Genomic DNA, 60948 nt, shown 5'->3' on the forward strand with positions numbered 1-60948 from the left:
AAATCAACTCCTTATCTAAACCCAAAAGGCCTAATAAGTCTCTGTTTTATATTGTCTCCAGGTTTTGTTTAGGGCTATTCCAGTAAAAAAAACCTATCCCATCCCAGGACTCCACGTTTTGATAAGGGTATTCCAGTAAAACATCTATCTCACCCCCCCTGGCCAGTAAAACATCTTTCTCACCCCAGGACTCCAGGTTTTGTTTAGGGCTATTGCAGTAAAACATTTATCCCACCCCAGGACTCGAGGTTTTGTTAAGGGGTATTCCAGTTAAACATTTATCCTACTCCAAGACTCCAGGTTTTGTTTAGGGCTATTCCAGTATAATGTGTATCCAGCCCATGACTCTAGGTTTTGTTAAGGGATATTCAAGCAACTTATCTATCCCAGTCCAAGACTTTATGTTTTGAATAAGGGTACTACCTAAAGGAATTAATGGATAAATTGTTTAAAAGTAATGAACAGGAATCACAACCATGAAGAGAAATGATTTATTTTAAAATCTTCATGTCACAGTAGAGGCTTTGATGAAATAGTCCAAAAATGGACTTCATGGTCTTTAAAGGTAATTTCTCTTAAAAAACATCAATACTTAAAAAAAATTTAATGTTGCTTTTAATTTTTGTCTAACATAAACACATTTCTTTCAAGCTGATACTTCATGTTCAGAAGCTGTTAAATTAAGATGTGTAAAATTTTGAACCCGTTTCACATAGAAATACCCAAACTTGTTTTCAAGCAAAGTAGAAACTAAAGTGTGCGTTCCACCTTAGGAATGATGACCAGAAGATGTTGTTGACCAATAATCCTCGTGATCAAACTACTACAGCATTCAATATTTTCCTTTTCTCAATTTAACAGCTTCACATTTCCCATTCAGTTTTTACAAATGTAATCTTTATGTATTATTATAGTGTTGAGGCTGATAGATGAAGTCTAAAGTACTTCTCATTCAGGATGGTTTACCATTTTAGCAGATTAGAAATCTTTTGTAATGAAGATGAATGAAAAAAAAAAAAAACAAGAAAGCACACACCCTTATGAATAGGACTGATATATCAACCCAGGGTTTCAAGAACACATAGCTGTTATTGTCAAAGTAATTCAAAGTCATGATTCAAGACATTGGATTTCTTTCTTTCCTTCATTCACAGGCACAAAAAAATGAAAATTGTTTAAAACATATAAACTTTTTTTCTTGAAACTTTAAGGACTTTTTAACATACCCAGAAGTGTACATAAATCGTATCTCTTATGACCTCAACAATTCTGAGAAAAATCAAGGTCAAAAAAAGGATTAGAAAAAATAATCAACAATATTTAAAAACAATAAAACCCTGACATTTGACACCAGAACAAAAAGATGTAACTTTCTGCTGATGACAGATAAAATTGAGCAAATCTAACATCTCCCCACTTAGTATTAAGAAAAAGTAGGTAAAATAAAGTTAACATGTGAACCAGTAAAGACCAAAGTATTAATGTGTCTTCAAACAAAATTAATGCAAAGCTCAACAAGATGAAAATTAATTATCAAGTAACAGGAATCAGGATTGAGATAAAGATTGGAATCCTTTTAGAATATAAATCAAACAAGACTGCTGCAGACTCCCAAAAGTGTGTACCAAGCTAGAAGTTGATGGAAGGTCTCATCAGAGGACGTCAGTCGGGATGTTAAAACTTCATTAGTTCTAAGGAAATGTTATACATTCAAATATCATCACACTCTATGGATAGTAGGCCAAGACAAATTTGTATCGCCAGTGGCTTTTGCAAGTTAAAGCCATATTTGAAACCACAGTTCAGATACTGAGACATATCGAGCTAAAATAATAATTACTGTTTGATCTCTTTCTTGACGAGAAAATATCTGTTTCTTATACAGTAGAATAAAAATTGACAGACATGTGAATCAAACAATAATTGTATTTTGAAAATTATATTATCTAACCTTCAATAAGCCCAAGGTGTCAACACATTATCTGTGACAGGGAAGGTGGGCTTATTGGAAGATGAGAGAGAGCACTTCTCGGTAAAAAAAAAGATGCAGTTGGGCTTATTACAAAGCCAGGGCTCATTGCCATATCAATAAGGTAAGTCAGGATTTCTGGGGTTAATAATATGAGCTGGACAGAAAACGCCATTCTTCTGACAACATACAGGCCACACATTCATATATACTCTGTATATACACCCAACAATATCAGCTTAATATAAAACTAAATATATCTCATTAAAAATGTCTATATAATTTGTTTTAGTCCTAAATAATTATCAATTATTTTTAATCTCCATCTAATTCGTCTATGTGGAACATTTTTCGTCGCCGTAACCATAGCGTTGTGACATCAAATGTTGCAAAACTGACACCAACAGCAATCGGTCCTTTCACCCAGTTTATGCTGAGGCCCTTGTATAGGCCCCTTTGAAAACCTTCTTCTTTTACCACAAGTTTAAATGTTTCAGTGACACTCCGGTAGTCATAAGAATGACCAGTTACCCCTGTGAACAGAAAACTTTACATACTGTATATGTGAAAATACTGAAATATAAAGAAAACTGAGTATGGATTTACTATTGTAGAATGATATTTTTTTTATTTTGGCATTAATGTTGCACAAACACTTCAATGATCCTATAATGCTCTTCATGTGTGGCATTAGTAAGTCATAGCCGCGAAAAAAAAGACTTCTCACTACAGTGACACTATCTTTACTTGAAGCAGATATCATTGTAATGTGTATATATAGCAGGGGTTTTTTTTTTAGTTGAAATTTGGAGGACATAAAAATGAATGCTTGGATTTAACACCAGGTGTCCTTCCAAACTTCCATTTAACACCAGGTGTCCAGGTGTCCTTCCAAACTTCCAAACTAAATCTGGCCAATTAAATTGCAGAACAGCTAAAAAGCAGTTCTTCCCAGAGGCTGTAGTAACATTCAATAGTATCCTACAAACAACTGCCATGTTTCTCTCATTTTATGACAAGAACCACATGCTACAATTGTATTCACATTACTTTCTAAAACATTTTCAAAAGACAACCTTGTGAAGTTAGCATTTTTTCACTTTACCATCAATTTACGAAAATATAGTACAATACTCATTTCAGTATATGAACAATTTAGGCCAAAATTTTGACAAAAGTCACTATTCTTCATGTTAATATGTGATGACTAAGGGGATCCCTAAATGTCTGGCTAGACATTTCATGTTTGTTTTTAAACAATAGCTGTGCATTGTGCCTGTAAACATTCAAAAACAGGCAATGTCCCACTCTTTAAATGTTGTCAGTTATTTACTCTATATCAAAAGCACCCTCTGCTTTCTGACAACGTACCATCACAAATGGGTGAATTATTACATCTCAAAACAGACATTGTCATTTTTGTACAAACCGAGTGATCACCACTAGTGGTCCACTGATAGGTAGGATATTTTACTAGGAAGTTTTCATTTCGATAAATCAAGAGAATGAAATATTGACTTTATTACTTAAATTCTTACATCACAGTCACACAAGAATCAACTGAAACCAATTTAATTTGGAATTCAAGTTTCTGAATCATTTTTGAACTGTGTAGTTGTCATGCCAGGTGACAACACTACTATATAAAGGATTTAGCCTTTGTTTTCAGTACTGCTTCTCTAGATTGTACATATACTTTTCATTTTTAATGATGTGGGAGGTAGGGAAAAATCTGCCTTGTTCACAAATAAAATTCCAAATTAGTCTTCCCGAAATACAACAAAAAAGAACTGACATCAAATTAACAGCTAAAAAACCAAAACCCTAGTACACGTCTTGGGCGTGAGAAACATTACCTGCTGTTTGCATCCTCCTACGTATAATATCCAGTGGATAAGAAGCTGATTGACTTAGAAGCCCTGCACAGGCTCCGAAGCAAAGGCGTTCTGCTAACGTGAGTTGCTTCCCTTTGTTGTATTCTAAAGACATCAAAAGTAATAAAATGCATGACAAAATCTAGATCTTTTTTAAAATAATTTTACCCTGCCTGCAACTCATACCTGTGACAAAAAGACCAAATTTCTGTTTTTTTTTTTTTTTTACAGATTTCACAGATATATCACTTCCATACATGGTTAGGTTAATATTTTTTAATCAAATTACTAATCAAAACCTACAGATAATTACTCTGAAACACAAGCTAGAGTCCTGGGGAGAATGAAACTGTCTAACAGTAATAAATGTACTTTGTAGTATCAACAAACAGCTGAAGTGGCAAGTTACATTGATAAACATTTACAAGAAAACATATAATAAACATGATCAAATTCAAGAAATTTTGCAAGAAAATGTGAAACAATTTGTTTGGAGATGAAAGTGTTCAAGACAAATTAAATATTATTGAAACTATTTGGGAAATGTTACAACAGTTTACCTGCATGCCATTTTTTAAGTGTTTCGTAGGTACAAAACCCCAGACCAGAGTAGATCACTGAACCATATAGAGTTGGTACAAAGCCACGATAAAGTGTCCTCAAACCCTCTTCTGTTTTTATCTTCAAAAACACTTCAAACAAGTTGTGGTATCTGTATAACAATACAACACATCATTGACCTTACTGTCAGCTTCACAACAGCTGTATAAGGATATATATTATTACCTGTATAAAGTGTCTGCTTTATACCATAACACTATAGAGAACCATGTAATCGGTGGGAGTTGAGATGTACTTGTTTATTGCAGTGATCATTCCATACCTGATATCTGATTGGATTATAAAAATAGTTTGTGATTGTGACCATAATATACTCTCCTTATATTTATTATTTATTATTTGTATAGCCTGTGTTGTGATTAAAGTCAATGACCTCTACACTCTTCCTGAAGCAGCATGACCCTAAATAAAAATTTGCTTGACTCTAAATAAAGAAAAGTTATCATGAATCAAATATACTATGTATGATAGTTGAACTGTAATAGGTATTTTGAAATTCGCTAAAGTATTTTGTGAACATACTGTTGCAAATGATATGCACAGTCAGTAAACTCATTTTATAATAATAAAATCACAACATATTTCAAACACATTAAGATAATCCAATACTACGATTTATCAGCTTAATGCTAGGAAATTCAAATCTGACCTGTCTGTAATGCTGTGAAACTGTCATTACAATATATTTATCCTGTGTAACTAGCACTTACCTGTCTTTTGCAGTGACAGCCATCCTAGCTCGGACTAAATCTAACGGATATGTCATAGACGATGCTGTAACACCTGCCATAGATCCCACCAGGAACCGTTTACCAGGTGGCAGGTGTCTACAATAAGATAAATGATAAAGTGAAAATCAACAAAGACAACCACAATCAAGATAACAAGGCATTTCCTGAATGTGAATATAGTCAGAAATAAAGCGCCATTCAATAACTACATCATACTGTCTCCTGTTACTACTAGGTTACATACTACATCTTGTTACCAGTGTTGTGATTGACTGAAGGTTCCAATCACATATGTATCATTAACATTTTGTTATCAGCCAGGAAATAAAAAGCGCCAAAAATTGCCAATTTAGATTTACTATAATGTAACAAGCTGATCTTTTCAAAAGCATCTTAGTTATATGATCAACAGAATCTTACAAATAATGTGATCAAATGAAAAAGTCTAGGACTTGATTTCTAAATGTGATATAAATGTTAACTCATGTAAGACCTTCTATAAGCACTGTCACACCTTGCTGATTTTGCCAGAAATATATCAGTCACAATTTTTTTTTTTTAATTTTGGGGATCAGAACTAGTATGGAATGCCATAGCATCACATCACTAAGAATCCAATATCAGTGTCAGGATATAGTTAAGACATTAGCCAGAAAATTAGCAATGGAGAGCAGTGGCAGAAATATGCTCAAAATTTCTGAAGTTAAATTCCTATAGTGGACAACTGAACTACACCAGTAGTACGATGGTACAACCAGCAAGGTACGTCAGTGGTGTGTGACAAGAGTTTGAGATAATGTACAGGACATACTTCCTCTTGGAATTAAACATGAAGAATCGTTTATATTGTTCATGGGCGGTGTACTGAATAGCTGCATAGGGGATGATTCTTGCCATTGTTGCTGAATTGCCTCGCCACAAAGCCAGGAACCCTTCATTCTTCCATGTATTACAGAGGAAGACATAGGCATCTCTTACAGAGAACTGTGTATTGGAAACTGAAAAAAAAACCCAACATATCCTCAATAAACAGGATAGATTAAAAGCAACATCTTTCTTGAAAATTCTTTCTTTAACAATCACTCTACAAAAAGGAATGTAAATTGTTCACAATGGCAAAGCTTTCAATGAACGCAAATTGGTATAGGTATTATTTGCAGAAAATGATTTCTGACGCTTTCAATTTTATCCTTGAAATCAAATACCTTATTTTAATGAACAAAACTTCACAAAATATGTGAAGATCTACCAACGATTTTCCTAATTTTGATTATATATTTTAGGACTTTTGAGTTTGAACCCCAAAATAATGATGTATTAGTTGATAAGAGACAGGTTATTAATATTATCAATTATACATCATCTTAAAAGAAAACATTCACTGTTGCCATCCTTTGGTCAAAATTTTGAATTCAATAACATTGATGTGACCTCTGTGCCTTTCGTAACAGCCAACATACAGTATACATATACAAATATCATAATGATTTTTATATTCAGATTGTTTGATTTTTTTACCATCTTTATTAAGCCTTAATAAGGTTCTCTATGTTTGGTATTTACTTTGGAAGTGGATCTTAGTTCGGTCCAGTGGTGCAATAACTGTTTTAGCTACAGCCCCAGCCACAGCTCCTGCTATGAGAGAGGTGATGATTTTATTGTGGTTTGGAACCTGTGGACAAAAAAAAATGTCATTTTAGGACACACTTTAATACACCACTACATTCTTTTTTTTTCATATCATAATATAAGCCAAAATATTCTATGTATGTATTTTGTGATATGAAATTTGTAACGAAAGTACAAGATATGTTTGAGAAAACAATATATTGGCGAGCCAACACTCTTGAGGTCTTAGATTGCAGTTATGTTCCTGGACAGATCCCACAGGGTATTCAATAGAGATCCTTAAAATGTGGTAAACATAATAATAAGAAAAAGGATACTCCACATCCAAGAACTAGTGCTTATGTTTATTCTCACGAGTAAACCGTTGACATGTTTCGACACTATGAGGCCGTCATGTTGAGTATCCCTTATGTTATTATTAAGATATGTTTGAGAAATGCTGCACCCCAAGGGAAGTCATTCATGATGGATAGATGGGGCCTTCCAACATTCAATTAAAAGGCATTTTTAAAATACATCAAATTTTGTTGAAATCTGACGCTAGTAGTGACATGGTAAAAGTCAAAGTCATTGACAGAAACAATAAATGATCTATTCTAATATAAAAGACCAGTAGCTCTGGTAAACATTGATAGATTTTGATCAATATTGTACCCATTCAAGACCTCACTCAAATAAAGCAATATATACGCACCAAATATAAAGAAATACACCAAATATTGACGGAAATCCAACAACTAATAAGAAGGTCAAAAGTCAAGATCAAGGTTCAAAGTTCAGGGTACCATATTCTTAATCAGGAACCTGGCATAAGTAAACATGCCAAATATGAAAATCCAAGATATTAGTTTAAGTAATATGCAGACAAACAATATGTGATTCAGATCTACAATGTGGGGGCATAAAAAGAGACCTAGATTATGACTGCAATGTTAATTTGCTCAAATGTCAATAAAACAAAGATAATCACTGCCAAACTCAAAGATTATATCATGTATATACAGTGTAAAATAGATATATCATATATACAGTGTTTACAAAAAGTTTGAAGTAGACTACAGTAACCTGAAAGGAGATGAAAAATATTGGGATGCATTGACTAGTCACCAAAGTATTGAAGAATTTAATCATTGTTCTTTACTCCAAATATCCATATCCATGATTTTGAATAAGAAACATATGCCATGATGCACTAATCCTGTGTTAAAAAAAGATAATTTTAAGACAAGAACAAATTTTCCATTATTCAGTTTGTTATTCATTTCATCTTCGGAAAATTGATAAAGCTCATGCAGATTCAAGCCATTGTTAACCTAGAAACTTGACCAAATGATATTGGAAATATTGACAAGTCCCATAGACTAATGAGTTCTGTAAGTTTAGGAATGTTCAGAATGTGTTCAGGACATAAAAGTAAGTGCACTGCACTATAAATACCATACCTTCTGATTGATACGATGTTCTTCATGATGATGATGTTCGACATCACCATTACCATGGCGATGGGTTGAGGTAGTTGGCTCTACATTAGTGGAGGCGGCAAGAAGGCTGAGATTTGATTTTTTAAGAACTTCTGGGTGCAAATTTGTCTCTTCTACAGACACACCCATTCCTAACATTCCAGTGAAGCCTACAAATGGATACAAAATTAGAGCTATGTTGCTCTTATAACTAAAACTTAACAACAACTTCTTTTCTGCTAACCTGACATATCCTTTATTTTTGAAGTTCATGATATACCCGAAAAATTTTCTTTTTTTTTAATTTTTCTGTAAATAAATCTAGACTTTTTCTCTATATACCTTACAGATTATTAACATTTCTTTTAAAAAAACAAGGTCTTATTGTTTGTTATATCAGTGGAAATACACATTTCTGAGGACTTCTATATTTCTTAAGATTCCTTTATGAACAAATCTTTTCAAATCAACCTTAAATCACATAACACAAAGCAGGTATATATTTTCAGTGGGTATTTAGATCTTCACTCATCTTCTCATATCAGTTCGGGAAAACTCAGAATATGACAAGGTCGGAGAATCCTGACTGCTTATGATAACTCGTACGTGATAATATACATACAGTTATAAATCTCTAGCTATAGATCAAGACAATGCATGGACCGTTAGTACTTCATTGTCTTCAACTGGTACATGGAATTAATGAAGGAGACAAGTACTAGTCACATGCGTATATACACAGCAAAAAATGTCCCAGATCATGAACATAGCTCAAAAATTATCCTTACATAATCTGCGCAGTGATATAATCACAAAAATAAATACCCATTTTTCGATCGACAAGTTTTGTATCGTTTCGTAACATGGATTTCAAAGACCAGAGAATATAACAGTGAAAAAAACGTTTTAAGAGCACAAAATCTATGCTGGCCTATATAAGGACATATGACCTACTGGTACACATGATATTGTTACATTCTTGCACACAGGTAAGTATGATAGCAATGACGAGGAGATGCGAACAGACATGACTAACCGACCCATTTAATAACACTGAAAGCGACTCCAGATAATGTTTACAAACTGACACAGCAGTTTTGTCGTCTGTTCTTTTCCGGTTCGTTATAGCTTGTTTTTCAAATTGCATTAAACATACTGATAGAAATAGCTTACCTTTGGTGACTACATACTAAATACGAGCGGAATTAGGATGAAACTGTTTTCAATAAACCTTTCTTCTATCAAACATAGTCGGTGTATGCAAAATACACGGACGGTTCAAGGTTTCAACTATGACACTTCAGCCTCGTGAATTTGGCGTTACCTCCCCTGACTATGTGCGGGATGAATATGGATGAAATGTCAACTTTCTGATCCAGTGAAATTGATCCAATAATTCAAAAGAAGGAATTGGCAATATTTTACTAACCTTTTCAGAGTCAGTTTTTTATAAAGGGATATATTTTACTTAAAAATCTGTCCCGCAGTAAATCATCGGTTTTGCACCTGTGCTGTCAAGATGGTGAGTGACACCTAAATTCAGTGAAATAATATAAACATTTTGGAGTGTCATTTCGTGATAAAAAGTATTACATGTCATTGAAATGTGTATATTTCTTTATTTCAGGCATATTCCTTCAGTCAAACAGATATAGATCGTAAGTATCCATAGCGAGCACAGGTGCCACACCCATTATCAGGTAGTTTAATTAAGCCCCACTCACAATAACCAGTATTCCTGTAGTGTGACTGTTGCCATAACCTGGTAATCCCAGCTAAAAAGTAGAGAAAGGTTAACCGTTGAAAATTGATGCGAAGTAAATGAATGTTTTGGCAGAGTGTTTAACCAAAACATAAGGTGAAAATTCTATAGACCTGAAACATAAAAACTGTGATGTCAACTGATGTTTACATTGAGAACCACGTTTCATCTGTGCTGTTTTGTTGTTTATTTACCTCAATATGATCAGATGTGATCTGTTTTTTTTCTAAGTGAGGTCATTTTCAGATTGAATTGGAGCCTTCTGTATAGTTTGAATGGACTTTCTGAAAACAACTAGGGTCCTTATTAATTTATATGTGTTAAAGAACAGAGAAAATACACATTTTTGTTGAGTGCCCTTATCAGGAATCCAATCGGAGTCTGTGGCGTGATAAACGACCGGCTCTGCCAACTAAGCCAAAGAAGTGTGCTCCATCAGCTGAATGACAGAGACTGTATTTGACACTATATACAAGCCACTCCAACCTGCTCCTATTACATTTGTTTCAAAAGACTAAAGTGATAAATGAGCCCCCTCCCATAGTTCATGTATAACATGGGACAGTGCATTAGGATTTTAACTTCCTGTAACCATATAACACCCCCTTAATATACTTTGATTCCCATTTAAATAACTCCCTTTTTCAGTCACTACAACAATCATTACCATGATGACTTAATTTTTAAACGACTGTCTGAAGGATAAGTTTATGGTCTACTCTATTTGAAAATGATGCAATCCGCCCGTTACCTGACTAAAGACGGCAGCGAGATTCTGCCTAAATGTTTTATGCTTTACAAATCTCATTCTCTATTTTCTCTGTAGAGTTTTCTACATTTTGTAACAGGAATGTGAATTTTGGTTTGACAGCCTGAATGTGTGTTTCAGGTTTCAAGGAGTGCTTTTTCTACCATGCACGTAAGGGAAATATTGGAAGTAAGGAGGAGCTAGGGTATATCATGCAGTCACTTGGGTACAGCCCTACCCCTGATGAGGTCAACAAGTACTACACCTCATACAGTAAAGGTATTAAGAACACTTTCATGTTAAATATTTGTAGTGGCTAGAAAATGTGTTGTGAAAAATCATTTCATGGATCATAATATATATTTCATTGTGTAAACATGCACAATATTAGAAAGCAGGGTTTTCCATAATTTTGTTAGTAGTAGGCTGTGTAGTGAAAGTAGGAGGCTGGCCTGCCGTGTACGTGTATTCGTGTACGGAACATTATTACGGAACTGGATTGGTGTAGGCGGCCAAATGATCAAAGTAGCCGGTCAAATTGGCCGGTGACTGACTTTTATGGAAAACCCTGAGAAAGGGTTATTTTTAAAGTATTATTTATTTAGAGTATATTTGAAATCATGTAAAATGGACAATATTTCATGATTTGATTGATAAAGACTTAAATCAATGTGAATCTGTTGTCTGAGTCTGCGATACCTCAGTCAGTCAGAGCCATTTTCCTACATATTCTCTGGTGAAGATCTGAGGTTGGTAGTTCAGTGCTCTGTACCTGTGACAGTTTGTGTGTCTCAGTAAGCTGAGAAATGTACTAATCTGTGCTCACATGATTGCTCTGGATGGCATGTGACACCCCTCTCATATGTTGTTCAGTGAGGTAGCCACCAGCTACTACAAGGAGACCCCACCAAACAAATGGTTGTTGTAAATTTTTTCATATGCCATTATCCTCTTGTGTCTCCAGGAAGCAACAAAATGGACTTCGCATCATTCCTCGAAGCCATGCATGACCATTCCAAGGTGGAAAATGTAGACAAAGAGTTGCTGAATGCCTTCGTGGCACATGACCAGGAGAAGAAAGGTTATGTACCGGCTGGTGAAGTCCGAAACATCCTCATGAAGATTGGGATGCAGCTGTCTCGGGGTGAAGGTCAGTGTATATGCAACTCTCTTAGGGTGAAGGTCAGTGTGTGTACAACTGTCTCAAGGTGAAGGTCAGTGTGTGTACAACTATCTTTAGATGATGGTCAGTGTGTGTCCAACTGTCTCAATTTCACAAAAAAAAATAGCAATGAAGGATAATTGTGTTGAAAAACAGAGAAAAATAGAACATTTGATGTTATATTTCTTATGATTATTTTGAACTTGTATTTAAATCTTATCAGCTGTTCTATTTATAGATCTTCAGGTAAATTTGCACAAATTCTAATAACTGTGAGTGGTTTCTGAATCTTTATTTATTTCCATAGTGGATGCTTTATTCCGGGAAACTAATGTGACACCTGGTGGCCAAATTCGATACCATGACTTTCTGAAGACTCTTCTGATGCCTGTGCCCGACTATTGACCAACCAGGTTGTGTTACATAAGACTATTATTGATGTTCCAATCAGAAGAGATGTTACATGTGGATAAGAAGACATTACTGCAGTGTTCAGAAATCAACCAATCAGATTCATTGTCTCTTAAAATATGTTTAGTGCTGTAATTTGATTTGTGAGATCCATCAATGTTTTACAGTTTTTATCTATGAAATCACCGGTAAAAATGCTATGCAAATGTTCTTAAGGTTTTATCACCAAGAAGTGTTTTTACAAGACAGGAAGTATGAAGTTGGCTTATTGGTCTAGTTAAAGTGATTGTGTGAATGGATGTGAGAAATATTTGTTTGATGATAACCAAATAACGTACAGTATGATGCATCAGAGAATCTCGCTAAACAATCTTGTGATCAGTTCAGCCAAAACCTTATATAATTATAAGGATTTTCTCATACATTAGTAAGAAAACTGTTTGCAGTTCAATAACTTGGATAAAATTTTCTTAAACTCCATATATTTAGAATTTCTTTACTTCTTGGATTTCTCCATGTGGATCGAAATTATACTTTATTAGCCATGAGTGGTTTGGAATATTTATTACTGAGATGATGAAGTTTGTTTGAGAGTTTCAAGCACTGACCTAGCAAGGAACAGTACTTCTGCTTTGAGTTAAATACTGTAAATGTGCTGAATTCTGTGCTGTCTAATTTTAGTGCTGGTAAATTAGCACGATGATGACTTAGCGCATCCATTATGACTTGATAAATAAATAACATCAATTGTAATTGATAGCAATGATGTTTCAGCACTGTATTTTCAGTGCACAAAGTATTGAAATAAGATAACCTCTTAAATACTTAAATATACAGTACCAATATAAAAGACAGCTGTCCGAAGAGGAAAATTAAACACAGCATTGCTATATTTACACTTGTCAACATCCTGAGTTACTGTTAAAATCACTAATTTTCATGGAGGATTTATTTTCATTGATTTCATAGGTATTCCTAACCTGCTAACTGGTCCAGGAAATGTTAAAATAAGTACAAGTAGATTTATTGGAACTATATTCACCCACAAAATCATGTATCCATGAAGAAGCAATTTTTTTGAAAAATACAAAATACATGATTTTACTGTAAGTTGTTCTTTGTGATTTAATTGCTACTTATCAGAGGTAAAGGTCTCATTTTTTGAGATGTCCCTTAGAACAGTTTTGAGATGTCCCTTAGAACAGTTTTGAGATGTCCCTTGGAACTGTTTTGAGATGTCCCATAGAACAGTTTTGAGATGTCCCTTAGAACAGTTTTGAGATGTCCCTTGGAACAGTTTTGAGATGTCCCTTAGAACAGTTTTGAGATGTCCCTTGGAACTGTTTTGAGATGTCCCATAGAACAGTTTTGAGATGTCCCTTAGAACAGTTTTGAGATGTCCCTTAGAACAGTTTTGAGATGTCCCTTAGAACAGTTTTGAGATGTCCCTTGGAACAGTTTTGAGATGTCCCTTAGAACAGTTTTGAGATGTCCCATAGAACAGTTTTGAGATGTCCCTTAGAACAGTTTTGAGATGTCCCTTAGAACAGTTTTGAGATGTCCCTTAGAACTGTTTTGAGATGTCCCTTAGAGAGTTTTGAGATGTCCCTTAGAACAGTTTTGAGATGTCCCTTAGAACAGTTTTGAGATGTCCCTTAGAACAGTTTTGAGATGTCCCTTAGAACTGTTTTGAGATGTCCCTTGGAATAGTTTTGAGATGTCCCTTAGAACTGTTTTGAGATGTCCCTTGGAACAGTTTTGAGATGTCCCTTAGAACTGTTTTGAGATGTCCCTTGGAACAGTTTTGAGATGTCCCTTAGAACAGTTTTGAGATGTCCCTTAGAACAGTTTTGAGATGTCCCTTAGAACAGTTTTGAGATGTCCCTTAGAGAGTTTTGAAATGTCCCTTAGAACAGTTTTGAGATGTCCCTTAGAACAGTTTTGAGATGTCCCTTAGAACAGTTTTGAGATGTCCCTTAGAACAGTTTTGAGATGTCCCTTAGAGAGTTTTGAAATGTCCCTTAGAACAGTTTTGAGATGTCCCTTAGAACAGTTTTGAGATGTCCCTTAGAGAGTTTTGAAATGTCCCTTAGAACAGTTTTGAGATGTCCCTTAGAACTGTTTTGCGATGTCCCTTGGAACAGTTTTGAGATGTCCCTTAGAACAGTTTTGAGATGTCCCTTAGAACAGTTTTGAGATGTCCCTTAGAACAGTTTTGAGATGTCCCTTAGAGAGTTTTGAAATGTCCCTTAGAACAGTTTTGAGATGTCCCTTAGAACAGTTTTGAGATGTCCCTTAGAGAGTTTTGAAATGTCCCTTAGAACAGTTTTGAGATGTCCCTTAGAACTGTTTTGCGATGTCCCTTGGAACAGTTTTGAGATGTCCCTTAGAACAGTTTTGAGATATCCCTTAGAACAGTTTTGAGATGTCTCTTGGAACAGTTTTGAGATGTCCCTTGGAATAGTTTTGAGATGTCCCTTAGATCAGTTTTGAGATGTCTCTTGGAACATTTTTGAGATGTCCCTTAGAACAGTTTTGAGATGTCCCTTAGAACAGTTTTGAGATGTCTCTTAGAACAGTTTTGAGATGTCCCATAGAACATTTCAATGTCTCCATAACATAGTAAATGTGTTTGATTTATAAAATATGTTATTATTACCCGTTATATATAAGATTTATGGTATACATTTAAACTTTTTATGTAAATTCAATTTTGTTCGACTTTACAAAGCAGGTTGTGACCTGTCTACACTGTTGATACAAAGTATATGAGGTCATTAAAATCAGTTTGAGAATTTTCATCATTGTAAAGATTGTTTTAACTACATGGTCAAATGTATTTGTTATTTTTGTTAAAAGTGATAAGCTCTCATGCTAACGAGTAAAGTCTAAAATTCTGTCATCTTTTCTCAATTTCAGTATTGGGTAACGACAATATATGGTGACCTCTGACCTTTTGTCTGTGTTTTGGTGACATGAGAAGTTTAGTTAATGCTTGTTCATTATATAACATAAGGTCCTTTTGAATGAATTCCTGAATAATATGACTTTGTTTTCAAACAATAGCACAGAGTTACATAATGTGTAATATATTGAATTTGATGCACAATTTATATTTAATATAAATCATGTGAAAATTTCACTTCAACATTCCATTAATATTTATATTGAATTTATATTAAAATTTAATTAAAAAGACAAAATTGTTTGTGTTGCGAATTTTTTGTGATTCTTGCATTTAATGACAATACAGAAAATGTCTTCAAAGGAAAATATAGTATAACACTGATACACACTTTGTTTAAGATTTATTGGAGTTATTGCCCTTTGAAAGATCACCTATTTAATGGTAATGATTAGCTGATGGAAAGAAATGCCATTTAAGGGTTGTTGTTCATAGATGTTTGAGACGTGGCTTAAACAGTTAAAGGTAACAATGCTCTTTACTGTGTTTCTTCAATTGTGCTTAGTGGTAGGCAGTGATACTGTATATCACTACTCTATGTTGTCCATTTGTCATGTTTTGTCAACACAAAATTGTTACTTTAGCTCAATGTTTTTATTGTAAGGATCATTCTGATGACTTTATAGCGGTCAACACATCAAGAACAGCTTCTTTAATGTTGAGAATCCCTTATCAAACTCATAGACAACTTCCAATGTAATTAAGAGAAGACTGCTTAATATCATATCTATGTTAGCAGAAAATGTGATATGAACAGGAAAGTGACATTCAACAGTTGATATTTTTTCGGCTGAAAAACTTGGCATTGAAAAAAGAGAGTGTAAAGGAAAACTAATTAAATTGAAAAAGAACCAAATGTACAATATCATTTTAGACTCCGGTAGTAGGAACTAGGCTTCATATTTAAATAGCTGGATGGAATATTAGCTGTAGATAACTTCTGTTTACTTGACATTTGACAGTTTCCTGATATAAGTGACATCTGTGGTACTTTTTAATTCTCAAGACTACAAATAATAAAATGTCAGTACACAATTATTTGGCGCTACACGATTCATGATTCAAACTAAATTTTTTGTCAACATTTAAATTCTACTACATTACAATTCAATTTAAACCCTTCATTATTTAGAAGAAATTTTAACGTGTGAGTCTTGTGAAAAACAAAGTAAGCCAAGAACATCCGCTTAAAAAATGTTTACAGCCCTCCATGTAGCATACTTGAATAACTACTTCAACAAGAGTATTAACAAAAGTAACTTTATAGGAGTCTTTTCCTGTCTGTGAATTGTTCATTTGGTCATAGTAACAATTTATATCTGTAAAAGTATGTTAGAGTACCAGAGTTTTGAAGAGTAAATGTTTTAACATTTTACATAAATGTATCTGTGGCTGACCCATACATGTGCTTGAACTATAAACGTAACAACATATACTGGACAAAATAAGTTAAGGATCATAAATTGTGACCATAATATCTTTAAAAATTCAAATCATGTATTGCCGGTAATTGCACTCGTAGTTTCTCCAATATGTACCTAAAGTCATGTCAAAGGTGAAAGCACGTGCATCTGAAGGTCTTGCCGTTCCGCTCTAGTTAACTATGGTGGTGTGAAAAACTGACTGGTCTATTACTACAGAGGAATCTTGCAGGTTTTGATTCTGTTACTTCTAAGCTAAAAAAAGTTGAATTTGGAAACATTTAATCGATTTGTAACGAAAACTTGAAAAACTAATCATGCGAAGACATTTAAATGATATGGAAGCCGCGCGAGCTATAGGACTCCTTCAAGCTGGTCAAACTCAACGAAATGTGGCGGCACAGCTTCATGTTTCTCAGAGCGTGATTAGTAGGCTATGGAATCGCTATCAACAGACAAATAACGTCCGTCAACGCCCCAGATCTGGACGACCACGCTGTACGACAGCCTGACAGGACAGATTCATTTGCATCACGGCACGACGTCAGCGGTTTTTGAGTGCTCCTGTCTTGAATCTTCAGTTTCAGCGTGCTACAAATCTAAGGATTTCATCCCAGACAATCAGAAACAGACTCCATGCCTCTAATTTACGAGCTAGAAGACCAGCAGTCCGACCAATTTTATCCAGAGGTCATCGACAATCCAGACATCAATGGGCCACTCATCATTTGAATTGGCAATTACGTCATTGGAGAAATGTTATGTTCACAGATGAGTCTAGGTTTTGTGTTGACTTCCATGACGGTAGGAGGAGGGTATGGAGAACCCAAGGAGAGCGCTATGCAGACTGCTATGTTGTCCAGCATGATCGTTTTGGTGGTGGGTCTGTGATGGTTTGGGCAGGGATCAGTGTTGACTTCCATACAGACCTCTACATCATAGACAATGGATCTTTAACAGCTGTTCGATACAGGGACGAGATTCTACACCCTATAGTAAGGCCCATTGCAGGAGTTGTTGGCCATGATTTTATTCTGATGGATGATAATGCTCGTCCTCACCGTGCTCGTGTGGTCAACGACTATCTTCAACGTGAAGCAATCGTTCGCATGGACTGGCCAAGTCGTTCTCCTGATCTGAACCCTATCGAGCATGCTTGGGACACCTTGCAACGCCGGGTTTCAGCTCGACCTAATCCGCCACAGAACCGCCAACAGCTTATGATTGCAAGAGGAATGGCAGCGCATCCCACAGATCAGCCACCGACGACTAATAAGGAGCATGTGCAGACGTTGCAGGGCAGTTATTGATGTCAACGGAGGTCATACTGCCTATTAAACTGCCAATTGCAGTTTGATGAGTTTTCCTTGTCTACATGATTAACTTGCTCTACTTCCTCTTACACTTTGATTTCAAGGGTGCTGTTACTCAGGGTTATCTGCTCTTGGTAGCAATTACCACAAATGAATTTGTTTTGTGTAATTAAAGACTAAAATGAATGTTCTGTCATTAAAATTTAAAATATAATCATATTATTATTTGTATGTAAAACTGCACTGTTTCAAGTTTATGATCCTTAACTTATTTTGTTCAGTATATATCACTCTGATGCTTGATGTACATGTCGGCTATATATACACACTGTTTGATACTAATATGTCATTGATAAATATTCTGATATTGTAAAGTGTCTTGAGATAATCAAGAGTTCATAGGTTGTTGACTTTGAATCTGTTTCAAAAAATGTTTCATCAGCATCACTTCAAAAAGTACAGTTTTATGCTCCAGACATGAAATTTTACTTCAGGGCAATAATTCTATTGTCAAGTGTCCCCGACATTGATACACTGTATGACTAACAAATGCATCACATTTCATTATCATTGTTCAAATGCAAGCAAAGTTAAGGCAATAACTCTCAGAATAATTATCCAGCACTGATATACATCTGTAAGACTTCGTCAAGTTGAATAATTATTTTAAGCTGCAATCAGAAGTTAAGAGTGGTAAGTCTTTCACAGTACTGTGTAAGTTGAGAGTTCAGGTCACCTTACTAGCCTTGTGATCAGCTGATGAGAATTTTCCTACAGAGTCAAATGATACAATGTCTGGCTATAGATACGGAATTTGAAGGGTCGCTAGTTTTGTCCACATCGATGGCAGAGTGTTCCTTATTTCTCTTCGCATTGCAGTATATACATGCTCTTAGGAATTATCTCTCCAACACAAGAAAATCACATGAACCTGGTATGACTTTCAAAAATAAATTGTAAGTCAAGATTTGTACAACACAGGACTTCAGTATCTTATATATGGATATTCTGTGAATATGTATTTTGTGAAATAGACAAATCAAATACTGTAAATTAGTGTTTTATCACTTTTTGGTGAGTTAGCACCATGATGAATTCATGAATCCACAAAATTGTTCAGTTAACAAATACATAAACTATAATTATAATTAATGCAATACTCTCAGTGTGAAAGCTGTGCACTAATATAAGATTATCATTGAAATATGTATGTCACAGCGCACTTTGACCACTAGAGTGGGATGTAGAAGAGATGTCACAGGTAATCGACAAATATCACAGCCAGTCATAATGGAAGTTTACTACAAGAATCTTATAAATACCAGGTAATTTTATATCTCTGTCGGAGACATACATCTTACCATGTAAAGCACATGAACTTATCTAACAGGTTCAGCTGGAAGTTATTCCGTGTAAAGAAACAACAAACACTAGCATTGTTTTTACTTCAGCATTTTTATCATTTTTTTTAGGATGTTTGTAGTTTTATAAACAATATTTTAGGTCATTCTGACAATAACAATAGACACAAATATACGTTATTTAAACACAAGCTTTCAGTGTTCTTGTGAACTTGACAAAGGAAAGGCTTTTAACGAGTGCTAAACTGGCCATCTGTATATCTGTATTATTTTGAGGACAAGCTGTATGCAAATTCAGATCTTTATTTTATTCCAACAGATCCAAATGATTCTTAACACCTTCTCTTTATATAAACTATGACTAGTGTATAATATACCCAAGATGGGAGGACGCAAAAAATAGATTGATGCATATAGGTGTTGAAACTCTTTCAAAATAGAACAGTTGATGAAGAAAGTGGAATATTTGTAACATGAAAAATTATTTCTGTTAATGACCTTTATAACAGATGCCAGTTTCATTGATGTAATTTTGTCTAAAGATACAGTGTATTCTTGCCCTCAAATTTTTCGTTGAAAAGTATAACTCAAATTTAGAGAAATTAAAAAGGGAAAAAATACAGATCAAAGTATTTTCTCGAACAATTGATTTGTTTCTGCATCAATGTACAAATGATTGAGTGCTTGTGCTACATACAAAGGTACACAAGTTCAGCCATTTTACACATGACACTAAGATTGAACAATGAAATTTTTAATATACACATAGGGAGTGAGTTTTTTCAATGAATATGAAATTGTACAGCTATGTGATATTATACAACATCTCAAAATATGGCATATGGAATCACAAAATATGAAAGAAATTACATCAGTGTCAAAAACAACTTATATCAAACGAAATTTTCATATTTTTTTCTTCAATTTTACAGCTGATAAAACTTCAATATATTTACAAAGAAAATGAAATGAATATGTTTATCAACATATCTTTAAATAATAAAATATATTTCTCAATATGTTTTACATTTACATTGTGTTTATACAATTTAATAACTAAAATCTCTTGCACACAAATCAGCTAACATTATCATTTTCACTATTTACATCAATCATTCTGCTTCCATTCAATACAGACTTTCAACAAACTTTTTATGGTTACGTATGTTTCCATTTTGACAACCTTCAAAACAAACACGTTAAAATATGTCCCTAAAACAACTTTCAGGACATATCATATCCTGTGTTCTTAAATTTTCACAAACATTCATTAATAACATTTTTAACTCTCTTACTATCACACTTTGCCGACAAAAGTCGTACAGTATTATTTTTTTATGTGAGAATTCTTTGCCAGGTGCAAAGTTGTGTTAAACACTTAAACACTAGATTTAAACACCTGTATATTTGTCTAGGTTCACTCTGCCTACACAACCACACACAACCAATAGCTCAGTCCCAAACATCCACCGTTTAGGACATTTAGAAAAGAAAATATTTTGGGAAAGTTCTAGACATATGTAACTTGTACTTCATATTTCTAACCTTTATTGTGTGAAAAATGCTTTCCCAAACATGTATTCCCACATCACAACGGGTAACTATGAACTGAGAGAAAAATGATGAGAATCTAAATTTTGAAATTTCATTAATTTCAATCTACTAGAAAAAAATTATGTCAAAATTGCTGATGGTCATGTTCTAGATTCTGTTTGACATCTGTGTGTAACAGAGATATCCAGTATTACTAAACAGAAGTTTGATTATTGTAGTTTTAGCGTTCACATGAATACTCCTGCATATCCTTGAAGTACCTTATATTTAAGTCGGATCAACCAACTGTGTCCATGAGACGGTTGGCTAGGTACACAACAATTCACGGTGAATGGATACCAAGAGCAGAACTTGTATGTCGAATAAAGAATGTGATTATTTAGACATTCTAACGAAATGCTTTGAAAATCTGGTTGGGTCAATACATTTCTGAAGAAACATTGTAAAGACTAGCATTTACAGGCTGGATATCAGTAATTGAATTTTCTTTAAAATGTCTTTGTAGTTTAATTCATAGGTTGTTCACTATTTTGTTCACGGAATTCATTCATGAAATTCACCAGAGCCATTGCCTCCTCCACTGTCACAGCATTGTATAATGAAGCCCTCATACCGCCAACAGATCTACAACAAAATAAATAGATATCACATATTGTTACATTTAATTACACAGATATTCACAAACTTTTCCACATTAAGCCCAGTAAAGGGGGCAGGGGAGGGGGGCAAGAAGATAAAATGTGAAGAGATGTTGCCTAGGTCCGAATCCACAAATTAGAAAATAGAACATGGTAATCCCACTACAGAATGTTATTCTGTCCCCAGTATACATGTTTTAATTTGCCTCCAGAAAACCATACAGTTTGAGTTATCTTAAACAAGCTTTTTTTTCTTAAATTCATTTTATTTCAATTATTATGTAATTCAATTCGTTAACTGTGAATAATAACCCTAATTAGTACAGAGTTATACTACCTACACCTTATTTGTTTTACATCTGTTTGTAAACAAGTGATAACTTAGCACCCTTTACACATGGCATTGCTGTTATTGTAATGGGCTATTTAATGTGTTGTTCCACCACACAGAACAGAGGTTAACCATTAACACTGTATTACTGACTTGTTCAGCAGGACAAATCATTAAATTCCTTACCTGTGTCCTTTTAATGAGATCATTTTCCTCTTTGCTGCCTCCTCTAAGAATTTCTTTTCTAAAGCTTCGTCGCCTTCAGGTCCACCGACTCGGAACGGAACATTCATTCTACTCCTACAGTGAGGCTCAATGGTTCCACTATAACAAAGAATACAGAGATACTGAACCAGTCGCAGGAAAGCAAAACATCACTACTAGTACAGAATACACAGATACCTAACCAGTCACAGGAAAGCAAAACATCACTACTTTAGTACAGAATACACAGATACTGAACCAGTCACAGGAAAGCAAAACATCACTGCATTAGTACAGAATACACAGATACTGAACCAGTCGCAAGAAAGCAAAACATCACTACATTAGTACAGAATACACAAATACTGAACCAGTCGCAGGAAAGCAAAACATCACTACTTTAGTACAGAATACACAGATACTGAACCAGACACAGGAAAGCAAAATGTCACTCCTTTAGTACAGAATACACTGATACTGAACCAGACACAGGAAAGCAAAATGTCACTCCTTTAGTACAGAATACACTGATACTGAACCAGACACAGGAAAGCAAAATGTCACTCCTTTAGTACAGAATACACTGATACTGAACCAGACACAGGAAAGCAAAATGTCACTCCTTTAGTACAGAATACACTGATACTGAACCAGACAAATGACTTCCCAAAACTTAAGATAATTACCAATAGAATCCTTCAGAGCTGTCCAGGACATGGTACACAGCTTTGGATTTTAAGCTAGATAGCTGTTCCATCTTCTCCAGACCTCCCTGACGTTTTACCCATTGTAATACTAGTCCAAGGATGTAGATACTACAACACAAAATTCAAATTTTTGTTTTTTTTATTCACATGATCACTGTAAATACTACCTCTAGAATGACGAAGAATTAAAAAGTTACAATTATTTTGACCAATAGGCCTAGAGGAACTTCAACTTGGAGTAGCAAGACAACAGTTGCTTTTATTAATACAGAATTTGCATGGCCTTATTATCACATTTATACAAGAATTGAACAGTAAATATATAACAGTAATCAAAATATTTACTTATTAAAGTTAAATAAATTTCAATTATAAAACTTACTTGTATGTAGGTGCTGTATTATACAGGGAGTTGTTTCCAACTTGTGTTTTGTAATCAAAGATAATTGGTGTCATTTTGTGAGCATGTCCCACTAAATCCTCTCTAATTATAACAACTGTGACACCAGCACATCCGATGTTCTTCTGGGCTCCAGCAAAAATTACGCCAAACTGTCAATAAAAATGTTCATCAAATCAATTTTTCATTAAAGGCTAGCGTCATAGAAATTTTATTTTAACAAAAAGAGCTATTAGCTTACTAATCACTGTAACAGGCCTATATAGAAATGTATGAGGGTGTGGAAGGAAAACCCCAGGTAAAAAACCCAATTGTTGAGCAGGGCTTTAATATTTATATGTTAAAAATCTATTTTTTAAAATGTGAGGTACATTATATTTTTTTTCAATAATTATAAAAATATAATTTTTTTCTCTAAATGAATGCCAGATTAGAAGTTTAAAAATTATAGTGATTCTTTACCTTTGAGATATCAACGGGACGAGACATCATATTTGATGACATATCACAGACAAGAGGGACACCATTAGTTTCAGGTATAAACTGGAACTCAACACCTGAGAAATAAATATACAGTACATCTTACTACAGAGTCAAAAAATTTATATTTACAATCCAGTGTAAAAGGTTTTTTATGATTAAAATTTCCATAATCTTACTAGACTTTGAAATACCTTGGAAATATAGTTTACAGAAAACATGAGATTGACTACAGAATATTTTTTTTCTAATAATTTCCTTCTGTCCTTAATAACAGCAATCAATACTAATTAAACCTATTTCATCACATCTCCTTACCGTGGATGGTTTCGTTGGCACAGTAAAATACATAAGAGGCCTCAGGGTTTAGATTGAATGTTGATTCATGTTGAATGGCTACAAAAAAACAAATAACATTAATTTATTATTTAAGTAATTCTACATTATTCTTGTTTGTAAAACCTGCAGACTTATGATTGTTTATATGTGTAACAGGGGTCATCATCATATTCAATGCCTCCGCTAACATTTGAACTCAGGACCTCTGACTTACTAGTCTGATCAAGCTAAAAAGATTTTCTCTCTAATCGAGTGGTATATTGTGACTAGTATATTACTAGATTACATAGGCTTGATTTTCACATTTCAATTTAAATCATAGAAGTGACTGGGTCACAATTGTTTGATCTAGTTTTAATAAACTGAGTTCATGTAAACAATATAATTTCAGAAATACTTGGTAACCACTACAAGATATTTTAAGACTTGTAAGTAAGCTGGTGGTGGTTATATAACCTACTTGTGTATTTGTCCATTTTAGGGTTGACAACGTTGACTTTGCCATATTTCTCTGCCTCCTTTGCAGCCTTGGCTGACCAGCTTCCGGTCACTATGTAGTCCGCAGTGTGGCCTTCTTTGAGTCCCATAAGGTTGAGAGGTACGGCTGAAAACTGACCAGTACCACCTCCTTGCATAAAGATGATCTTGTAATTACTTGGTACATTCCTTTGGAAGAAAAAAATGACAATTAAACAAAGTTATTTTATATGCTTGAACACTGACATAATAATCAAATAAACACTGAATTAAATTTGGCTCTGATAGTATTGGGTTATCTCCCTTGCTGATATTTTGCAATAAAGTATCCTGTTTACAAATATTGGTGTGTGTGTGTGTGTGTGTGTGTGTGTGTGTGTGTGTGTGTGTGTGTGTGTGTGTGCGTATTTTAATAAACATTTTAGTTAAAGATTTCATGTATAAAATTACAGTGTCTATGAAGAGAGTGATTTTCCCTGAACCTAAAAAATATCTCAAAGTCAAAATTGCATTACAGAATTAATTAATAATCATAGCTACAATGCTTAGAATGAAAAGCTGAAAGTCTGTACTTACAAAATGTCACGGACATCTTTCTCTGCTGCATTGATGATCTTGGTGAAATCACTTGACCTGTGGCTAATTTCTAATGAAAAAAGACAAAAAAAAACATTGTTTCAGAGAATTAAAAAAAAGTCCACACAAAAAATTAAAAGAACATATTCAACATACTCAATTAACAACAAACATGACTTTGATAAATTTAAAAATTACAGATTAGACACATACATCCTTCTCCCCTCTTCCCCCACCTTTCTTTATCTTGCAGTTTGATTCCACAACTAATCCATCCATACATCAAGCAGTGAAATACAACCAAGCTGTTATGTTCCCACATTTTACAAGTGTGTATGAAACTTCTGGTGTGAACTGTATAACTTTACTTACCCATGACAGACTGCCCTGTGTTATTGTAGTTCAGCATTTCATTCTGTGCCTTTTCCAAGACCTGCAAAAAATGAATAAAAATCTAACATAAAAAAAATTGATTACATAAAATTTCTGTAAAGTTATTTACAATTTCTGAGAAGTTTTATTTTGAAACCTATGTACCAAAAATGAAAGATACACTGTTCCATAATTTCTGCAAAACAAATCTTTTTTCTCTTGCAATGTTTGGTAAATAAAAAGACCACCACAGCGGGTTTTTTCCCATTCAGTTTTTGAAATGTATGTACAAAAATGAAAGACCCACTCTTCCATAATTTCTGCAAAACAAAGTATTTTTTCTCTCACAGTGTTTGGTAAATAAAAAGGTCACCACATTGTTTTTTCCGTTCAGTTTTATAATTTGTTTGGCAATAAATAAATACTTTTTCTTAAAACATAATACTGGAGAACAAATTTAATACAATTAACTCTAAGGGAACAAAGCTGACAAGACTCATGGTTATATACTAGGGTAGGTAAGGGTCACAGAGCTTAATCCCCGACTACAAGGTTTAAGTAAATATACCTGACCATATCTGGCCAGACTACCAAGTGACCAGATCTACATATCATATTGACACGTGTAGTTGAGACCTGTGATCAGACGACATCAAAATGGCAGAGATAACAAGTGGCCTTCAGAACAGATCTAATCTTTGCTATTATATTGTGTAGTGAAAATATTTAATCATGTTTTAAAATTAAAAATTATAGTTTCATGTCTTTTTGGTGTTCTGGAGTTTAATGACAAAATGATAATTTGCATATTACATTTTTGTGTACACAATGTATTAACGACTTAATGTACTGAATTTAATTATATCTTATTTTACAATTGATTTTTATCTTTCAGACTATGAAGTAAACACACTACATTTATACTTTCATCAGGCAGAGGGTGTGGGATGGGTGGAGGTATATCCTACCCTGGGTGTGCGGTGGGTGGAGCTGTATGCTGCCCAGGGTGAGGGGTGTGTGGAGTTGTGAGCTGCTCAGGGTTAGGGGTGGGTGGAGCTGTATGCTGCCCAGGGTGTGGGGTGGGTGGAGCTGTATGCTGCTCAGGGTGTGGGGTGGGTGGAGCTGTGAGCTGTAGGACTACACACAATACTATGATTAAAAAACATGGGGTAGGCTAAACAGACGTTAATCATAGTACAATGAAATAGCATAGACTGATTTCTACTGGACAGAGATAAAGAAGGGTTATATACTACACATGGGCTTTTTATTAGATAAATATACAAGAAGGTCAAGGTCATCAGTTTTATAATCAGTATTAGTCTTATTGTGTAATGGTCTCCAGACACATATCTCCCCACCTTGTCTGGCTGATTAATGGTTCTGTCTGTATCCATGATAAAAAAAGACTCATGAATAATTAGAGTAATTATTCATCCTACTTTTGACCCCAATATAACAAAAGAAAGTAAAGTATTCCAGTGGGTGACAAAAATTCTGGTTATATAAATGTAGAAATAACTAGGTCAGTAATGTAAAGCACCTAACAGGCGTAACCTTCATTGTCAAGGAGAACCTGTTTATTATTAATGGTGGTTTGACAACCATCAGTAGCCCTGTATAGTTAATTTACCTTTACCATTAGTTCATTAGTTTGTTTAGGAGAGTCAACTTGACCTGTTAAAGTAAAGAATGGGGGAGAGGGAAGGGGGAGAAGTCACAAATTATATATGTATCTGTGTATCATGCACTCCTAATCAAGAGTTTATAGATAATTTACTCTTCTAAACAAACCCGTGTCAGGTCCGACTAAGACCAGCAATCAATAACAGCTGACGACAACTAACCTTCTGCTAGCCCCTCACTATTTTTTCCAGATCTTTACATCCATCCCTCTGCTGTAACTACCAAACCTTTCTGAATTTCCCCACCCATCTTCACCTCTGAGCACTCTATGATTATAATGCATATTATACCTCTCTCTCTTCTGGGGCCCCCTATAAATTTAGTCTTAATTCAGAGTATTTTAATCAGGTGGTGCACTGACTGTGACACAACCTGACCTGTTCGTTCTACATACTGGCTAGTCAGCCCACTAGAACTTGACCTACATATAGAATAAACCTTTAGGAATGTGTGTGTATATAACCTTCAGGTAGTATGTGTATACCAAGGAAAGGAATCTAAAAATAGCAGCCATGCTCACAGCAACTTGTGGAAAATTACTGATTTTTTAATTGACATTATCTAGAATGTGTATTTTACAAGTATACAGCCAACAGGGAATGAGTAGAAAAGCACAGACTTGTATCAAAATAAAAGAACCAGTCTTTAGCGAGACGATAGCATGTTATCACTGATGGAAAAGAATTATCAACCCACACAATACCGTAGCTGCGAATCAATCAGAATTTGTGCTAGGTATTTACAAAACGGGGTCCCTCTGTATAGTTTTACCAAGATTCCTGAAAGTAATTTGGGTTCAGTTACGTTTTTGTAGTAGGGGAGGGTATTGTGTAGTTCAAAGTGTTTCCATGGTAATCATATATAAAAAAGCTCAAGTACAATAGGTCACTGCAGAAAGTATAAATTCATTGTCAATGTACATACTTGTCAACATTATGAGATAATTTCTAATTTCATCCCGGTTGGTACTTGATGATTTGGGTAAAATATGAAAATAATTTGTTATAAGTAAGAGACCTTTATTCATTATAACAGATTGCACAAAGAACTCTTATTATCACTGAAGTGACCAGTATGTCCATATTGCTGTTAGCTATCAATCATTCAGTTTATTATCACAAACCTATTTATAAATGTAGTCAAAACAGTATCAATCCCTAGGTACAATTCATTTTTTTATCTGATCGCTTTATCGAATATGACAAAGACAGGTGATTTTGGAAATCTGTCATGCGAGTCAGATCCGGGATGATGTAATTCTTGAATCACATGCACTGGTCACAATCTTTTTATATCACAGACATACAATACAGATACTGGTGTTGTCAACTTGTCTGATATCAGTAATATCAGAACCAGCTTAAAACATGGAAAGTGCCAGAGTAACGTTGGTTGGTTTTTTTTTTTTTTTACTTTTGAAGGGAACAAACAAGAAAATCAATTTGTGAAAATTTAACACACAACGTTAAAATCACCCTGCCACCTGTGTTAAATAGATCTATTATATAAGTAGCAGAAATCATATTTCTTATATCAGACTTCATATTACTGATTGTGATGTTAACAAATTTCCTCGATTTTCACACTAATTTAGCAGCAAATAGCCACATTTCACATCAAGAACATCCGATTCCTGTGATCTCAATTGATTCTTTTAATAGTACATGGCGAGATCTTGAAGTATTGTAAGCATGTGTTCTATCACGCGTTGCCAACAACATCGATCTACACGTAATATTAGCTGTCCGTTATCACGATCTGTTACGCGTCGAGAGGTTACACAACTGATCTGTTGTCTGTATTTTAAGTCATTACTTAACATCATAAGAACATTTATAATCTAATGTTCATAGAATATGTATGAAACTCTTTGCGTTTATTAGACATTTTCCTTCACGGAATTTAATATCCAATTCGCAAAGCTTCTTATGCATGCTGACAATGCCTGTATCTGTCATTACATCAGCTCTACTGTACGGCACGTGCTCAGTTGCGAAGGATTCGTGATTAGTTACACAACCAACTCGCTTCGACTTTTTTTCTCGATGCAATATAAACATGCAACATATCATTTGATGTCTCTATCTTTCTATATCATAATCAATACGTATATGTAAAAATCTTTGTCGTCTACAACACCGTCTGCCATTTATGTGTCAAACTCTCTGACCCTGACCTCATGAATATTCATAAGCCTTAATATAGACTGCCATGTGAGACCGGCATTCAGAACACGTCATGCAATAAATTCTCACTCAAATTGAAAGAAAGTGTACAAAGCAATAAAGAATATAAATAAATACATGCTTAATAAACTTATCTACAAGCATGTAGCATCAAATTTTAATTTACTTGTGTGTAAATATCGTTCGGAAATATCGACATTTTGGGGAAATCCCCAGAGCCAGACGAGCAAACAAAACACAGCGTCAGACGATCAAAACTCACCTCTTCTGGTAGCTTTGCTGGTCCAGCTGAGAAGTTGATGACTCTTGTGGAATCCATGTTCACAAAGTTGTTTAGTTTGATTATTCGACGCTTGGTCTTCACTATCGAGTTACTTGGCAGTGAGTGAGGAAGCGGTCGGGGGTTTCAGGAAATTTATAATGTTTCACGAAACACCTTAAATTTGATTGGTTGTCTGGTATTCCGAACAGTTTGGAGCGATTTCATTGGCGGAAAACTATTCCCGATTTGTTGGAATACTAACACGCACTGAGATCGTGGTTTCACGGATGAGGATTTTCCCCGATCTATATTTGGGTCATGTATTTGCAAACCAGCTGTGACATTACAGCAAATAGACATTGGACCACATATATATGGATGAAAATATGATAGCAATACGGAATACGACACAAGTTTACATCTTTACAACAGCAATATATCGATATCACATTCCTTGTAACACAATAATGGAGATGTAAATTCGGCCTATCGTTTCTGTGTGATGCTCGTGACCTACCAACCGATCGACCTTGAGTATATTTAAGAGAGGAGATTTTCCACAGACCAATAACAAAAAAGAGAACGGAAAATTCAGGGTTTAGAATCATAAGTGACCGAAATACTTGCAATTTGCAACACGGGGTTTACATAAACGTGTCTGATGAATCAAGAAACGATAAACATTAAAGAGACTATATTACCAGATATATATATATTGTCCAACATCGATGATATTATCATTATTATTATTGCAATCTTATCGGTCCGTCAACCAATAAAAGGTCATTTGGGCCATCAACCTGTGAAAGATACAGCGATCCAATAGGAAATAACATCAAACTAACTAAACTTTAGGTAAAAGACAAATGCTAAAATTTTCAAATGGTTATATTATCACAAAAGAACATCTTTCAGATAATCTAGAATTTTATAAATCTAAACAGTTTCAAAAAGGGTTTGTGATGTTCCATAAAATAATTCTCGAGTAGACAGAAGGTCAATGCTGTCAAAAAAAAAATTGTTTAATTGTGAATGGTTCATCACATGAGGTTTATCTTCGCCTTACAGCATTTATGAACGTGTAAGGTATGTATGACCCATCCGAAGACGGGCAAGGACAACTTCGTCTCGTTGGTTGTCTGTACAGACCATTAACCGATGATAGGTTTTACGGAATGCAATTTACAATCGGTATATTGATCCCATTTTCCTGTCACTGAAACCTTATACTAAGGTGTATAATAACATCATTGTGCCGTTTCAACATTTTTTTTTATTTTGAAATTTTAAAACAAATAGTAAATTTTTCGGTATTTTTTTTATTTTTGAAATTTTTACAGCAGTACAAAATCACTTTCTTTATATTCTATATTTTGAAACACATGAGAAATCATATCTTTTAGCATTTACTTATACTCTTACACTTGTAATTAAAGCAAGACAGGTTTATGATTTCAAGTGTTAAAAACATGGTGCTTTGTACTGTCTCTAAAGAGAGAAAGAAAAAGACAGTTATAGATAAGAAAAGATGGAAGAAAGGACAGAAAGAAAGGTGACTAAGGAATAATGAAGAATTCCTTTTTCATAATAATTACATTTAGATTGAAAAAACCTCATACATACATTAAATATGAAAAAATCCCTTCAGGGACTAGGCAAAGCTAGTATTACGGCTTTTATCTTTTAATGTGTAGTTTCTAATAATCTTTCCCATTTTTTCCATTTTTCTTTAAGGTTCAGGAGATAATTTTCACTTTTGCCAACAGCTGTAGATGTTTGAGTGGTATACATATCTTTAATTTGATTCTTTAGAGCAGAAATGGACGAGGTAGTTTGCAGACATCTGGCCTTATATATATAAAGTTTCAATATTAGAATGTCTAAGTTATTCACACTGTTTTTATTTCATCATATAAACTTAAGATAATGGAATCAATAACACTTCTAATAAAGATTCAGAATTCGATAAAAAAAGTTGTACTTCTTAACAATCCCTGCATGAACAGTGCTTACATTTTCAGTTTTACAATAAAAACAAGATTTATTATCAACCAGACAAACTTTATATAAATATGAATTAGATATCAAAATGTGTTGATTAATTCTAAATTGAAGCCAGTGTAACTTTGTATTTCCACTTAGTATGAACGGTAGTATATATATTTGTCTCCATCTATCTCCGTCAAATTCAAATATTTCCTCCCATTTTCTCTTCCAGTAGATATGGAATCGTTTTGATAAAGTACATTATAGGTGTCTTTTATTCCCTTTTTTTCTTAATAAATAATTCTCAATTAATTGGGACATATGGGTAACTTGTATTCACATTTGGGATATCTTCATGCAAAAATATGTTATGGTATTAATGACCCCTTGATAGATAAGAAAATATGTATGTATGTTGAATTTTTGCGAAAACTTATAAAAACTATAAAAAAAAAATCCACTACCACGATCTTTGATTAAATCATTTACTATGATTACACCTTTCCTATACCATTCACTAAAAGTATACTCATGTTTTCAATCTGTATCTGTTTATTATACCAGATGGGTATTTTAAAACTGGCTTTATTTGTATATGCAAGACTTTCCCATGTTTTACTTACCTACTCCAACTTTTTAATACGTCTTTCCAAAATGAGTTATTTTTTACAGTTTTGTTGGCATTTATGAATATATTCATTACCACAGTTTGCTAAAATATTCTTGTTTCCATACCTTTTAAAGAATACATGTCATTTTCCATCTGTTGCATATAGTCTACGTATCCAGGTTAGTTTTAAAGAGTCAGTAAAAGATTGTAAGTATATCATTTTAAGCCCCACTTCATAATAGTTCTTGTTGATAATGTTAATTTTTATTTTATCTGACTTACCATTTCATAAAAAAATTAAAGTTCTGTTTTTAGTTTTGTTTATAAAAGATTCTTCTTGATTTGGCAAGAATATAAAAAGATGGCTGAATTGAGGTATGAGAAGGGATTTAATGATATGTGTTCTTCCAAGAGGTGTAATATTTCTTCTATTCCAATTGTTAGTTAAGTATTGAAGTTTTACCAAATTTTTGTCATAGTTCAGTCTGAGGATTTGATGTGCGTCCACATCAAACACAATACATAATACTGTAAATTTAATAATACCCCATTGTAAATTCCACTCTGGAAAGATGACGTCATTATTATATTTTTTCAGAGACGTATATATCACATACGTCTCTGATTTTTTACTGCCGATTCAAACGACTTGTTTTGCCTTTATCTACTTTTAGACCAGAGCATTTTGTAGAATTATTTAATTCATCGTCTAAAATAATTGATGTATCACCTGCATATTGTGATAGTAAAGTTGGAACATTATGATTATACATTTATATTCGTATCTGTTCTTATTCTAATAGCAAGTATTTCAACACATTGTATGAAAATACAATGAGCAATAGGGTCTCCTTGACGACAGCCTCTCTTAATTTCGAAAAAAAAGATAATTACCTTGATAAAGTTCAGAAGAGAGTGCACTGGCTTGTACATTTTTATCTACTTGCATATATAAACCCAAAAATTAAAAAAGAAGTCAGAACATTATCGATAAAATCCCAACTAACAGAATCGAAAGCCTTTTCAGAATCTATAAATAAGAGCATACCAGGTTTTTCATTTCCTTCTGCGTACCCCACGATATCATCGATCAGCCTTGTATTTTCCCCTACATACCTCCCTACAATAAAACCTGTTTGATCCTTGTTTATTTATTTGTCTAAAAACATTTTTAGTCTACTTGCTTTTGACCCTGATGCTATTTTATATATAATATTGAGTAAGGAGATCGTCTCCAACTTTTTTGTAAAACCTGCATTGGTTTGTCTCCCTTAGGTATACATGTAATGATTCCATTGGTTATGGATAATTCACCATTAATAAATCCATAATTGATTTATCCACAAAATTTCTTAACTTTCACCAAAAACATTTTAAAAATATAGTAGTGAAACCATCTGACATAGGACTTTTATCATTTTTCATATTTCGTAAAGAATCTGAAGCTTCTCCAATAGATATAATTCTCTCTAATATCAACTTCATTTTGGCACATTTTTTTTCAAAATGGACAAGGTCAGAAATTGCCGTCTTTCCAATTAATCAATTATAGTGTCATAATAATATTATGATATTTAACGTTACCACGTACTTAAATATACCGACATATATCAAACTTAATTATAAAGATCAACACTCATTAATCGTTGTTAAGCGTTTTAACTGAACAGGACAGCGTGCATCATTAAGAACCATTTAGGTATTAAATATAGAATATTTCCAGAAATTTACTATGAGCTTTACGAGGACAAATGGTGTTGGCGTGTCTTTATTTTAAGACAAATCAGATGTACTTCAGGTAATTGAAAAAATGGAGATTAATTAGTGCAAATGTTCATGCATTTTAAGCATGCGTTAAGGTAATTTCATTTTAATGACTTAAAACCTTCAGGTCCCCACACGTCATTGGAGAGATGTACAAGAAAGCAAACTGTTTCGTGTTAGGAAAGACAACTCTTGGAAGAGACGTGTACGACGCTGATGTATGCTCAATTTATTCCTTATTCAGCACGTGCTGCGTCTCTTAGTTGTGCTTTCAATAACTATTAATTTTATTTGAATGTTTTACTTAATCGTAAACAAAGTAAACATTGTAAATATCTGTAAAATAAAGGTTATCAGCATATTAATTATTACATAACACTAGTAGATGTATGGAAGTTTCTAAATACGTCCGCGCTAGTATACTCTACACAGGTCATTTGTCTGATGGAGATGGCCGTGTCGTAATCTTCTACTGGTTGTGTTATAAGAACTTCTATTTCATAGACGATGCAACGTTTTTTGGTCCCACTACAGCGTATAAATATTCGGAAATCCTCCAGAATATCTATCAGCCTTTTGTGAGCCTGTAGAGCTGTTAATAGGGGTATATGCCGGTAGGACGTAAGGACGATACCAACTGACTCCGTTTGCCCGACTGTAAGATGTAGGGGTGGGGTGGGGGATCCAATCGTTTCTCTTCTGACTTAACAACTTCCAACAACTATTCTTCCTAATGTTTCCCTCGACACGCGTCACTTCCGGCTTCAGTTGAGCGTTCGTCTCTGTGAGGAAGGCTTTGGATTCTGTCTCCTGGTCGCGACATACCAAAGTCTTTTTAAAAATAATAGTCACTGCAGTGTAAACAACTGGCTTGTCTGCTGGCAGCATGATGTGACAGGCTGGAGTGTTTCGACGGCCCATTAATAGCTAAATCAGAATGAGATACTGTAAACCGGAATAAGATGTCACTATGTCATTCTGTGGTTCGTCAGTGATGCCAAGGCCCTAAATGAAGTACCCTGATGAATAACAAAACTGACGGAAAGAACATACAGATTTTGGAAAGGAAACTAGAGGCTTGCGTGGTGTAAGACAGATACTAAAAGATCAATTTTCCCTTTTGATTTGTAATATAATCTTCTATACTGGATGTGTTATAAGATGAAAATAACCGTGTAGTCATCGAAACGTCACACTTCAATCTTCTACTGGTTGTGTTATAAGATGAAGGTGACCGTGTAGTCATGGAAACATCACACTCTAATCTTCTACTGGTTGTGTTATAAGATGAAAATGACCGTGTAGTCATCCAAACGTCACACTCTAATCTTCTACTGGTTGTGTTATAAGATGAAGGTGACCGTGTAGTCATCGAAACGTCACACTTCAATCTTCTACTGGTTGTGTTATAAGATGAAAATGACCGTGTAGTCATCCAAACGTCACACTCTAATCTTCTACTGGTTGTGTTATAAGATGAAAATGACCGTGTAGTCATCCAAACGTCACACTATAATCTTCTACTGGTTGTGTTATAAGATGAAGGTGACCGTGTAGTCATCGAAACGTCACACTTCAATCTTCTACTGGTTGTGTTATAAGATGAAAATGACCGTGTAGTCATCGAAACGTCACACTCTAATCTTCTACTGGTTGTGTTATAAGATGAAGGTGACCATGTAGTCATCCAAACATCACACTCTAATCTTCTACTGGTTGTGTTATAAGACCTTCTATTCTAATGACATTGCTAACTCGAAGAAAATGTTTCAAAACACGTTGTACCGTCAAATTCGTCAACAGTCCACACATACACCATGAATGATAAATAAGTTACCCCATAAACATGTAATGATAAGTAAGCATTTGTATATATATATCTGATTACACGATTGAGACAGTATCCTCAATATCATCCAAAAGCGCTTCTTACCGTGAGAGTTCACTCTGACACATTAAAAACAATGAAACAAAAATTGAATGCATTCCAATGAGCAACTACGATACAATAAGACGTATAGATGAACCTATGATGTTATTTCTAAATCCAATAAAACTGGAGGTAAGTTAAAGCTTTACTTTGTAATCAAAACTTTCATCATCAAGGATGACACTTTGGCTATAACCGGACGCTACTTGTACTTTCGACATGGATTGTTACCCGCTGTTTTCTTAAATCGCACGCCCAGCTCATAGACAATTTCTGTTGCTCTCTCCATTTACGATTGCAGTGGATCAGTATCGAAAGGATGAACTATGTTAATGTAATCCTCATTGTGATAATGCGGAACTGTAGGCAACTTTATAGCGCTGCCACACTGAAATATACTCCCGAAGGACTCTGGCACATAACCACGTGGTTACATTGTGCTGCAAACGGGCAAACCAATCGTGACACTACCGTGACACTACCACAGTACGTTGAGCAGGAAGTAGTAACTACTATTTATAAAGGGTGGTATGTCTTGGCCAGGGGACATAATCAAAAGCCTTCCTCAGAGTGGTATACGCTCAACTAAAGGCCAAAAGTGAAGAAAAATCTTTAGAAGGGAGAGTAATAATAAAGATCCCAAGATAAATCGCCTCATACGATCATGCAATGGGGACAGCCGGTGCATTCTTAAGCACTACCTGCAGAGCAAGGGGATTAAAGCTTTCAACAATCATGAAGATTGTCTCAGTGTTTTTCATGGAAGTCCAAAATGCCAGTTAATTACGAGCGGACGACGGACATGGGGCAATTGTTAATTCTTCTTAAATTACAAGCAAAATAAAGAGGAGACCAGATAATCCAGTATGATTTATTCATTGATATTTTATTCTCTGTACAAATCCACTGGGTCGTATCAAGGCGAAATAACTGTCTGATGCAAATATACCAGGTTGTACCTTACCTAAATTTGTATTCAAAATATTTGTTACTTCATCCCTGCAGACAACATAATTCGATACGCACAATTTTTTTTCAGTTTCTCCATCGTAGAAACTTTCACTGAAATGGCAATACTAAAAATTTCTTAGCCACTCACAGTGAGTACTCTGAATGACCTCAATCATTCACATATTGCAAACAATGTGGTATTATAAGAGATGTGACATTAGTTTGTCAGGATCAAAAATTTTGACTGCATGTACATGTATATTGTTTAACATATGATCTATGGTATATACACTGCCGTTTACACATATGTTCATATGAGATAATATGTATTGAAATGTTTGTAATACACATTTCCTTCAGTGTCAAGTTAATATTTGGTTACGATTTTTCCCTGTCATTTAAACAGTGAGAAAATAGAAATATATTTACATATTGTACAACATATTCACATTGACAGCCATACCTACACACCGATCAATCAGACAAACGAAAAGCAAAGGCAAACGGTAATGACTGACTTGAAAAGAACAAATTGATACAAAAACAGTTTAGCCACACACACAGATACGACAGTACTATTCCATGTATTATGGTTTCTTTTATGTAGAATCCGGGGACAACCAAAATAATGTCCACATTTTGTACTCGGAACTCTTATTCTTTATGTAAACTATCAATTCATTTTCTTAATTCTGTAAGATTTACAGCTTGTTACCATGTTTTCGCGAAATCCAACAAAATATCTATCATTACATATCTTTACTATGGCTGATATCGCTTTAGTTTACGAATACGAGTACTTAGTCTCTGGTATTTACGAGTACTTACGAGTACTTACGAGTACTTAGTCTTTGGTAAAAGCTTCATCTAATGTTTCGAATACACCAGAATATGTTTTCGGCAAATGAACTTGAGCCATAAAAAATCATTGTTGTTACCTCCACCAAATTTTTGAAATGTTCTACAAATCTTCCATATCGATTCCTGATGTTGGTCAATGTACTTCATTCCTTTAAAAATATATATAAAAAAGTTTTGGTAAGATTTTCTTGTAGATTCGATCAGATCACCTTCTTGATGTCTGTATTGCCTTTTAAAGCTAGATTCTCATTTCGGAACTGTACTTTGTCCGATCATTCCTTTAAAAATGTATAAATCGTTTTGGTAAGATTTTCTTAAGGATTCGATCATATTACCTTCTTGATGCCTGTTCTGCCTTTTTAAAAGCTAGATTCTCATTTCTGAATTGCATTTTTTCTGATCGTGATACTATGGTTTTCTACAGTCTTGTATTTATTATAGTAGGTAATTCAGGTATTCCCATTTCCACTGTTCAGAAAACCATGGTTTGTCCTCATGATATTTACTAAATGTGAAGTATCTTACGTAATCTTAGAGTAAGAATTTGGCAAATATCGATAAAAGGCATGTCACAAGCTTCGATAAGGTTTTCCTCTTTATCAAAGAGATGTTTTTATAAAACATCATTATTATTTATATTCTATGTGATTATTTGAAAGGTGTCCTTGTACAAGGCTATCAACGCATTTAACACTAACAGCTACAAACAAGGTTAAAAGATAATAGTGAATGATCAGACAGAGTATTAAACGTTTTTATACATCACATATATTCATAATCTACAAGTAAATAGTCAAAAACTGCTGTTAAATATAAAATTTCCTGGCTATCACCAAGATACATGCTGGTAGATTTGCATAATTTTCATAGCTTCCTGGAGTATTTACATTTGTGTCAATGCTTTTACTATGTCATTTTCGTAGTCAAAACATATCATCTTATCTAAGTAAGCCACCGTTAATAATAAAGATCAGTATGTTTTAAGTAACATTAAGTAACTCCTTCAATGTCAGTGGTATCAAACGAACATCGATACCAAATGATCAAGTTTTGCATTTCGTAATGCTGTTATGAATTTACCTTTATTTACTGGCTTTTTCCTAAGTATAGCAAGTAATGTTCTATTCTTTTCAGAATTTTGTGTGCATGATGTTATTTTGTCCAATTCGTCATCTCCTAAAATATCTGCTTCGAAAAGATGATCCATCAGTGGAATAACTGTTAATTTTTCGACAAGGTTGGTGTAATTCTGCTGAATTTTGTCCTTTAAATAATGTTTTGTTGTGGCTTTTTCCTGAAGATCAATACTATAATCATCGCGAAAAAGGTCCGAATTGTCAATAGCTGCAGAAAGATTTGGATACGTCATCTGGTGTTTCATTGTTCTATCAGTGCGTTTGATTAATGTAGTGCCATCGTCGCTATGAACGTCTGTGCTAGGATGTGTTGGTTTGCCAATTCGAATTCCCATTTGTGAACGCTTTTGTTCAAGACGAGAATTTGTTGGTGAAGTTTGTTTAGTCCTTAATCCTTGTGTCTGTTGTGTTTCTGATTTCGTAGCTGCTTCAGTTTGTGCTGCATACAGATAACTGATACCTCTGCTCTGTATTGGTAATAGCTCTTCTTCCAGTCTAGGTGCTATATAAACCACTTCCTTTGTTTCCCCAGAAGCAAATGTTCCGCTAACTCTTCGCGTTTGATCATGATGCCATGTTGATGATTGCCGCAATGGAAATAACGACGAGGGAGATGGGGCACGTGCGTATGAATGAGTCCGGGCATATTTTCTTTGAATATAAAATTCTCCAGAATGGACAGAATTCGCCCGTTTTCTGGGTGTCTCTGATGCAGTAATTTCTTTATCGTTTACACCAGATTTGTCTTCCATTAAGGTAAACGGAATTTCTAGTGGCGATTTTGGTAAGTTATATTTTGTTGTTTCCTGAATCCAATCATTCAATCGTTCCTTGTCTTTTGGAGCTGCTGGAAGTCTTTTACTATCATTATGTGGTTGTTTAAAGGACATGTTATGACAATCTATCTTATCTTGAGACCTTGAGTCTTCATGTATTCCGTCTGCAGTTTGCTTTCTAGGTAAAACAGATGGTGAAGTTGGGGAGTAACGCGATGGATATAAAGCAGTTGAAACGACTGATGTTGAATTCGCGCTTGACAAACTTGAACACTCTTCTTCCTCGTCACTTCCAAACCTAACGTCATACTCGCATGCGTCAATGATATCCACACTTACTTGACACATATCCAAGATTAGCGTTATTCCACCTGATTGAGGTAGCTGTTCTGTCACGTGAGCAGACCCTGTCCCGGCCGAATCATGATAATACTTTACTTTCCCGCCATGTTCAACTTTTATCTTTAATTCTCCATCGCATGTGTTCAACTTTCCTGATGTTCTTTTAAAGGAATGAATTAATGTATATTTCTGATGCTTTTGTATCTTTGAGCCTGTTGTGAACATAAACTCGTGAGAAGATCTCAGAAGGTTTGAATTCGAACTACTCGCTAATAACGATAGTCCATACCTTTTTATCTCTGGTGATGACGGTTTCAACCTTAACGTTACTGAAACAGCCTTTTCTTCTGTCGGATTCAGTTCAATGCATGACGTGGCTGCCGGATTGTGGATTTGCAATTTTGCAGTTGTCCTGGTTTTGTCAGTAAATTCGATGTTGCTGCCGTGTTTGGTGTGAAAAGGCATTAGTTGCTTTAGATCCATTTCAGAACCTGCAATATTGAAAAAAATCTCTGTACCAAAATTCTAGTAATGTCGATGTAAAGAAAGAAAACAAAATCTTTACACCAAATTTCTAGTCTTGTCTATGTTAAAAAGAAAAAACAAAGGTCTTTATACAATAATTCTAGTGTTGTCGATGTAAAGAAAAGAAAAAAATCTTTATTTTAAATTTCTAGTCTTATCTATGTAAAAGAGAAAGAAAAATGGTCTTTATACCAAAATTTTACTGTTGTGGATGTAAAGAAAATAAAATGAACTTATCGAGGTAAACCAAACACAAAGTTATTTATACTAAAATTCTAGTGTTGATGTTAAGAAATCAAAATGTTCTTTATACCTAATTTATTCCAACAGCCATTGTCAGATGAAATTCTGTCGAGGGTGGCATGGCTTTTGACAGTTTTCAAATGACGTCAGCTATGGCAAAAAAGCATCTCCAAACCACGTATTAATGATAGCACTACAATTGGCCTAATTCAACGAAACGAAACAAAAGAAAAAGCGCTGATGTAAACGAAATACATACATAACTTTACACTTGCATCCCCAATCTGAATATATACAGCTATCCATATGTCCGTCCCTGGAGCTATGTGTTTCCTGTATGGAATCCTGCAAGTTTGTAAGTAAAGTTTGAAGCTTTCCTTTCGAGATGAGCTGAACATTTCTTGTTGTATACATTAAGCTGTGCTATCAAATCGACTTTCTTGTTCAGGTACAGGTCCTTCACATTTGTGATATCAGCAGGATCTCCGGTGTAAAACCCTACATGGACTATGGAGGTGCCACGAACATACAGCTTTACTGGATTCCCGATCGTTAGTGGTAGCTGACTAAAAAGCAATCCTCCAGAATATAGATGTTTCCATGAAGCACTATTCTTCTCCCGTGTCAGTGTTACATTTTCGCCATGAACGTCCGAAAACTTCATAGATATGTCCATGGCTGTTTACTTGTATGGCTTTGTACTATCTTCTGATGTTTTTCAGCTTCCACAACTTTCGAAGATCTAATAATAGATTAGCAATAGATCAAAATAAATGAAAAATATTACAAGGAATAAGGATAGACACGGTGTGTTGATAATGGAGTTGTCTTGCCTTGTATACTTCCTCTTTCTTTTTCAAATTCGTGGAACGAGAATGACGTAGAAGTGTATTTATACCTCCTGTGTATACCCTGTGATTGCCTTATGTTGATCCGAGACAATATCTGACAGTGTGTATACAAAAATGACACATGACCAGGCTGATACAGTATGTAGTCCACGAAACCATGGCCAGTCCTGCTTGACTTCACAACGTCATATGTGTACGAAATTAAAATGAATATAGTTTTATCAGGTTTATTTCTTTCTTTAATTCAATGGAATTGATCCGCATTTTGACTAATGGGGTACTTATTGTATTACAGAAAACAGCCCACGAGTCAAGCATGTTAAACACGATTAAAGAAGATTGTTTTACAGTGGTACTTATACAATGTATATAAGCCTATTTAACAAGAAATATTGAGTAAATATATGTTGATCTTTGCCTTAATAACTTACCACGGCTTCAGCAGACCGGACACCGGAAGTTGGTTGCCACGACACCAAAAATCCCCACATCTATATATAGATCTTGGTTTTTACCTAGATCTGTATATCAGCTATTTATAAAGACTTTATGCTAACGATTAAACATATAGCTTTCAAATCACTTTACAAGTTCCCCAGGGAAGCTATTCAACTGTAATATAAAAAAAAGTTCGCGATACCATGCACGGTCTAAGACTTTAGAAATGTTACAATTACGACTACAGAAATGTTTTCTTTCTTTCAAGAGTTCACATCGTAAAACCTAATATCGTTTAATGGTTTCCATGCTATAGAGCAACCACAGCGACAAAGTTATCTCTTACCCTGGACAGGGATATCCACACGTTTTACCTGTGTGAGATTTCCTTATCTCACCCTAGGGTGAGAAAAAGGAACACGCGCTCTGTGAACGTTCTTAACAATTATGTGATGTCACTATATGACCCGGAAGTGGAACTATTTTTACTATGCCTAACAAGACCACACACATGCACTTGCTCGTCTGCTACCCCTACGGAAATATACTTGGAAATCTTTCTTGGAAAACTATGATTTGGTTACAGCTGGGGCCAATGGCAAACAGGGAATTAATCAAAGTACTTTCAAGTTAATTTCAGTGCCAGCAAACACCAACTGGTGAAAGGTTTAGCAGACGATGAGTTCGACTTCGATCATTTATTCGATTCCAATATGGAAACCCATCAAGGTAGTTAAACTGTTGAAAATGTCGGATCAACCCCTCCATCATGCCCCTCTTATTGTAACACCACCAACAAAAGTTCCGACCCATGTGTGACAAACACTAACATAAACAATGACACGTGTGTACACGTAACGTCAAGGTCTGGAGTTACACGTACGGCTACAAGTGAAAACGATAACAGTTTTGTTTGTATGGATGACGATGATATGGCAAACTTTATATCAGCAAATGGAAACGAGAACACTTTGAGAAAAACATTGTCTGATATAAATTTATTAAGAAAAAATTTGAAAGCACGGGGCGAAATTCGCGAAAACCACAAAATTTCAGAAAATGAACTAGTCAGGTTCTTCTCAAAGATTGTTGTATGTGTTAGACAAGAAATGGTTCTGAGCATCAACCCATCTATTTAATAGGGATATTGGGTTCTATTGAACGGCATCTGAAACAACATAAATATGACACAAGTGCCATCACTGGACACACGTTTGCCGTTTGAAAAAAGCAGGGTTAAGGAAACAGACAGATGGCGCTGAGAGAATAACCGACAATGAAATTGACATGTTATACCAGAGTGGACAGTTAGGAACTGATACACCAAAACGTCTATTAAAATTAATTACTGTTAATAAATAACACATTGCACTTTGGAATAAGAGGTGGCGGAGAAGAGCACACACCTTTGTGTAGGGGCGATATTGAATTGTCTTGTGACAATGAACTGAACATAGAGTGTCTGTCTTATAACGAAAGACAGCAAGCCAACCACGGACGCTACTCCTAACAACCATCAGAGATGTCCGATTCGTGTTTATAAAGTTTTCTGTGACAAGCGACCAGGAAATTTCTCTAATCCTAATCACCCTTTCTATCTCGCCGTAGTAACTAACAATGTTAACCCAGTAGACAAGGAGCAGTGGTTCTTGAAAGGTCCAGTCAGCAAAAATAAACATTCACATTTACTGAAAACTATGGCGACAAAAGCAAACCTGTCCGGGTTCCCATTTGATAATAAACGTTTAAGTAACACCAGTGTGAGGACAAATCTGTGCCAGAAATTGCTGGAAACAGGAATACCGGACACTCAAGCTGTCCACATCACAGGACATAAAAACCCACAGTCACTAAACAATTACAGAATCCTCAGTAACATTCAAAAACAAAATCTGTCAACAATACTTGCAAATTACCAGACTGTACCTGTCCCAAACAACGTAATGTTAAATCTGACACGCGGCCGCCAAGTTCGAATTCACTCACCTCACAGACTCATCAAAACGCTCAACACAACAGCGTTTCCTTGTGCAACACAAATGCTTTAGGATCCACTATCTTCAAAGGGTGTACAATTCGAGGAGGTACGTTTAACATTACTATCCAGTCACCTCATAAAAATGAAAGGACCTCTTTCACGAACAATGGATTTTTGCCCACGATCCGATCTAATCCAAACCATGTGGCATTTATAGCACCCCAATACACTCCCCTGAAATAGCACTTAAAAATTCAAAAGGCTCATAGGGCCAGAATTATTATAGAATTTGTGACATTTACTGAGGGTATAAGGTAAGGTTCAGAAATGGCTCCATAACAAGGCAATGTTTCATAGCAAGGCTTCTTATAACCACTTATTTTGTTCGTTGGAATCTATTTGTCATTTTAAGCAAACAAAATTTGTCAAATTTGGCAAAAGAAAACACTTATGATCAATTAAATAAAGAAATATGTGATTTTTCTTGATTTTTAGAACAAATTTTGATCTTAGGAGAAGTGTTTCAAACTCTTCCAGTTTCAGTGCACCAAAGCGCTTTTAATATAATTTGGCCCTTATATTTGCTGCTCCTAGCCAAAATAATTGAAACAATGCGTGACCGGTAAGTTTGTCAATTAGCAGCTTAATTGCGTGGAGTCAGAATCTCGAAAGTGACGTCATGTGATTGATATGATGTTGTGATATATTTCTTATCTTTGTTTTTGTTTTTCAAAATATGAAACAGAGATAAAGAAAGTTTAGAGATGACAATGGATAAAAACATCTTTGAAAGTAAAGTAAGAGGCCTGGAGGGCCCGTATCAGTTCTTTAGATCACGTCTCTTAGAAAACATATTCAGTATGCACAGTAAAGTTACACATTTCGTTATGAAGATCTGCTAGAATAACACAGTATTTACTTGTGTGCACCTCATTCCATTTGACTTTATTTCATAAGAGATATTTGGTAAATTTGTAGTTATAAAAAACTGTAACCAGTAATACATGGTCAGAGTCTGGAAATGTAAGCTGTATTTGAAAAAAAATGTATCTTTTGACTGTCATCTTTTGATGCATGAATATATGATCAGCTGTTGAAGTAAAAATGGGTCGTGGAACATAACAATTGTCTTGCGGTTTAATGTACTCAGTGCCAAATATAATTGCAATGTTTTCACTAAAACCTCTCTCTTAAAGAGAACATAAGAAGAGGAGGTGAAAGATTTTATTAGTCCTTGTCCGTCTTCTGTAATTTGAGTGTATTGCATTTCATCCCGTTAATAAGTAAATCGTCTTTCGTCTTGTAATCAAGTGTATCTATCATCTTTCGTCCCGTAATTTAAGTCTGGCGCCTTTCGCCCTGTAATTTGAATATATCGTCTTTCGTCCTGTAATCAAGTGTATCGCCTCTCGTCCTGCTATTTAAGTGTATCGCCTCTCGTCCTGTAAAAAAGTATCCCCTTTCATTCAGTTTATTGCGAATCGTTGAAAAAATCACATGACTCTGCAACAGGACCTGATGATATTCACTATAAGTTCCTTAAACGTCTACCAGAGTTCTCATTGGAAAAACTTCTTGATATTCTTAATTATATTTTAACATCGGGTAAAGTCATGGAAAATTGCTACTGTGATTCCTGTACTCAGGGTAAAATACGACAGATCCCTCCAGTTACCGCCCAATATCACTCACAAGTTGTATTTTTAAAACTCTAGAGCGGATGATAAATTCAAAATTAATTTGGTATTTGGAATCCAATTACATAATAGCATCTCTATAAAGCGGTTTTAGTTCTACTCGAGGTACCAACGATCATTTGGTTAGACTTGAAACCTTTGTGAGTGAGGTTTTTGTAACTAAAGAACATTTGGTTGCTGTTTTCTTCGATTTTGAAAAGTCGTTCGACACAACATGAAAATACGTATATATGTATTAGTGGTAATCTACCAAATCTTATTTCAAAATTTCTATCACATAAAGCCGGAATGGAACGACCCTTTCCGATGGCCATCAACATGAAATGAGTGTACCACAAGGCAGCATTTTTTCGGTTACACTTTTTGGACTCAAAATTAAAAGTATTGTCAAAACATTATCCCCTTAAATGGAGAGCGCTCTTTATGTCGATAACTTCATTATATGCAATCGATCTAAGCATATGAATACCATCGAAAGACAACTACAACAATGTTTACAAATGACTACAAATTTGGGCAGATGAAAATGGATTTACATTTTCACAATCCAAAACAGATTGTATGCATTTTGTCAGATGCGGAAACAACACGACGATCCAAATCTATTCTTAGGTGTAATATTAGACAGGAAATTGTAATTCCTTCCACAGATACAATACAGTAAAGTCAAATGCCTTAAGAAACTGAATATTCTAAAGGTGATGTCCCACGCTGGTGTATAGATCTCTCATTAGATCAAAATTAGACTACGGTTCCATTGCGTATGAATCTGCTAGACCGTCATATTTAAAACTATTAGACACTGTTCTTCACTAGGGTTCGAGGCTCGCTCTCGGCGCTGTTAAGACCATACCTACAGCAAGCCTGCATGTAGAGGCTTACGAACCATCACTATATAGCCGTCGAAATAAATTGGCTTTACAATACACCATTCAGCTAAATTCAAATCCTGCTTTTACACTTATATATGATCCAAAATATAAAATCTTGTTTCAAAACAAACTAAAGACCATTCTACCGTTCGGAATTAGGATTTGCGCTCTTTTACAAAACACAAATATTGATATTGACCAAATTCGGTCATTTGGAACGATAGAAATTCCAACCACTGACACCGACAGTTGAACCTTTCGTTCATCCTTCTCGAAATTGCAGTTAAAATATAAAACATTTCTACATTTGTATACTAATGGTTCAAAAGATAATGAAAGGTTTGCCGCAGCCATGGTTTCACAAGATGAAGTCTATGGATGTCGTCTATCAACAATGCCTTGACATTTTCGGGGGACGCGCCAGCTATCTACCTTGCCCTTGACATATTCAAACAAAAAGAGTCATGATAGCTGTTATCTAGATATTATCTATCTAAAGAGACAGAATCATGAAGAGGATCAGCAAAGACCTTGCCTTATAGGTTTGTTAGAGGAACGCGAGCTCAATCTCGATAAAAGCATTGATTTGTATAGGGCTACAGAAACACCTGATATACATTGTGCATCTGAAATATATCATTTCCAATTTACAAGAGCTGAAAAATATGCAAATGACGTAAAGAAGAAAAAAGAATCCCAGTCACGTTATTTACAAAGGAAATGGCTCAAAAGTCCCGAAAGGCACAGCTTGTCCTGATTAAAAACCACTTATTAGCATGGTAGAATTGCACACTGTCAGAACCTCTATTGGACAACAGTTCAAGTAGAACACAGACCCTTCTGCAGTGGGTATATTCTGGAGACAATATAAATACTGACAAAACAGCAGATTGTCAACATTAATGTAAATGGCTGCGTTATACCAATGAAATTTAATCCAGAGTCAGATATCAACATAATTGTTATAGCCAAATTCAAAAGCAGAAACAAACATGATCATAAAATTAAAAAAAAACAAAACAAAAAAACTCGAGACCGTGTAAAAAAATAGTGTCAATTCAAATAAAGTTAATTAAGTAGAAAGCAATGTGACATCATGTGGCTTGTGCAAAATGGCGGGTTTTTACGAAAAGGACAATATGAAATCATATCTGGACATATTCACTAAGTATAAAGATTATGGCTTACAGAGAAGGTTAAAATGAAACTAACACTCGATGCAGTTGGACTTCAATGACTTAATTAACCTCTGTCTGGTGTTTAATCCCTTTTGTCATATATGTATTTGAATCACCTGACAGGAACTAGGCAGGATGGCGAAGATACAAAATAATAAACAAAAGAAAATTGGTTAACTCCCTTGTTATTTTTCATAACATCAATGAAAGATCCGTATTTGTCTGTATCCTAGGAACCTGAAAAGGGCAAAGGGAACGTTTCAAGTTGGAAACGCATAAGGCCAAAAGTGCGTGAGCTATAGTCATCTTAAAGCTTGAGGCATCTAGCGAGTTTTGGAAACTACAAGATTCCAAATTAAGTTCTTTTTACACTTGTTTTTATCGATAACGTTACCAAAGTTTACCTTTTGGAATCTCCACTGCACGAGCAATGTTCTATAGAAAAATTCCCTTATTGTTTGAGGACATGAATGGTGTTGATACGCGGTGGTCAATATCATAATAGCTGGAGTCGATCAGACTGAAATGAATGAAACACTAGAAGGTTTGAAACCTCAGCGTGACAACTATAATATTTAAATTCCTGGACTGGTATTTCTTGGAAATCATCGAGAACGTGTGTAAGCGAATTCAAGGTATGGAAATTCGCAAGTGCAAAGAAGCCTACTAGAAAAAACTGTCGGTATTGGGATTATATTTAATTGTGTACTTTGATAAATATAAGCAACACTGTTAGATACAATATTTTGAAATTTTTTAGTAGAATACATAATTGATACAAAGGTGTCGAACGTATTTCAGCGGGCACATGTTTTACATAATGGATGTGTCCAGCCTTTGTTAACGTACTGTTATCTGATAAGTATGCATGGATTTACCTAAATATAGGAATGACAGTTTTGTTGTAGTCCATCATTTCAAACATTAATTCGACATTTTGTATATACACAGGACGTCGAGATTTATACAAAGAAAAACATCGTAGCAGCAGACACGGTAATAACGCCATCAGGGAAAAGGTGAAAACCTATGATCTCGTCATCTTCTGCTCCGCAGCACATTAAGTCAAAAACGTTTACAGATTGTGTTTTGCAATCATTCTCCTTTCCATTTCAATGCATAATAACCAAACACATTGAAAATAAAAATGGCAAGCACTATGGTCGAGATGTAGCAATATATAGGTAAATCCACACCAATCCCCAAGAGTATGTCACGTGAGGTCAGAAATTCTGTTGCCTCGCTCTTGCACTTGAAGTAGATACCCACACTTGTTTGGTTACACCTGGAAGTAGAGAAAAGAAAACATGTCCGGTCACTATCAGTTTTCGCATCAACACAGAAGCGATGCTTGTCAACAAATATATATTAAATACAAATCATACTAAGGGCTGAAACTATACCTATAGGTATGAATTGGTCCGAAAGTGTACACAAAGTGTCATCTGTATACGTTCCAAGTCACTTTGGACACTGTTAAAGACAAAGGTGGCAGAGACTAACAAATGTTTTAAGTCACCGTTGCAAAAGTATATAGTTTGATTAATAACAGAAATTTTTTTTTGAGGAAATGTGTTTCAAATGATTTGATATAATTTTCATGGAACAATCGATAAATTTGTACATCTCACCAAACGGCATCCATATCCTTAAGTATATATGTCATGGCGGCGGCGTACGGGTAGTGTGCAAGTGTGAGGTACTTCGTCCAGAACAGCCACTCAGGGGGATTGATGTTTAGGAAACCACCTATATATAGATAAGACAATCGATCAATACCTTTCAAATTAAAAACTATATTACTTCAAATTCGTTTTCAAAATATGTTCAGATTCTATCACATTTTTATCTGTTTGGCTAAATAAGAATATGGCGTGTGTGAGATTTTAAGCGTGCACGTGTGAAAAGTATCAGTCGAATTGGGTATTGCGATTGAAGAGTCTACGCCTCTGTACCCATGAGTGATTGGTAGATTGATAACCAATGTTAAGGACTATGAATCTCTTGTCTACTTGTAGTGCAGTTATATATTCTGTGTCGTCTGCAATTTCTATTTTTAACAAGATTGTTCATTATCAAACATTATGTCGTCCCCGTGAAATGCATTATACCTTCCCATCCATGAATCTTCACCAATACACATTAATATCACTACGACTATATATTAAGGATAGAAAAAAGTTTACCTAGAACTAGTCCCCCTAAGATGAGCACGTTGCCAGTCATGGTGCTGAGTTTCACGTCTTTTATCAGCACTGCAAGGTTGTGTGCAACACTCTAGACGGAAAACAACGGAAATTAATATAAAATGCCATTTTTGCTAAATCATATGTATTAAGATTCCTAGTGATTTGCCTAGCGATCTGTCACACAGTCATTACAAGAGGAAACCGATGACATATGAGATGCAGACAACTAGGAAATATTAGAATTAAAGTATGAATTCTAAAGTTGATTGAACATTTGTCAACAAAATTGCGCTGCGCTCATTTCTGGCATTGGATTATTGTATTCAATCTTTTGTGAAGATCACACATATCTAAACGTCTTTCTGATCACTCGGAGTATACTTCATGTATAACTTTGTATCGGGAGTATACAACTGACTTATTTTCTAAACAATTCATTGATAAGTTACCTGCATCAGTAGACAGTTTAATGTGCCAATACAGAGGAAAACAAAATATCCGTCCACTCCTCCCAGACCAGTCATCCAGTACACAACAGTATTAAAGAGGAATGGCAAGACTAACAGAAGGGGCATCTCACTGGCCATCTTTGCAAGATAATAGGCCAACATTCGGTACGTCCCGGCAGCATAGTCTTTACTGAGAACAGCGCGGTCTGCATTAACTGACAAATAAAAGACATAAAGACATAACATTTTCCCTTACACCATATACGAATAAAATAAAGAAACCGAAATACACGTCTACTAAAAAGACAATAATCATACCTACACCCTAAAATGGTCAGGATTTCAATTCTGAAGGACCAGAACAACAGAGACGACATCACCTATAAATGATAACAGATCATTAATTCAGATGTTTAATCTTTAAAATTCTCATTTTTATTATATCATCGATATGATATTTGCTTTATCACTTTGTCAAGATCTATGTGCGATTGTAAACAATATGAATGAATTATTCGTGCCGTTTTGTGTGGTTAAAATCATTTATATTATGTAGCTCAATCATAATATTAATGTAATTTAATTGCACAATGAACGTGACAATTAAGTTTATTCGTGCAAAATATTGTTTATAGAAAATACAGATGGAAATAACAATGGTTACTTATTGACAGTACATTTTTAAAAACTGTTTTATTTCAAATGTGCTTGTGTGTTTTATCGAATGAAAGCACAGACATGTCACTCAGTCTCGAGCATTCGTACGGGTAATCATGGATTTATTTAATGACAAAGGTGAGTTGTGATGTAATTATAGACTACTTATCGTATATTGTTTTTGCGAAAAATGACATATTTGTGATTTCAGGAGATGGAGATGTCCTACCAAACCCATTCTGTCTCGGACGGTTATGATGGAATCTTCAACTTGAAAGAAGATCACGCTGAGAAATGCAGCTATGAAAGCAGTTAACAACACCTCAAACTTGTGAAGAAGCCTTCCCTTGGATTGCCTGTATGATCTCCAGCTGAGTAATTTGAACTGGTTCCAGAGAGATGTTGGCCATCTGCTTGCCATTTCCTCTTCCAGAACGTGATTGCAATTAGTAGTACTTCCATCCGATGATTTAATCATGACTAAATAAAAAGCAAAATCATGAAGTCCACGAAAAGTCCGGAAACCAATATGAAGATATAGAATTCCCTAGCTGTTTCACAAAGGCCATAAAGCAATAAAGCTGATATGTTTCATTTTCGATAAGGATTGAAAAAAATATTTTTAATAAACATTTTATATAATTCAACACGCAAAATGAAACAATTCAAAATATCAACAAAAAGAGGTTCACATTTATTGGCTGGCTCAAATAGAATCACACCACACATTTAATTTTGACATGCACTGAAATACTCATACTGATATATGCTTATTCAAACGATACATGCATATCATATAACATTAGAGAAAGAAATAATATCGTTAACTTTTCTATTTAAAATGTATAAAATATTCACAGGATACTGGTCTAGCTACTATGTCTGCTTAAAATAGACCGTGGTAAGAAAGTGGTGTGTTATTCGCCATTGAAGTTGAGTATTTTTGGTACTTTATATGGAAATGTGTAAATGCCATTCTCGTTCATCAAATGGGAACTGTTCCTGCCACATTAACACCAGTGTCTATGATATCATCTTGATTAAGAACATTGCAGAAAAATGGTCCATTTGTGTTTTGCAAGAAGATCTTTACATTTGTAGGTATTAAAGAGCGAATAGCTGTTTTATGTAATTATGTTTAAAACAATATATCAAACAATTACAAATGCAGCACCAACATTGCTCTGTATTTACGCTTCATATCCGACATGCTATATTAGTTACATTACCTGACAATAGCTCCACACCTGATGTCCATATCCTTCTTTCTCTGTCGTTTTCTGTAGGATTATGCCCGTTTTCAATATCGGAACCAAACGGAATGGGATGAAGACTGAAACATGAAGTATCATTTCCAAAGTAGGTTTTTTCATTCAATGGTTGTTCTTAAATATTTTTATGATAGAGCGATGATAATAAAGGAGAAACAAGTCAATAGTAGAGTCAAATAACGAAACTTGTATCATGTCGTTGTTTCTTCCATCTAGGATTCGTTAACGAATCTCAAGTGTTATTACTAGGAGGTCTCTGGGTAATGTCACCATTAATCGGTAGCAACGTCAAAATATAAGTTGGGATTTTCACTAAACCGTGAAATTCAATACTTTTTAAAATATTTTATTATCAGCTGACTTCAAAAGAACGTCAAGTATTTGTATATTCTTCACCGCAAATCAATTAAAATGTTGCATGTAGATCCACTAAAATGATACACTTCCAGTGATTACATCAAGGCGAAATCATATGTCGTCATTATCAAATTACCTGTCTTTTGAAATTTGCTGAAACAAATCGCCTCGAAAATAACAAAGAATGTCTATTAATCACCTGTGTTAATAAGTGCACCGACATGTTACTATTTCTTTAAACCTTTAAACCTCAGTGTCTGCAATACTCACTTAACCTAACAAGACACTACTACATGGGCCACGCTTGCATTCATTTTCAATTGTTCAAAATCGTTTTCAAGTGACATTTACCTTCGTATAAATGGTATTGTTCATCTTATGATGTATAGCACTAAACAAATCGTGTTTTAGCCTTCTTTCTTTTTAAACTTAGTTTGTCTGTTGGTTGCGCTGTTGTATACATTGATATCATTTGGGAACTTGACATAACTTACTTGGATTGGCCAAGGTTTACATGGCGGGTGTCATTGATGAAGCAGAGGATGCTTACTCTACTGATCTTATTCTCTTTATACCGTTTCATTAGTCTCCGTATAAATATTTCTTTTGTTGATATTTTGCCCCAGTTTTAAGGAATTTGAATTTGGATTATGATGATGTTGCCATGAATCATATGATTCATAGCCTATAAATAACGGCATTCCCCACACTTATATACACTAACTAACAATACCTTGCATATACAATTTTCGGTGGGATTCTTATTTTTATTGGATAATCGCATAACTCTCTTGTTTATGGTATGGGTATTGATACATGTACACATGAATGAAAGCGAGTGAGTACACGTGTAATTTGTACCTGCGTAAATACTCATCACAAAACAACGTTATTTTATATAATCATATCACATCTTATTATCAAAAAGTTATTTTATAATAGCAATCTCGGTCATGTATTCAGAGATGTACGTAATTGTATAATAGAATATCGCCAACTCACGATGTAGATTTCCTACTAATTTATTTGAAAAAAAATTCAAGTTCTGTTATAAAGGTATATATTGTTTAGTTGAAGTCTTATCAATTTCAATCAATCAATTTTCCTCCTATACTACTGTTAACATATAAGACATGGCCAATCGAAGTAACACTTTGACGCCACACTTACACCTGACCAGTCAACTCATTAAATGTCTTACTTATGCGTAACGGGTACTTTCGACTGCCTAAAATCAGGTATCGGGACATTTGAGTGACACCATATTAGTGGTACTGCTATTTAGATTAAGATGTATTCAAATTTGATATAACCCATTTCGTGGTCAAATGTTTCAATAGTTCAACGATAGTTTTATTGATATATATTACATAAACAGTATCAGATGGGACATATTAAATACTTACCTATGATTCGCCCTGTTGCCTTCGTCGTCTGCCTTTGTGCTCCTATCCGCTGTCAATACCTGAACTATGTAATATGTATCGAAAGACATTATTTGATCTCATTTCAAATGGATTTTACTGAATAGCCACTGTTTTATTTGTTGAATATTGCCATTGACTTAAATCGCGGCATATCAATGGTAATTTATCAAGACCTTGACGTATGAAAATGTCACATTCTGTACAAATTTATGTGGTGTAGTAAAGAAAACATTACCGTTATCAGTCTTTAAATAGTACAAAAGATGCCATGGTCATATTTGATATATCTCCATTGTGAAACGCTAACTCATTAAGAAAGCCCCAGTGATGTTCGGTATCAATTAATTGTACACTTTATGATCATTGACCATGTTGTGCTTATATTTATCCCTCAGAACACGTTCTCCAAAAGTAAGCATACATATTTAGGTCACTAGGTAAGTCCCAGGCTACTCGAAAGAAAAGGAACATATCACGAAAGAGAGAGTTACCCGACTATTATTCTCAATTTATTTGTTTTTTAAATTATTATTTTTTAAAAATCTGCTATAATCTCTATACGTTTTATGTATTGTTATAGGGTTTGTCAATTCACGACCATCAAGTAACAAGCAATTTAGTGACTACGTCAATCCACGTATATATCCAGGCGAAGAATTGGAAATTAAGTACATGACTCTTCTATATCAACTTTCTATCTCAATATTTTCCTGCAACGAAACCAACATGGTCAGCTTTGCACCAAGCTGTACGATAAGCGCGATGATTTAAATTTCAAAATTCTTAATTTTCATTTTTTGGGGGATAGCAACAACCTCGCATCCCATATCTACGGTGTTTACAATTCGTTGTTGATTGGTATTCATGGGTCTGATCATAATATCACGATTTTCGTGCAAGATGTCAGCTGACTGACAAACTCATAACTTAGGGTTTCAAGAATGGAGATTGATAAAAATCATTATGGGGATGTTTTATGGTCGTCTTTGAGAAATATTCTATGCCTTTTTGGCAAAATGAAGGTGGAAGGTTTTGATGTTCGTTAATCTGCATGTTTTTCGTTGTTGTATACCTAGTTCTTATTCAAGATCGTGGCATTACGTAATTGGATTGACCAAGATTTATATGGCGGGTGTCATTGATGAAGCAGAAGACACGTATACTTACATAACACCTGGTCTTTTTCTTGTACTTTTTAGGAGTCCAAGTGTATATATATTTTGATTTCCATATTATGAGCTAGTTTCATTGGATCGGAGTTTTAATTATGCTTATCTTTACATTTCGGTATTTCCTTGCTTTGTTTTCAAACAGTCTGGTTAATAAGATATGTTTACTTACGGAGAAAGTCGGCAGGATTATGATGTTTATCACACGTCAACCCCAGACTAACAAAATGCTGTAATACTTTGTCGGCTAATCCAAAGTACACCATCTGGAAAAGAAGGGAAAATATTTTATAGCGAGTGACTTACGCTTTTGTCCGGGGAAATTCAACTCAGCAAAAACCAACAAACGCCGGAACGTTCAGCAGCATAACGGACTGTAAATTTCCATACGTGACCATACATAAATAAAAAAAATTACCTTCCCTTCCTTTAGCAAAAGCAGGTTGGAGAACATGTGGAAGATCTGACTGGATGGCTGGTGAACAGAGGCTATGATCGTTTTGTTGTATTTCGTGGCATATTGTTTCAATTGTAGCATCAACGAATTTGCAGAACTCGAATCTAAACCGGAGGTTGGTTCCTTATAAAAATAAATGTATAGATGAAACGTAATAAACGGATAATAATAATAAAAAAAAATGATTACTTAAAAAAAATTGTCCTATTTTGATAGTTCTTATAAAGGCTTTATCCATGTAAGCATAGTTCACATTTTGTATGTCAAAGGATTACTTTAATAAATAGAAGACACACACTAACATCCACGAGGAGTATGTCCGGATCTGTTAGGATCTCACAGGCAATATTAGCTCTTTTCTTCTCTCCTCCTGATAAGCCACGATGACAAAGATCACCAACAACTAAAATATTGAATAGTAGAAGAAGACAGATACAATGTACACTGACCTGAAGAAAGTTAAAAAAAAATACTCATATTTTGCCAAGTTCATACATTTTGTCGGCATGAATTTTTGACACTTACTCTTTAGCAAGGATACGAGTTTTAATTTCCTCAAAGAAAATACACGTTCTGACAAACTGATTTCCACAATTGATGCTTTATTGGAAATCTGTATACAACATTAACTGTTGTGGCTGATGTGTAAATGTCTTCATACAACAAACCTACGTACTTGTATGTAAGCACATCTGTAGACCCAATATTTCAACTATTGCTTGTATCTTCGCAATTTTTTCTTGCTTCGGTACGTCATCTGGTATCCGTATCATTGCTGTAAACTAAAGATGAATTCGTTTCTTACTATCGAATGTGATACGACACCACTGTTAATTTGAAAGAGAACAATGAGAATATTGATTGGTAATAGGTTTGAATCGTAATAATTTCAGTACATTATAAGCACAAATCGTTGTGATATATATGAGTTCGGTTTTTCGATTAATGTGTCATAGGCATCAAAACCTTAAATCTGAATTTTAAAAATCGTCATTATCTATCAATATCCCAGATTTGAGAGGCAAATGGATATTAATAAAACACGAATCGATCTTAAAACAGCTACTTAACCATTTCAAAATTGTTGTTACATATCCAGTATACCTCAGAGATTTGGTCTTGTTTCCTATTAGCAAAATTGTCGCTACTCGCAAAACAATATGCCAGCCTTTGAAGACTCTTATGTGACCCCCCCACCAAACAGAAAAAAAACCCACTTTTTAATAAACTTGTGTACCCCATGTTCGGACATCTCCACAACACATTCATGTGAATGACTCGAAGATTCCCGAATCGGTAATCATTTGTTGTAATTCTCTACATAGCACATTTAAAACTGAAATGGATTTATGATACATGTCAGTAGCTATAATTTTTACAAAATTTGTCAGATATTGTTGTTTATGAATTCCTCACGTAGAGTGTTTCCCACAGTGTCAGGTTGGATAGGAAAACATCGGTCTGTGATACGTAGCCAAGGCGGCCTCGCTGTTCTTTGTTGAATGGCATTCCATTCAAAGTGATTGTTCCGGAATCACATGGTATTCTTCTTGCCAGGGCATTTAGTAACGTCGTCTTTCCAGCACCTGCAAAACAACAGTTTTGAAAATAATAGTATAACCGAAAATAGCGTTTTGAGATGCAGAAACTATAATAATATAGCTGAATGATCCAAATTGATATTTCGAGTTAAGTGGAACCGTCAGATATATAAGCCGAAGAAAATGGTTCAAACGTACGTGTTTATTGTCTTCATATCACCATTGATAGCATGACAAAATTGTAATTTTCATTTCCTTAATAATTTGCTATCTAATAATGAACAATCAAATTGTATTTCAGTATCCCGATGGTATATTTTTCGGACTCCACTCGATCACAAAAATAGCATGAAAACAAAACAAACTCAATCTTATGATTATCACCATGCCTTTATCGGTTAAGTCATAAGATTAAGCTTTTTCTTTTTTACCTGGTGAAGCCGGCAATGAAAGTTAGCAATCTGCCTTGCCAAACAAAACGAACAAAATGTTTATTGAAAACTGCAGTCAATATGAAAAATGAGACCAATGACGGTTTTCCCCCTTTTTTGCAAGTATTATAATTTGATGATTACAATATTGGAGTGAATTATCTATTCTTCATGTGATATGCATTTATAACACACCATGGCATGTATAAAGAATTTATCATTCAGCCTTAATCGTGTCACACTGCAGCAGTATTTGATATCGGTCTAGTGCTTGCAACCAATTAACATACATTGTCTTCAAGGAGTTCGTCACAGTAAAACATTTTCCCTCAATCATCTTCATGGTCATTGGTCAACGCTTGGTTTGAATGTTACATATCAGATCGGTCAAGTGGGTTAGTTACACTATTTCCAGGCTATTTTCTATTTCCAATTTCTGCCACAGCTCTCTGTGATGTCAGATGTTTAAATGACATTTACAAGATTTTTTTTTTTTTTGATTTTTTACAAGTGTCATTTTTAGTAATTATCCACGATAATACAGTATTCACACATCTTCTCTTTGTTTTCTTATTGTACATATTATGATCTTTCCTTCATAAAAGGACTTTAGCATTCTTGTTCTCGTTCTGGTTTTCTGTGTGCGTCACATTTGTCATGATATTGTCCAGTTCAACAAAATATGATGAAACCACGTCTTACATCGTTGCATTAACCGCTGAACGTTTAATCCTCTGGATGCTTTACTTTTAATTCTGGCAACATCTTTATAAACCTCTTGAACCACATCAAAGCAGAGGATGAACTTGACCTCTCTTCACAACTCACAACATAACTACTGGCAGGGTAAACTACGTCTTCCCTGCTGTATCAGTAAGGTGCTCAACTAAGAGAGCTTTCTTTTGCATGGTTGAAATCATCCTTATCAGATTCATGGCATTTATATTTTGACGCGTCCACTTTTCCTGTCCTTCAGAGTTGCCTCGCGGATTCTAATTAACTGCTATGTATGCCTTGTAATAATCCTTGTTAGTAAAGACGTACGTTAGGTTATCCAATCTTTAATCGCTGCAAAGGACTGGAACATAATTTCTGAAAGTAACAATTTTATCAATTACATATATTAACAGAAATAATTAAATATGCTCAACATACAAAACATACCGGTGAATTCTTTTTTGAATTACGCACATAAATAAAAAAAGATTACAAAATAATGAGAAATAAAAAACTTTAATAAAAGCTAAAACGCAACTAACGAAAAGAGAAAATAAATAAACAAACGAACAAAAACTAAATCGAAGTTTCAAATTAGTAACATCTTTGAATTATTAAAATCACTTTGAATCTCGTGATTAAATATAGATAAGCTTATTCAAATTATCACTTTAGAAAATTAATCATCAACAAAACGCAAAAATTAAACTTTAAAATGGGCTTAACACATCGAGCACATTTGAGGTTCTATATGTTTATTCTACGGACACATTGTAAGATCATATTTGAGTTACATTACACATCGCTTACAGTGAAATGCAATCTGTTTATTTTTTTTCGGACTCAAGTTCGTTCTAGATAAATGTATAAATACCTTACGTATTCAAAATACTTACAGACAGATCGTTTCTTGTCGTCATTTTTCGTATCAGACCTAAGGTTCAGCAGTCTGCCAATCGGTAAAAAGCCGGTCGTATGACGTCATAGGTTTCTGAGTAATTACCTTGAACCGGATACATAAGTGAGAGATTCTTGATACGCGTGAAGTGGGCTCATGTAGATACTCTTTATCTTTATTTCGTTTTAGATCTCCTGAGGCTCTATGTGATCACCTCCATCCGGCGTCGTGTGTCCGTAAACAATCTAACATTTTCGACTTCTTCTCAAAAACACCTGATCCATTTTCAATAAAATTTTGCAGAAACCTTTCCTGGCTTAAGATGAACGACAATTTTAACAGTCTCCACACTACAGGGGCCTGAAGGGCGAGACAAAAAGGTGTCAAATTGACTTAAATTTCAAAAATCGTCTTCTCAAAAGCCAGATATGATAGAATTAAATACTCTTCATGAAAGGAAGCACCGTAGGGTTCTTTACCAAAATTGTGAATTTCTTGGCCCCATAGTCTCACACTTCCCCATGGGGAGAGGGTAAAGTTTACAATAGTTTATATAGTAAAAATAGGTTTTTGAGTATAATTTGTTTAATTTCCATTGAAAATATTTCCAACTTGGTTAGAATTGAGTGAAGGATGACGACTTGATGAAATGCCCAAATTGATCCTAGCTGACCCCAAAGGGCTGATGGTTGGGGCCAGAAGGGGTCAAATTGACTTAAATTTAAAAAATCTTCTTCTCATAAATAAATGCATTTTTAACAATAACGTTGGTTTTTTCGCCCTGGAAATAACTTTGTAAGAATTATTGGTACAGGATGACAGTTTTGATTGTATGCATGTATTGACACTGGCTTACTATATTCAGTGTCACAATTTCTGTTTCATGATCCTTGATATCTACCCTTTAACCTTTATATTCAATATTGCTTATCTCAGTTAATCGTCAAGCCCGCTACGGCTCTTGTTTGCTTCGTCACACGTTGGATATTCACCTGATTGACTACTTTATATTTGAAATAGCGACATTTTTAGTTCTCTTTCTTTTCTCGTATGCGATGACATACATCGTCGCTCCCTGCCATTCTTTACTGATTGCGGATATTTGTATGAAAACTCAGATATTACCTGAAGGTCCCATCACGGCCAGCAGATCGCCACTTGATGCTAATCCAGACACACTGTGCAATAATGTCTTCGATTTGATGGAGACAACTAAATTTCTGAAGTCAAGCCTGGAAGATCTCGAGATTCTCTCCATCCTCAGACACTCTATATAAATCCACTCTAAAATCTCCGCTTGACCCTGAAAAAAGTCTTTCAAGCAAATACAAAATCATTAACATATATTTCATGTTAAAACTGCTATGTTGCATCATGTCTTATTATTCAGCCTATTTGGATGAACACTAGTATATTTTCACGAAAAAGGTTTTTGTTGGGACCTTTTGTATGCTACAGTTATTTTGAATAATATAACGTTTAGGGTGCAAATGATGAACTGGCGTGCTTTTTGTTCAGCCCCGATAAAAATATCTCCTTTCCGTTTTAAAGTGCGACTTCTATAACAAATTTGATCCTCTCGTTTTAGAGTGTGACATTCATAACAAC

At 34.7% G+C, this 60948-nt stretch overlaps 4 protein-coding genes and 1 pseudogene across 4 annotated transcripts; 1 reads left to right on the forward strand and 4 right to left on the reverse strand.

Annotated features, from left to right (window-relative positions):
• Nucleotides 1-475: 475 nt before the first annotated feature.
• LOC132550633 (mitochondrial coenzyme A transporter SLC25A42-like) lies at nucleotides 476-9576 on the reverse strand. Its single transcript, XM_060214757.1, has 8 exons — nucleotides 9458-9576; nucleotides 8267-8454; nucleotides 6759-6867; nucleotides 6007-6193; nucleotides 5175-5291; nucleotides 4404-4555; nucleotides 3826-3948; nucleotides 476-2502 (listed from the first exon to the last, which is right to left on the reverse strand). Exons 2-8 carry the CDS (start codon nucleotides 8441-8443, stop codon nucleotides 2285-2287), a joined length of 1083 nt encoding a protein of 360 aa, XP_060070740.1. The 5' UTR covers nucleotides 8444-8454; nucleotides 9458-9576; the 3' UTR covers nucleotides 476-2284.
• Nucleotides 9577-9739: 163 nt separating this feature from the next.
• On the forward strand, nucleotides 9740-15517 carry LOC132550949 (calmodulin-like protein 4). Its single transcript, XM_060215086.1, has 5 exons — nucleotides 9740-9806; nucleotides 9912-9942; nucleotides 10936-11073; nucleotides 11759-11944; nucleotides 12264-15517. Exons 1-5 carry the CDS (start codon nucleotides 9804-9806, stop codon nucleotides 12359-12361), a joined length of 456 nt encoding a protein of 151 aa, XP_060071069.1. The 5' UTR covers nucleotides 9740-9803; the 3' UTR covers nucleotides 12362-15517.
• Nucleotides 15518-19502: 3985 nt separating this feature from the next.
• LOC132550846 (phosphoserine aminotransferase-like) lies at nucleotides 19503-29759 on the reverse strand. The gene is made up of 10 exons (XM_060214975.1): nucleotides 29640-29759; nucleotides 25506-25566; nucleotides 25134-25203; nucleotides 24541-24746; nucleotides 24060-24137; nucleotides 23724-23818; nucleotides 23244-23413; nucleotides 22841-22969; nucleotides 22137-22274; nucleotides 19503-21605 (listed from the first exon to the last, which is right to left on the reverse strand). Exons 1-10 carry the CDS (start codon nucleotides 29694-29696, stop codon nucleotides 21488-21490), a joined length of 1122 nt encoding a protein of 373 aa, XP_060070958.1. The 5' UTR covers nucleotides 29697-29759; the 3' UTR covers nucleotides 19503-21487.
• A 9000-nt stretch (nucleotides 29760-38759) lies between these two features.
• On the reverse strand, nucleotides 38760-41439 carry LOC132552728 (uncharacterized; annotated as a pseudogene).
• A 7433-nt stretch (nucleotides 41440-48872) lies between these two features.
• On the reverse strand, nucleotides 48873-60598 carry LOC132552828 (uncharacterized). Its single transcript, XM_060217055.1, has 14 exons — nucleotides 60466-60598; nucleotides 57170-57339; nucleotides 56430-56535; nucleotides 56056-56156; nucleotides 55715-55876; nucleotides 55469-55562; nucleotides 54107-54170; nucleotides 52302-52405; nucleotides 51302-51552; nucleotides 50738-50795; nucleotides 50416-50630; nucleotides 49964-50054; nucleotides 49409-49526; nucleotides 48873-49062 (listed from the first exon to the last, which is right to left on the reverse strand). Exons 1-14 carry the CDS (start codon nucleotides 60596-60598, stop codon nucleotides 48873-48875), a joined length of 1857 nt encoding a protein of 618 aa, XP_060073038.1.
• Nucleotides 60599-60948: the final 350 nt, after the last annotated feature.

Source organism: Ylistrum balloti, unplaced genomic scaffold (genome assembly GCF_031769215.1).
Source record: "Ylistrum balloti isolate Yb309-2 unplaced genomic scaffold, AGI_CSIRO_Ybal_v1 Utg369564, whole genome shotgun sequence".
Taxonomy (NCBI): Eukaryota; Metazoa; Mollusca; class Bivalvia; order Pectinida; family Pectinidae; genus Ylistrum; species Ylistrum balloti.

What these genes read in the sequence shown, in the direction of transcription:
- LOC132550633 (XM_060214757.1), bottom strand. Translation starts at nt 8,443, where the DNA reads ATGTTAGGAATGGGTGTGTCTGTAGAAGAGACAAATTTGCACCCAGAA. An exon ending in AACTAAGATCCACTTCCAAA is followed by an intron (nt 6,194 to 6,758) that starts GTAAATACCAAA and finishes TTTTTTTTTCAG; the next exon opens with TTTCCAATACACAGTTCTCT. An exon ending in ATGTTTAATTCCAAGAGGAA is followed by an intron (nt 5,292 to 6,006) that starts GTATGTCCTGTA and finishes ATCTTATTGTAG; the next exon opens with ACACCTGCCACCTGGTAAAC.
- LOC132550949 (XM_060215086.1), top strand. An exon ending in CTACACCTCATACAGTAAAG is followed by an intron (nt 11,074 to 11,758) that starts GTATTAAGAACA and finishes TTGTGTCTCCAG; the next exon opens with GAAGCAACAAAATGGACTTC. An exon ending in GCAGCTGTCTCGGGGTGAAG is followed by an intron (nt 11,945 to 12,263) that starts GTCAGTGTATAT and finishes TTATTTCCATAG; the next exon opens with TGGATGCTTTATTCCGGGAA.
- LOC132550846 (XM_060214975.1), bottom strand. Translation starts at nt 29,696, where the DNA reads ATGGATTCCACAAGAGTCATCAACTTCTCAGCTGGACCAGCAAAGCTA. An exon ending in AAAGATGTCCGTGACATTTT is followed by an intron (nt 24,747 to 25,133) that starts GTAAGTACAGAC and finishes TTTCTTCCAAAG; the next exon opens with GAATGTACCAAGTAATTACA. An exon ending in AATACAGCACCTACATACAA is followed by an intron (nt 22,970 to 23,243) that starts GTAAGTTTTATA and finishes TTTGTGTTGTAG; the next exon opens with TATCTACATCCTTGGACTAG.
- LOC132552828 (XM_060217055.1), bottom strand. Translation starts at nt 60,598, where the DNA reads ATGGAGAGAATCTCGAGATCTTCCAGGCTTGACTTCAGAAATTTAGTT. An exon ending in GGCAACAGGGCGAATCATAG is followed by an intron (nt 52,406 to 54,106) that starts GTAAGTATTTAA and finishes TTCATGTTTCAG; the next exon opens with TCTTCATCCCATTCCGTTTG. An exon ending in AATCCTGACCATTTTAGGGT is followed by an intron (nt 50,631 to 50,737) that starts GTAGGTATGATT and finishes TTTATTTGTCAG; the next exon opens with TTAATGCAGACCGCGCTGTT.